Source organism: Cupressus sempervirens, chromosome 1, assembly GCF_028749045.1.
Source record: "Cupressus sempervirens isolate cs-2001-9-10 chromosome 1, ASM2874904v1, whole genome shotgun sequence".
Lineage (NCBI taxonomy): Eukaryota > Viridiplantae > Streptophyta > Pinopsida > Cupressales > Cupressaceae > Cupressus > Cupressus sempervirens.
In genome coordinates, this window is record NC_143118.1 from 621,185,384 (window position 1) to 621,257,472 (window position 72,089).

Genomic DNA, 72,089 nt, shown 5'->3' on the forward strand with positions numbered 1-72,089 from the left:
GATTTTCATCCCATTGATCAAGGCTTTATATTCAACAATATTGTTTGTATAAGGAAAAAGAATCATGTACGACTTGGGTAGAGAATATTTTTGTGAGATGATGAAGAAAAGTCCAGCACTAGATCCTTGTTGTGTAAATGACCCATCAAAGAACATAACCCGTGATTGGTGTATCAGTAGTAGAATAGACTCATCGAGAAATTCAACATTTAGTGTTTGGTGACTTTGCAATGGTGCTTCTACTAGTTGATCAACGATTACTTGTCCTTTGATGGATTTTTGTTCTATGTATTCAATGTTTAATTCACTCAGGATCATAACCCATTTTGCCAACCTTCATGTCAAAGTAGCTTTGTTGAGCAAGTAATTTAATGGATTAATTTTCACAATCAATCTTGCAGTATGAAAGAGCATGTAGTGCCTCAACTTCTGGGAAGCAAAAACAACAACCAAGCAAGCTTTCTCAATGATGTTGTAATTCATCTCATATGAGACCAATGTATGACTAATGTAGTAACTAGCACGTTCTTTATTGTTGTGATCTTCTTAAGCCAGTAAGATACCTAGAGATAAGTCTATTGCAGAGATGTATAGAGTGAGTGGCTTCCATTGGTAGATTAGCTAGATACTACTTAATCTATGTTAAGCTTTGATCGTGATCTGTGTTTCATTTGTATTTCACACCCTTATGCAAAGTTTTTGCGAAGGGTTGTGATTTATCTACTAACTCTGATATGAATCGAAAAATAGACTGAAGTCTTCCTTGTAGCCCTCTCATTTGACTGATATTTTAAGGTGGAGGCATCTTCATTATAGCTTGAATGTTTTCATGATCCACCTCTATGCCTTTTGCAGACACGATGTACCCTAGTAATTTTCCTAATGTTACACCAAAGGCACACTTCTTAGGATTCTGTCTAAGACTAAATTTTCCATGTGATCTAAGATAGGTCCCAAGTCTTGTAGATGAGTTCTTTGCTACATACTCTTGGCTAAAATATCATCAACATAATATTCCATTGTTTTGTGCATCATATCATGATATATTATCATGACTGCACGTTGATATATTGTACCAGTATTCTATAAGCCAAATGATATTATGTTCTAGCAAAAGGTCCCCCATGCACAAGTGAAGGCAGTCTTCTCTTGGTCTTTTGCCACAATTTTGATTTTTTTATATCTAGAGAAATCATCCATTAGTGAGTACATTTCATACCCAGTCATCACGTCCACTATCATATCAATGTTAGGTAGTGGAAAATCATCCTCAGGGCATACTTTGTTGAGATCCTAGAATTCAATACAGGCTCTGATAGATTTGTCATGTTTTGAGACTGGAACTATATTTGATATCCATTTGGTGTAATCAATGGCTAGAATGAAACCAACTTTCAATATTTTTTTTAATTAAGCTTTGACAAGAAGTGCCACATGAAGGTGTATATTTCTGAGTTTTTGTTTAATGGGTTTCACCCCTAGTGTAATGGACAAATGATGCATAATAAGATCAAGATCTAAACCTAGCATATCTAAATATGTCCATGAAAATTTGATCTTCTTTTCTTGAAAGAAAATAGTGAATTCTTCTTTTTCCTCGGCAGATAATGATTGTGCAAGATTTATGATATGCAGTTGTTCTTCAATATCTAGATTTATTAGTTAAGTTGGCTCTATCAACACTGATGATTTCTCTTGAAAGTGACTTTGAAGTGCATCAAATATCCCATCCTTACTTTGAGAGGTTTTCACCTTCATATACGTCCTTTATTTTTACTATTTTCGGCTCTATTACTGCCACAATGTGGTTTTCACCATCAGAGTGCCTATTCTTTTTTATTTTAATTGTATGACCAAGATGTTTGATGTTAGCTTCAGTCATGTTGACACTATGTTCACTAGTGGAAGATATTATTGGTTCAACATCATGTAAAAAGAAGCAAGAGCATAGTCATTCTAAAATGTGGGGCTTCGCTAGATGTAGTGTTTGAGTTCCAGTCTATTAGCTCGGGATAAGTGAGTGAAAGAAAAGTGGCAAGTTGAATTGCATTCACAATATAGTCATCAAATGCATAGACGAGTAAGTCAAGACCTAGAGCAATTTCATCCAAAGGCATGTTCAAATTCCTCTGAGTTCTTACGACATCAATCAAAGACACATCAACATTAGTAGGGTTAGACTCACTAGACCAAACCCTAGACTACTCTCCTACTTTGAGTTGGTTTTCATATGTGTGAACTATGTCGACATCCTTATCAAAAGTTGCATCTGAGAGGGAATCAAATTCATACTCTCTAGAATCAGTACTACATGGAGTCAAATTGAAGTATTCCCCAATAGTCGTGGGTACCCATTCTCTACTTTTCGTATCATCTTGATTTTGATAGATTCTCTCAACAATAAGAGCATGGCTAGACTCACCCTATTCCATTTGAGTCAGGGAAGTATCAATAGTATTCTTAGTATAATTATTATATGTTTTAGTAGTACTGACATGTGGTGCAGAGTCATTAGGCTTTGCAAAGAATGTAGCAAGATCTAGTCGAATAGGATAAGGAAACGTATCCTCATCATTAGAACTTTTTTCTTAATTGCCAGACTCAGTTTGATACTCATGTTCATATGGACTCTTAGATTGTAGTACAAATTTGTTGATTCCTAGATGAAAATGGACTTTCTTAAAGCTTAGGCCTACAGTGTCACAAGGTCGCCTAGATGTTGCTTTGATTGGATCTATCAATTTTTTGTTGTTGCATCCTATAGGACCATTACCTTTATAGCCAAGTTGTTTCATTAGTTTAAGACCTTATTCATATTTTTTAGGAGTTATCTCATGAGATTGGACTATGAGATTAGCTAGGACATCTTCTCTGTGTAGCTAAGCAACAATGGCTTTATTTTCATCTTTGTCTTCTAGAGGTATAGTGGCTTGTACAAAGGTACCACTAAAGATAGTCTTAGGTGATACAACATATGGTACCTTCATTTTAGATGGTCTCCCATAATGGTGAGGAGATTCAGAAAGAGATGTTAGAGACAAGAATAGTTTAATCTAGTATTCTTCGATGCCAGTTTCTTTTAGCTTAATATTCTACATTTCTTTGAGCTTGTTGAAATGATTTTTAATAGACTCTTTATTGGTAGGAATAAAACTAGTAGCATACTTAAGCATGTTACATGTATAGCTAGTATTGGTAGGTATAGTGACCTTTGATCTTTGGAACGAGAACTTCACACATTGATGGTATGTTGAAGGTATTGTTTGCATTTTGTGAATCCAAGTCCTTCCTAACAGTATGTTGTATATTGGAGGAATATTAAGGACCTAACATATGACATCTCATTCTAGAAGTCCTACTTTGATAGGAAGTACAATAAGACCTTTGGATTTTCTTTCTACTTCAGTATATGCTTTGATGGTAATCTTTCTGCAAGGATCAATGGACTCCTCATCACAACCCAATGGTGTAAGCAAACTAGCAGAGAAGATGTTAATACCAGCACAATTATCTATAAGCACATGGCAGACACGTTTATGATGGATCATAACTTTGATATGCAGTGGTTGATTGTGAGGGTGACTCAAAGAATTATCATTCTCTTTATAGAAGGAAAAGTAATGAGGTGAAGTCAGGTGACCTACAATGGATTGAAACCGATCAAGATCAAGATCTTTAGGCACACTCACCTTAATGAGAGCTTTGTCAAGAATCTGCCTATGAGTAGGCGACATTTTAAATAGTTCAAAAATGATTATCTGAGCATTAGTGCGTTATAATTGTTTGAGTATGATATAGTTTGCAACAATAGATAATGTTACAAGTTTTGTATTCTTGTTGGTTTGACCAGTAGTGGACTTGTCTTTATGTTGTTTAGTTTCAGGAGTAGAAGTTGCAAGGCCTTTGAGCACTATCTTAGCACAGAAACATGTGAAAACATTAGCAGAAAATTGTGATTGTTCATGATCAAATTTGAGAAATGTAGCACCTCTTAGAATGAATGGAGTCTGTTGGTTTTGCATTGTTGTTTTTCCCTTTGATTGTGATTATATGACAATATTCAAAGTCTAAAGGTTCAACCATGTTGATTACATTGTCATCATTGGTATATGTGTAGTTGACCTTATTGTTGTTTTTTGTTTTAGAACTTTCTCCCTTTTCATATGAAGGAAATGGTTCCTTAAAAGCTTTATGATCTGAGTCTTTATTATGTCCTCCCACAACTATGTCACCATCATCAATGAGGTATTGGATCTTATGTCTCAGATTAATACAATTGTTGATTTTATGACCTTTATTTTGATGGTATTCATAGTATGGATTTTCATTCCACCATTTAGGTCTTGACTATGGATCATATGGACGAGAATTGTTCATAGGAGTGAGAATTGGATTTTGAAGAAGAGTCTTATAGTCTACTTCAAGAGGTTCACCCAGATGTGTGTATTCGCATTTGGGTCTAGAAGCCCAAGATGTGTTCTTAGAATTGTTTCCAAATGTCCTATTGTCTACAGTAGCCTACTCAGTGGATTTGGGTGCATGCATGTTATACTAGTAAGATTAAAATTTTCCTTAGGAGGTTTAGGGGTGATATTCTCTACCATTCTGTCATGTACTACATCTCAATTTTTGTTAATGTACTTGGATTTGTTTTTGCTAGAGTTGGACCCTTGTTTGGTGTCTTTTTGAAGGGTTAAACCACCTTTCTTAACCATGATTTCCTCTATGCAAATACCATGTGTGATCATGTATTCAAAGGTATGTCAACCTTGAAGTTGTATTTTGTATTTGAAATTAAGTAATAGGTTATCCATGAATATGTCAAGCTTCTCAATTTCAAGTATCTTATCTAAGTACTTGGTGTATAGTTGCCTCCATCTTTGGAGGAATGTTAAGAAAGGTTCTCCAACTCTCTATTTAAGGTTACAAAGATCTCTTATGTTAACCAAATTTTGGATGGTATGCAAGTACTATTGTATGAATTTATTGGCAATCTCATCAAAAGTTTTGATTCCAGTAGGTAATTGTGAGAACCACTCCATAGCTTGATCATCCAGACCATGTGGGAACAAGGACATGAGGTATGTTTGATCATGTATGAACTCTGTAGACAAGGCACCAAACTCCCTCAAGTGATCTTGGGGATCAGACATACCTATGTACTTGTCATATTTAGGTAGCTCAACTCCTCTAGGAAAAGGAGGCATGTGCAAATCCTTGTCAAAAGGAAATGGACAAATAACATCTAGTGTGTATTATTTAGGAGGTTTATCTTTTTCCTTCATCGTTTGTGCCAATTGCTCTTGCATGGCTTGGAGTTGTTTTTGCAATTTAGATGTTTCAAATTCCTTTTATCTAAGGATAATAGTTTCAACATTGTAATCTTGAGGTAGCTTAGCTCCTTCTTGAGCTAATTTGAGGAAATACTTGTCTTTCTCATCATTGAGTCATATTTCCATCATCTTTTGGAAGTTTTTGTCTCTATGACATTTTTTTGTCTTCTGGGGTATTTCTTCAATATCCCCATAGTCATTTGTGTAGGTGTGATGACTCTTAAACTTTTCAGTTTTTTGAAATTCATCTATGTTTTCTCTCATACCATGTTCACCAGTTTCTTGGTCTTGGTTTGTCATCCTATTAGTATGCAAGTTTTAGTTTATCCAAAATGTATACGTCTCTTGTATAGAGGTTCAATGTTTTTGTTTGAAAATGTAGTTGTCTTGTTTGTGCTGTCAAAATTAGGTTCAGGAGATGACATATCAAAGTCTGGATGTTCTTGAAATATTAGATTCCTAACTTCTTGTAATTTTATGGAAAAGCCTCATTTGACATAAGGTGGACCCACAGGGGACGAAGATCGCTATGGTCCTTCCTCGAATGCAATAGGTGAAGGAGATCGTGAGGATCCTCCACTACACCCAAAATGTGTATAAAATTGGGAACGACCTCTACCATGATTCCTACATCTACCTCTACCTCTTATAGGTCGATGGGAATGAAATACATTTCCACTCCTAGTTGCAATAGTCATAGACAATGACATGTGATAAAGTTTAGATAAGGACCACACTTAGAACTTCATCTCGAAGTAGGTAAATGACAATAACCATGATCTATACTAGGGTGCAAGTAGTCAGAGAAGTGGCTAGAACTATTGTAACACAAGGTATGACAACACAATAGAACAAACAAGACAATAGAGTGACAAGACTAGTTCACATGTGGATCACAAGTATTCAACCAAGCAAGTTGTCTAAGTTTCAGATAGAAAAGTGTTTCGGTGTATGTAGATAGAGACTAGATTTGGACAACATTTTGATGAGGAAGTTGAGAATACCTCACTATTTTTGAAATTTTTTGATAGACTCATGCTAATAAATGCCATCTAGGGTGAGTAAATAACACAAATAGTACAAGTAAATGCCTTCTAAGGTGAGAAAATGGACCTGACATACATATTTGATAATTTTTTTAATATAGTTTTTAGGACAAAAGCTAGCGCGAGGATCTAGGTAGACCTATGCAAGGAAGTACAGAGACTGATGCAAGGAAAGGAAACAACAAATCCCAAATTCTTGTCTCGTGCAAAATTTTGCACAAAACCATGAAAGGAAGTGACAAAGTTACCAGTTTAACCAAATGTGGACCAATTTTGACAATGTTCTTGCATAAGATCGCACAAGAAAATAAAGCTTCTAGTGCGAAGAAGTACAGAGATTGACATGAGGAAATGTTGACTGCAAGACCCTACATTCCTCACTCGCATGAAATTTCATAGAAAACTAGGTGAATAAAGGACATACTTCTCAATTTTAACCAATTTTAAAGATATTTTGATCAGTTGTGATAGGTTTTAAGCAAGTTTTAGACAATATTTTTAGTTTTCAAACAAATTTGGATGTTGTTTCAAATTTATAGAATTTTAACTGATTTACAACTATAGCAATTGGTTTTTCAGACTCATTTGTAAAAACTGATAGGGGGCACAAGTAATAGTCATAGACAATCCAACCGAGGACGAAGCAACTCAAAGGGATGGGGGAGCCTTGGCTTTTTTGTTTTGTATAGTTGTTGATTCAAAAAAGACACGCTTTATCCTTATAACTAAAAATGGTAGAGGAAGCAAACCCTTTATCTCACATCTTATGTGCATGCATTCACATCACATAGCTGTGTCACCCCACTAGAGGGTGCATGTGTGTTTGGTGTATTCCAAGGATTCAATAACATATATGTTCAAGGTTACCATTGAGGCATGGGCTAGTTTTATATACCACCTTCCAACATCATACATGCATATGGAGAGGATCTATAGGAGAGATTCTTCCCCCTCTTTGCACAAAGATTATGTCCCCTTCCAGAGGTTAATCGAGCAGCAACTAACTACAATTTTTGAATAGGCTTCCATTCACATCAATCCCTTGTGACCTCACAAGTGAGGTTAAGGCCTCTCAACTACACTGACATCTGAAAGTGCACACACTTAGCTAGCAAGACTGGGAGCGACGTTGCTCAGTGCAATAGACAAAGCCTCCTCATGATATGCGATATCTAGAATCATAAGGAAGAAATTAACAATATGGCTTTGGAGTTTTTAACTCTACAAAGATTCTTTATTGTAGTGGGTTGGAATCAATGATGAAAGGTGTGCTTATTTGGTCATTCTCAGAGGTTGGATCACTCCAGTAGGCCCACTAAAGGTTGACTCAGACTTATTTTGGATTCGAGGGTCCAAGTTTCTAATTTTCCTAAAAGGGAAAAGAGCATAGTCCTCTACCTTTTCACCTCACCCAAACACACAAAATACATTCATTACTGACCTAGCTTATCAAACCCAACTTGTCTATGAGCTTCTAAGTTTCTGATTTTCAGAAAGGGGAAAGAGCATAACCCCTGCACTAAAATATTTGCTTGGGAAAACCACTACCTTCCTTATCTCCAAATGTGGGTACTGTCTTCCAAGGGTGTCTAAGTTTCTGATTTACTCTTGGGCATCACTTCTAAGCAACAAAGAGCACAATCCCCTATTCCTTTGTCTAGAGCCTTAACAAGCTCACAAGGCCTATTTAAACTATGTGGATCAAAAGCATGTAAAAAGACTAAACATTTCAGTGGGTTTTGAATGTCTTCGACAAGCATCCTACAATAAAACCATTAGCAAATTTTGTGTGTTTGTTTCAAGTTGTCTTCGACAATCCTCCTACAAACCACTATTATGTTGTTCCAGAAATCATAAATCATGAAAGAAATACTTTAGAAATAGAGGTTAGAATGGAAACAACAATGACAGAATATGAAATGTAAAATTTAAACACTTTATTGTCAAGTCTTGTGTGAGGCTTTGCATAGAGCCATGCGAGTATATGCTTTGTGTCGTGTAAGAGAATACCCTCTTCATGTGAGCATATGCAATTCTCGTGCAAAAAAGTACATAGTATGGCGTGAGTAATCAAAATTCTTGTGCAAGAAAAGAACTTTCTACATGAGATTTCACTCTATTCTACAGAACATAATGCAAAATGTTAAAAATAAAGATAAATGAAACCAAAAATTTAATTTTTCGGGCTCCACGGTGGGTGCCAAAAATGTGAGTTTTAAATATGGGCCTTCAAATTAACCATACACTTCAACATGATCATTGTTTGTCAAGTACATCTAGGATTGAACATGAGATTATTCATCCTAAATGTTTGCACAGGGTGATCTATTGCCTTCTATCTAGATGAGGTTCTACTATGTGCTCAACATCAAGAGTTTAGTAACTAGACCAACTAGATTGATGGATTTAATCTAGATGAATGCAAGATGAAACTAAGATGCATGCAAATTAATCTAAGAACAAGATAAGCAAATTAATCTAAATGGATGCATTGTGATCTATATGAGAAAGCATATGAAAGCAATGGAGTTTTGAATGCAAAATGCTTGAGTGTTCAATCCAACAATTATTCAATTCTCATCAGTTGCATCCTCTAAAATGAGAGGCCAAGGGTCTCTTTTATAAAATCTCATAACCAATCAACGATCAAGAGCAAACCAAATGAATGGTTCAGATTAGAAGAGAGTTGAGTGCGAATAACAAATTTCCATTATTGATGGAGTTGAATGATATAAATTAGGAGGGAATATTGGAGAAGATATCTAATTTATTCAATTAAATATGACCTCATAATCAAATATTCTAATTAATTAAATAATTAAATTCAACAATTAGGATGAGAGTATTTAATTTAATCAAATATATTTAATTCTATTTTCATGTGTATTAGCTAAAGGGGGTGAAAATCAAAGTGCTAGGACTTGTAATTAAATTAATTTGATTAGAAGATTAATTTAGCCAATTTAAATTGACATTTAGGAATTAAATAAAGTATGTGATTTATACATATTAGGGGTTTTTTTGCATTTGACACTTAAGTCAGGTAAAGACGTTTAGAATCATAAATGCCTAGTACAATAGGACTTAATTGATCAAAGAATTGATGTTGTAAGATTGATGCACCGAAATTGGTTCAAAATGCCAATGTGCCAATTTCTAGGTATTACACTTGGAAATTCCTTAAACCTTCTTGAACCTTGTTTCAAAGTGGTTCTCTCCTTCATGCGCTTAGGATCATAAATCTTTGAATTTATACATAAGGAACGAAATTTCTTGGTGGGTTAACCCTTCAACTTTTTAACTCCTTTGAACCCTGTCGAACCCACTTGAACTAGAAGAAACTTGGTTCAAAGTGGTTTGTAGGGGTTTGTTGTGGTTCACATATGTAAAGTGGTAATCAATAAAGGTATCTAGTACAATATAAATAATATAAAACTAAAAATAAATTGAACATAAAGGAAATGGTAGAAACCACAAGGATGTAAAACAATAAGGGTATCTAAACTAAAAATGAAGGAAAATGAAAAAAATTATACAAAGAACATTATATGAAGTTTGTAAAATTTCAAGCATGTCAATCACTATGAAAGGGTTTAAGGAATGAAATAAATCGTTATAATCCTAAATAGTAATGGTTTACAAAACTAAACATGTAATGAACATAGAGGAAACAATAGAAATGACATTTTGCCAAAACTATCGAGACAATGTGCAAGGGTTTAGCAAAGTAGAAAGACATGAAGATATCCAACAATATGATTTAGAAAATTGGGAACTCTCTAAAATAGTAGGAGTATAGGAATCTAAATTTGAAAAAGCAAATGATAAAACAACATTATGTATAGACTGTATAATTGTAATGATGTGAAACAATATGCAAGGATTTAACCAACAAACTAAATAGTGAAGATGTAAAGTTGGAAGGGTACATAAAATCAAAAGCAAAACTCACAACAACGAATAATGTGATGAACATTTTGTAAAGAGTATAACACTAGGAGGATGTGACGTAGTAATGTTGAAAATAACCATTTTTCTAAAACAATTATGGTGTAGACCATTTTTTGAAATAGCGAGGGAGATAAACATGATTGTATAATAGTAAGGATGTAGAATAGGTGTTTGAGGATACATAACAACAAGGGTCCATAAAAAGAACAAATGCTTAAGTTTGTAAAATGATAGGAAAGAGTTAAAAAAATAAAGTGTCAAACAATATGTATGTTAAGGATGTCAAACAATGGAAGGGTTCACAAATTGAAAAACCAAGAGGGAAAAATAACATGTGTTTACATAACTAACAAGGACACAAACGTTAACAAAATAGAAGAAATAACAATACATTCCAGAGAGCATGATGATAAAAAATAGTACACATTCAAAGAACTAAGAATAATAATTGCTTAATTATTATTTGTGAGAATAATACAATTATGAGGAAATAGTCAAAGCGATTCAAAATATTTTAAATAAACTTTGAATTCTTCCTCCTTTTCAACATGGATGTTATATGTCTTGAATGACTTAAATGAAATGAATGAGATGTTTGTATGTTTAAAGATTGTTGTGTTGGTGTGGCTCTTGTAATGTTTGTACTCTTGTCAATTTGAATATTGAATTTCCAAAGAACTTACATACTTATCCAATTGCTACCTTTACTTCTAATAAGCTATCCACAAAATAACTTATGTATGACCATCATTTTCTATTCAAGGCCAATTAACTCATAAGGAAGGAAACAATATGATAAGTGTGCGAGTTCAATGGAAATTCTAAATTCAAATTGATAAGAGTAGAAACAATACAAAGCCACACTAACACGACAAGCTTAAAAAATTCAAACATCTCATTCATCTCATTTAAGTCATTCAAGATATACAACATCCATCGAAAAGGAGGAAGAATTCAAAGCAGTTCAAGGGACTTAAATATTTCTAATTGCTTTGAGTGTTTCCTTCATAATTGTATAATTCTCAATTTTCATAATTAAGTAAATTATTATTCTTCGATTTTTGAATGTGTACTACTTTTTATCATCGTGCTTTCTGGAATGGATTGTCAATATCTCTTCTATTTTGTTAGCGTTTGTATCCTTTTTAGTTTTATAAACACGTGTTATTTTTCCCTCCTCTTGATTTAACGCTATGATAAATTGTGAGCCTTTCATCGAGGAGGTCTTGGGTTCAAATCTACTCAAGTTTAACACATAATAATAATAATAATAAATTTTAACAATAATAATAAATAATCTAGGCTTCCATCGATTACCTATAATAAAAACTATATTTTTTAATTAGAACTTTTATCTATTTATGTTCAGTTTTATTCTACTTTTCATTCAAGTCAACTATATTAAAAACAAGAGCTCTGTACAACTAGAGTCTCATCTTATGGAAAGGAAAAAGTATAATAAATCAAGTATTTTTTTATATCAAAGTCTATGAATAAAATGTAATTATAAAGTGTCATCTTTTTTTTTTTGGCTAAAAATGTGTATACACAAATTTAAAAGCAATGACAAAAATTAAATATTACATCATTGTGTTAATATTATAAATACAAAACTATTAGAATATTATAATAATAATGTTACTAATAATTAAATAGTCTATTTTCAAATTTTAGTACTCTTTTAAAAACTATAACTTTTGAGAGATGATGAGGAAACTTGTTGATGGTAGGTCCCATCAAGCTGAAGCAAAAAAATCATTTAAAAAAAGAAACTTTAATGAGTAAAGATAAAATAGTGAAACTTGATAGTTATTGCATGACTATTTAATTTTTCTCCCATTTGATTGACGAAATAAATTTAAAGTAAAAGAATTGTAAAATTTCTAAAAAAACAAAAATAAAAATAATTTCAATAAAAACATACCAATAACCAAAGCGTACATCATAAGCTATATTTTTTTGGCATAATTTTTAAAGAAACAAATAATTGAATTTGATGAAGCCAGAATAAATCAAACTAAACATTAATTAGAAGAAGACAAAATCAAATTCTCATCTGCTTCTTGTTGGGGAGAATTTTGTCCACCATTTGGAATGAACTTTGATATATTTAGACAAAATCAGACCTTCTTGTGTAGTGCAGGTATGACAATTGAGATTTTCATATGAAGGAAACCTAACTCATAATAATCAAATTCAAAACAATATAGAGGGAATATTCTTAATGATATTGCTGAAGTATAAATTTTATTCTTATAACTTTTTAATCCAATATAGTAGTTGTAGTTGTGGGGTTAAATTTAATGAAATGACTTAGAGGGAAGAATCCATGCTTGTACATCAACCCCACTAGTTTCAATGCATCTTGATTCACTTGATTTTTGATAGGCAATTTGTACCAATTCAAATGACCAAGGGAAAAAGCCCAGAACAAAAAACAAAAAAATGAGTTAGCGACTTAATTTTTTTTTTAAAGTTAGGTATTGCAAATGAGATCAGGATTCAAAAAAAGGAAGAAGACCTAGTATCTCGAGGAAATAAATTCAAATAAAGAAATGTATTAAATTCCTAAATGTTAAGTTCCTTCATTAGGTTGTAGTTAATAAAACTCTATTAACTCATTTATGATCATAAAATTACAAAACTTTATTAACTCATCTATGAGCATAATTATAAAGCGCATGATTCGTAGCTAAGACATATGAAGAATATAGAGCATCAATATTGATATAAACACACATGAAGAAAATAATGTATACAAGTAGTACAAAATATTAAGAGGTTTTTATAAATGATGTTTAATGGTATTTCAATTCAATATAAAGGAAATTTATTTTTCATAATTTATAAAAATAAAATATTTTAATAGATACATTTCAAGATTATATTATAATTTAAGATACTACATTTTATGGAAAAGCTTCTTGTGTTTGCTCTCTTTGATCCTGCATCTTGTATGATCCGTATCATTTGTATATGATGGTATTAAAGATTTTCTTGATCTCGTGGAATGCGATGATTATAGGGTTTGCTCTAAATGGGAAACTTAAAAATGCCTAATGACTCTTATATCAAATGCATTTGGAAGGAATTGAGAAAGACATATCACATGGAACATCAAATCCTACTGCCAGTTGCAATCACCTCAAAACCATATGAAACTATGATACACATTTGCATAGAAAGGAAGAAATTATACAAGTGCCCTTCTCTTGCCTAATTGAAGCAGAATGGCTTGTTAACCTTATACCAAATTGTAACCATCCTATTTGACCCAAAGAACAACCCCATACATTCAATTTCCTTCTGTTAGAATATCTCAAAAAATAAATTCATTTGACATCAGAAATTCTTAGTATTGTAATTGATCTGTCACCGTGAGGAACATTGTTTCCAAAACTCATATGCTCTAAAATAAATTTAACGGATGCCTAAGGAATGTTGTTCAATATTCAATAAAGGACATAACTATAACATGTTGCATCACATATATCCTTGGTCAAAACATAGAAAAAACTTTGGATGACATCTAGTAAGATTCAACATTATTATTGATGACATATGTAAAATTTAGAAAGTGGACCATCAATGCTAAAGGATAAGGGTTCTCAAGCACTAAAGATCAAGTGAGTTTTGAATGTACTTCTCTACAAGAATTCTTAAGTAGGCACGAGGACTAATGCTAAGCAGATACATGCAAACATCCCCATCACATGGTTCTCTACTGCTAGATTCATCCTTGACTCTATTGATCTGTACGATTTTAAAGTTCATTTTTATTGATTAGATGCCCAAGATTTACAATAATCAAAGCATCAAACAATTATTTTAATTTACATAAAAGACATTAAAATTGAAATCTAAAATTAGTAATGTAGAGTATATCGCAGGAAAACAATTTTGATCCATTGACAAAATATAGGTATACCAAATACTTGCATTACAAAGTAAACTAAGAAGTTTGTTGTTGTAGCTTAGCCAAAACTACTGAGAATTGATAGCTAGCAGATCAGGTAGTTTGATCTTTGCAAAGAAGTGCGTCTATGTCCCCTATTGTTGGTGTTAGTAGGCACTACATGTTTCAAATGCGTATAGAAATGAAAAATACATATTCGTATCAAAATAAAAATAAAAATATTTGCATTCAGATAAAAAAAGATTTTGATTATTTGTATACAACCTTACCTGAAGGTGTGGTTGAAGCCAAATCCATCAATTTGCAACAATTGAAGCTGAAATTATGGATATATTAACCAATTGAGAAGAAAAACAAAAGAAATTAAAAAAATGAGGACTGAGGCAGGGTAAATTCCAAATACTATGAGAACAAGCATGGAAATAAGGCAACTATTAATCTAGTAATAAGAACACTAGCCCTAATGCCAGCTAGTTACTATAAACAAGACTTGATGGAGAGGCAATTGTCATCTATCCTAATAGGGTGTTTGCCACATGGACTTAGCTATGTATTGCCACGATTCTCAAAATTTAAAGGAAATGCCACTCCTTAGAGCCCTTTTTCACATTAATTTTCTGAGCAAGAAAAAGTAAAATACTACTAGGAAAAATGATGGGCACTAATGAAAAAAGAGAAATTAAATTGCAAAAATTCAAATTAATAGGAAATATTCTAGCAACCTTAGGATAAAGGAATTGTTTTGCCAATTTCATGGCATCCAAACTAGCTACTAATACAAATCAGACGATTGAAAACTATAGGCTCGACCTATAAATAGGTGGGACTAATAACTAGTCCTAACTCAAATCTTCCTATTTAATTTCTAATTCTTATAAGCCCTTTTCTATTTATTGGCAAAGATTAACGTGTTTTCATTTGTGCTCATCATTAATTAGTCGATAGGCTTTTTGATTGGACATCTCCTCTAAGCATATATGACATAGAATGGTTACATAAAAAAAATGATTTATCTTCTACAAAGTTTTTTTTTTCTATTAACAAAGTTTAGAAATAGTTACAAGTATAGAGCTGAGACTGAGAATAAACAACCAGATCACACCCCCTGCCTTGGCGAACCAAACCATTATAGGCCCCCTACTATTTGCCAGGTAAGGGTTGGTAAGCGGGCAGGAGGAGATAGATCAAAATCCCTCGATGCCCGAAGGGTTTTGATTGGTTCCACATTCTCCTCTAAGAGTGAGGGATAGAACAAATTACAAAGTTTGGGTGGTTGGGGGGGGGGGTGATAGCAAAAGAACTATAAGTAAAACAGAGTCACATATTTATACATCCATCCTTTTACATATATTGCATAGCAAAAATTTTTATAAATGATAATGCTATCTAATCCTAGCCATCATTGTGGCTACCTTGGTCATACTGAACCATTGAAACCTCATCATAAGTTTGTATCACATCAGCAAGAGCCTCTTCTTCCCCTCCATCCAAAGCATTATCTTTGTTGGACACACTGTTAACCTGGAACTCATTGATCACATTATTTAAATCTTCCATCTTGGTAGGAGCTAAAAAGTTTTGGTACTCAGTAATATAGTTCGTTGCCTACACTTTATCTTTATTAATCACCAAGATGCCTTCTCGCATTAGAACCATGAAATCGCTCCAAGAAATGTGTAATACCAAAGCAACCTGTGACATAATATTAAAATGGGGGAGTTTAAATTTAAACTCAGTAAGTTCCCTTCTCTTAGCCTAAAAGATTTCCTTGTTCCTGTCCTTCCAAAGAGTCCATAAAACCTCAATTGAAAGAGCAAACAAGAAAGTATTAAGTTTACAATCAAATTTTTCCACATATCTTGCAAGAATTTCACTCTAAGAGATATTATCTTCACAATTCCATAGACAGGGGGAACCAAGAAAAATAGCCCACATCTTGCAAACATAAACACGTTAAAAAAATAATGTTCAAAAGACTCAACAACATTACACAAACTGCAAGACACATGGGAGAGACCAATAGAAGAGAGCACATGACCAATAGCCAATTTTTTAAACAATAACAACCACTTAAAGCAAATCTTTTTGGGTTCAGCTTTACCTTTCCAAAAATAATCAAAAAAGAAAGACCAATTAGAAAAGGGATTAATCTACCCCCAGCACTGGGACACCCTAGCAATAAGAGATGAATCATTCTTAATGCAAAGATACAACACTTTAGTAGTGGTATCAGTCAACAAGTTGCCATCAGACCATTTAACCTTATCAAGGAAAGCATTAGAATCAATAATATCACAAGAGCTATTAAAGTTAATAGCTTTCTTAATCAAAGTGTAGGTCTTCTTCTAAGAATCAGGAATGTTATATTTTCCTTTTACCTCATCCCATTCCCCTAATTGCTCACCCACCAAGATATCTTGAATAAAGGAGATCCCCTTTGAATTCCAAGCCTTAGTAGAACAACTCCAAGTAAGGGCCAAAGGTTTATTATTATACGAAAGCCCCCACCAAATAGATCTATCTTTAACAAGAAGATAAGGAGGTCTTCCTCCTGCTTCTCTTAATAAACTGCCTCACTTGAATCCATGCCTTCCAAAAAGTTTGAAAATCTTTGTCCCAAATAATCTCATCTTAAACTCACCAAAAACAATGTCAATCACTGGAGTATCCTTCCATTGTTTACCTTTCCTAATAATAGATTTCATAAGGTTATTTCTAATGAGAATTTTCCATGCCTCATTACCCCATAAAGCTTTTAGAACCCATTTAGATGCAAGAGCCATTCCTTGTACTTTAAGATCCTTCAAACCCAATCCTCCTTGCCTTTTGACCTAACAACACCATTCCCATTTAACACAGTGCCTTTTCTTGTTCCCTTTCCCATCTGACAAAAGAAAGTCATGAAGAATTTTTTCTATCATATTCACATGGGAGTTAAGAAATAGCCAAGCCAAGGCATAATAAATATGATGAGATGAAAGATTTTTTTGAACTACTTGAAATCTTCCAGCAATAGATAAGGAGTGAGTCTGTCATTTTCAGTGTTTCTTATTGATTTTCCCATACACCTAGTCCCACATATTGTTGAGGTTGGGTTCTACTAAGAAGGGGATACCCAAATATCTGACAATCTGATTAGGGCCAGACAATTGCCAATCCTTACTAATCAACCAATCTAGTGGATCAATAGACCATCCCAACACATTAGACTCGGAAGGGGAATTTTTGGACCCCGAAGCTTTGCAAAAAAAAAAAATCCTCTTAAAGGCATTATCAAAGTTCTCCTTTGAAAGGCTTAAGAATAGGGATGTATCATTAGCAAATTGAGCATTTGTCAACTCCTCATTATCAGGCAAAGAGATACCTTTTAAAGGAGGTCCCAATTCCTCTACCCTTAATATATAAAACAGAGCATCCACAACAATGACAAACAACAAGGGGGCAATCGAGCAGCCTTGCCTTATAGACCTTTGCAGCATAATAGGTTCTGACAAGATACCATTCACATCAATGACAATACTGGCATCCTTGAATAAAACATTTATCCATTTACAATATATCTCCAGGAACCCAAATGCTTTGAGCATACTGATGACAAATCCCCATTCTATCCTATCATAGGCTTTCTCGAAGTCTAACAAAATCATGGCTACCTCCTGACCATCTACTTTAGCCAATTCATAGCCTCCCAACTGTAGAAGTTGATAAAAGCCAACTTTACAGCACGCCAAGGTCACCTGCATGTAAATAACTTGTCGAAGGGAAACCAAAGAAGGAAAAGGTGGAGCTTGGAAAAACACTAAACAAACTTGAGAGAAAATATATTGCAAACAAAGAAAAATGTATTTACAATAAGTTGAGAAATTACAATGAGAGAGCTCGAATATAAAGGCCTCATGGAAGCTTGTAGAACAAGTTGAAAAGTGCGAGAAGATAAGGTTGACAACTAAGCATATGTCCACAAAAGGTGGGATATCCTTGAACAAGGTGAGAGGATACGTATGGCTTAGATAGGAACAAACTCCTGTGTTGTCAACAACTCATCAACTACAACTAATAAATAAGTGCATTAACCTAAGTAAACTTGAGTAAAAGAATAAATAATTAATAAATAATCAATAAATAATTATTTACTCTAACACCCCCCCTTAAGTGCAACTTAGGGGAATGCCTTAAGCTCACAAACTAAGATGAAATGTAGAATGGGTCCCGACAACTAGGCCATGTTAGGTATCCATGAACAATGCAAAGAAATGCAACCTCTGAAAACGGGGAAAGAGAGAAAACCACGTGCAAAAAACCCTCCCCCAAAAAGAGGTAAGAAAACCTAGTGAAGGACTGAAGAAGCCTCCAATTAGTGCAATGTCCTAGAAAATAGGAACAAAAAGTGATCACAAAGAGCATCACTAAAGCATGAAGAAGCCACAAATTCTGTCATCAGAGAGAAACTGCTGATCTAAAGAACCTCGATGGAAGAAGAAGGCATGAACTAAGTGTGTCTATATGGTAGATGATCTATCTCACCGAAATGCATAAGTAGCCAGCCACTGCAATCGCCTAGTTTATAGGATCAACCACTGAATACATAGCTCACACTATCAAACCATTGAACCAAGGAAGCATTAGAACAATAGAATAACCCCCCCTTAATGCAGATGGGATGAGATGATAGGCAACTAAAAAGGTGGGCCAAAATCCTCTATAGAAAAAACCACGAACAACGAGAGAGTTGAAGAGGTGCAAATACCTATAAAGGCACGGTCACACCGATGCTGCATGGGGGAAAAAAAGGAAGAGGGCACAAAAATGACAAATAACTATCCCCCAATGGTGCTTTATAAAATAGTGCAAGTACAATTATCTCAAAACAACGTTCATGAACCCGAAATGCAAGAGTGGCACTTTATCTTAGTGCGTTTACATAAATATGCTTACAAGTGATAGCTACAATGATCAAAAAGGGAAAAAAGCCTGATACAAAGATAGTACAACCCAAAACAAAGGATCTCATGCCATGAAAAATGATCCTTGGACCTGGAACACCCAAGATATCCACCATAGAGAAAAAATGCCAAAAACATGATAGAACAAGAATGGGGTAGAATCTCAAGGAAATGACAACATTTCTGAAAAGATGATAAAACCAACTTTCCAAAAATATAACGTTTTAAAAAATCGGAGATGGGATGCAAAAGATATGCTTGCTGGAGTGAAAAACAAAAATTTGGACTTTGACTACAAAAATGAGCCACAAAACTAGACCAAAACTAGAAAATACCTACACCAATGTCTCCGTCTTGGAACCATCTTTCTGATGCTTCTTTTGGATCGAAAAAATACCTCCGTATGCTCAAGATATGGCCAAAAAACTATGAGTAGGTCAAAAAGAGACCTAGAGTGCTGGCAGGAAGGTGTTGATGATGCAATGTTGACATCATGCTGATGTCAACAAATGACTAGCTTAAAAATTGATAACTTTTGGGTTGTCGCAGCAAAAAAGAGGGGCCACGTGGCTGTGTTGATGTGTCCAACTGACGTGGCAGATGCCAACATGGTAGCTAGAGATTGGACCATGTGAGCTGAAAAAATCCATGCGGGTGCTATGTTGTTAGGTGTTGTAGAAGTGGAGAAAATGGGTGGTAGAGCTATAGAGGTGGTCGGAACAGGGGGCATCGCCAGGCCGTGGTGGACAGTGGGAGGCCCGTCGACGATGACCGCTCACGAGTTGTGTGCTAGCAAGGCCGGTGGCCACTAGGCTACGTGCTAGCGGTGCACCCAAAATATATGTATTTTTTATTTTTTTGAAATCGCGTGTCCATACAGTCCGTACGACAACCTGCAACAAACAAAATTTGCCTCCCAGAGCTCCTATCACTAAAATTAGAAAACTTTATATGAATTTTGACTATAATGGGCCTTCTGAACTCAATGGTAGTGTTTGTTTAGGCCCAAAGTGCTCCGAAAAAATGCTCTTCCCCTGGATTGAAGAAAAAATCACAAACAAACTAGGGTTTGTGTCTCCAAATTACTACTTCAAAAAACCTTCAACCAAGAAGCATTAGGGAGGCTTTGATACCATGTAGAAGTTGATGAAAGAGAACTTCACAACGTGCCAAGATCACCTACATGCAAATAACCTATTGAAGGGAAACCAAAGAAGGAAGAGGTGGAGCTTGGAAAAACACTAAATGGACTTGAGAGAGAAAATATTGCAAACAAAGAAATATGTATTTACAATAAGTTAAGAAATTACAATGAGAGAGCTTGAATATAAAGGCCTCATGGAAGCTTGTAGAACAAGCTAGAAAGTGCTAGAAGCTAAGGTTGACAACTAAGCATATATCCACAAAAGGTGGGATATCCTCGAACAAGGTGAGAGGATAAGTATGACTTAGATAGGAACAAACTCTAATAAATAAATGCATTAACCTAAGTAAACTTAAGTAAAAGAATAAATAATTAATAAATAATTATTTATTCTAACACCAACCAGTGATCAGATTCTCCAAAATGTACCTCCCTTGAATAAAACCTGTTTGAGTCTGAGAGATAAACTTATTCAACAAAGAAGCAATTCTCCTCGCAAGAACTTTAGCAAGGATTTTATAGGACAAATTTAACAATGTGATTGGCCTCCAATTCTTGACTAGAGACTTATCCCCTACTTTAGGCAGAAGCTTAACAACTCCTCAGTTGATAGACTCCCCTAACAAACCTTTCTTGAAGGCTTCTTCATATACTTCCAAAAGTTCAGTACAAATCCAACTTTTATTTTTCTTGTAGAATTCGGCTGGAAAACCATCCAAACCAGGAGATTTCCCATTAGGAAAGGCATCAATAGCAGCTTTGATTTCCCCAATAGAGATGTCTTTGCTATGATTATTTTCTCCAAATCAGAAATTTTGCGAGGGATAACCTTAAAACAATCCTCTATCACTACTTGACTATCTGGTGTCATTTATGAAGAAAATATATTACTATAAAAACTATAGAAAGCTTCTTGAATGTCCTCTAAATCCCTTGAAATCCTATCCTCTAACTGAATTTCACTAATCAATTCTCTTTTGTGCTTGGCCTTAATAATATTAAAGAAATACCCAAAACCTTTATCCCCTTCATTAATCCAATTCATCTTTGCTCTAATTCTCAGCCCTTGAATCTTATATCTCTGGCTACTACTCAATTGATGTTTAATATTGATCAGTTGAAATTCCAATTCCTCATTAGTCCCTTTGTTTTGCAATTCTTTCTCCACCTAGTTCAATTTACTTTGCTAATAGGATTCCTCTTTATTCCTATCCATGGCTAGCTTTTTACCAATGACTTGAAGAAGATTTTTCTAGGTATCAACCTTCAGGTTCCAAAGCTCTATTGGATCTAGCAAAGGATTGCCAATTCTAATAATCTCAGTTACCATTACAATGGCATCAACATTATCAGGATCATCAAGGAGTGCAAATTTAAGCTTGAAAGATTTATATTTCCTCTTTAAGGCTTGAGTATTACCATTACTCTCTATCCTACAACAAGTATGGATAGGTGAATGATCAGAAAGAGAGGCTAGGACAACTTGAACCGGGGCATGACTATCTTCCTGAATGAAAGAAACTACAGAGACATCTCCATAAACCCTATCCAACCTACAATACACTCTTTGCTTGCCCCTCTGGTTATTGCACCAAGTGTACCAAATGTCATGAAACTTACTATGTATATGTTCCATAGGGTCCAAAAGATTAAACTTCCTTTTGAATTTATACCAAAAATACATCTCATTGCCTTTCCAAGAATGAGCCAAACCTCCTTATTAATTCACTTTGTGCTCCACCATATTAAAACTCCCAACAACCACCCGCGAGATTTTTGGCAAATGCACACAACACCATTCCCATAATTCTGCTCCTTCTCTATAATTATTCGAGGCATACACATTACATATTCCAAAAGTCTTCTCCCCTTGCTTGACTATTACCCAAATTACCCTCTGACATGGTGAACACCCATGACTTTCAATAAGGCTTTCCCATTTGGGGTGAATAAGAATCGTAACACCTCCTTTCCCTCTCTCATGGTTTGAGTGAAAACCTATAGACTTGTCCCAAAGGAACTTCAAAATGGAATAGGCTTGAAAACCAACCACCTTGATTTCTTGCAAACAAATAAAATCCTTGAACTTCAAGTTATTACACCATCTTCTAACAAGGTATTTTCTATTAGGCATCTCTAACCCGCAAACATTCCAACTATGGACATGCAACATCATCATAATTTAGGAGGAGTTTTAGTGCTCTTGCACAACTTATTAAAACAATCTGGAAGATTCTTCCTCCCTCTATCCCCAATGGGACCAGAGCTTCTTTTTTTAGTTTTCCTCTTCTTCCTAACAACTTCTGTGAATTGACCCTCCAGATTAGAAGCTTCAATAGCTAAAGGTCCAGGTGAGGAGGAAGGAGCCAAAGGCAGAGCAAGCATCTCCTTATTTTCTTGTTGAAGTTTGACTGCTCTTTCTTTAATAGTCATGAGAGCTAACTACTAAGCATTCAAAACTAGCAGGACACTACTATCATTCTGGGGAGCTCCCGGGTGAACTCTTAGCAGGTGGGAAGCTATGGGCAAAGGAATAACATCCGAGATACCAACCCTGGCTAGAACCACTTCAAATTCCTCTTCAAAGAGAGGGTTCGATAATGAAATCAAACTGTTACTCATTGGAATATCAATAGAATTAGAGGCATGTGGCTGGAGACTAGAATTAGAATCTAATTCTATAGAATTATTAACACCTACATTCTTGGCCTGGTTAACAGTATCCACATCATTATTAGGTACTTCACTAGCCTTAGTCTTACTAGAGACTAGGTTACCATTATGCTCATTATTATTAACCACATTAAATTTTTCCTTATGAATATGTTGCAGAGCCAGACAATCCTTTTTAGTATGCCCATTATGTCTACAATGAAAGCAAGCATTTAAGTTCCCTAATAGGGTAATATCCCAACAAAACCTTTCTCCATCAAAATCTAGAGAAATATTATCGGGGAATTCAACTTCAGGGGCCAGGGCCAAAAGAACCCTGGCATTAAGGTGCGGCAAGGTAACCCTAGATTGCTCAACCTGTAAAACAGAACCTAACAACTTAAGAATCTGCATAATGAAAGGCCAAAATTCCACCACAAGGTTCTTAATTTCCACCCAATTCAGTGGAGATCGAGCCACAAATTTTTCAAAATTGTCCTTTGGGGACCATGGGTAAACCCTGAAGATTGACCTTCCAACATTCCAAAACCACTTCTCCAAAACCCTATCTTGCATATTATGATTTTGCAAAAAGATAACAATCCTTTCTATATCATTCTATAGTACATAATATAAATGCCAAGCTTTTTACCCCAAATTGAAGTAAGCCATTCATCAAAAAATTTCCTAATAGGCATAGCTTCCTTATCCAAGCAAACAAAGAAAATAGCAATTAAGCCTAGACCGCTCATTCTTAATGGCAAACACCATGTCCTCATGGGGAGAAAGCAAAAGAATCTTAGGGCTGAGAGAAGGAGACTTGCCACTTTCTCCTCCACCTCCACCAACGTCGGCAATGCCTCCACCAGAGTGTCCACTTCCATTGGCTACGGACCGTCCTCCTTCCCCTCCTCATTGTTCTAACTCCACTGCCTTCCTGTGAAAAACTCCATTAAACTCAGTGGCTACAGAAAAAGGTGGAGAACTATCTGCCACCACTTGTTTATACGACAATTTTCCTTTTGGTTTGCCCACCTTACCATCCTTAGGATTATTAATAGCATTCTCTACTATATTATAAGTAATGTCATCTTGCAAAATAATTCCTTTCCCCTCACCATGATTTGGCTCTCCCATGGCACAAGCGAACTAGGCCGGGGGCAGATTACACAAGATACACACTAGGGTTTGAACTTATGAAAACAAAAGACCATAAAAATGAAGGACAAAACCACACACAGAAAATGAGGAGACCAACTAAGTAGTATGAATGACACAAGGCACATAGCATGACACACACATTTCAATCAAAACAAAAACCAAGGTTGACATCATCGACGATCATGGGGAAAAGTTCCTTTTATAAAGTTTTTGAAAAAATTAAAAATTAAAACAATAATAAAATTTTAGGTCTAAAGAAGTGTGTATTCATAACTTTTTCTTTGGCTAAATTATTAATTTAGAAATAAGCATAAAATATCTTACAAATAAATGAAATCTCATCCTTCAATTTTTTCAATCTAATATATGAAATTTATGCATATTGTACTATATACTAACTAGTACACCTTCTTGCTGCAAGTACTAATTATTAATTTATTTTGGACTATTCAAACTTTCCTCGATAACCTTGTTCTCTTACCAATAAGAAATATTTCCCTTAAATAAGAACTCAATGAGTATAACTATTCTAGGTCCTCTCCCCTCATAAGCTCTTTCTCTTACAAATAGGAAATATTTTCCATATCAAGTCAAATTATAATTTTTAAAGTTAAATTCGTTAACCATGATGCATTAACAAATTGGATCCTATCTAAGACTCTTTCCCATATTTGTCTTGGATTATTGCATGGTTTCTGAACTCAGTCCTTGGGGATTGACTTCCATGATAAACTCATCTGGGAGACTTGTACAGTGAAAATGATTCAAGGAAGTTCAAAATATCCATTTCTACTCCAAAATAGATGTAGGACAATAAAACTAGAGTCTCTTTGGTTTGTTGGTCATGTCGGTAGTCCTTTATGACTGTGAGGTGTGGGGGTGGGAGCAACATGTCAAAACATGGGTGGAGACAAATAAAGATAATTTAAGAACAATTAATCACTAGCAATCTCAAAGTGAAAACTTTTATTTTGTATGAAATTCTTTTGTCGAAGGTTGGGGCTTTTATGTTATAGGCTTTATTGATCATTCAATTTCTTAGTTACTTAAAGAAGATTGAAAACTTGTAGGACCATCGTTGGTCGAAATTTATGAAAGAAGAGGCTCTTAACTGTAGGAAGAAAACTTGGATGAAGCAAAACATTAAATGGATGGATAAATAGAACATCAAGTCACAAGAATACCCTAACACACATGTGGGCATAAAAAAGTTTGCAAGAGAAAAGTTTTGAAGTGCCATGTGGAAAAATAACACTGGTAGAAAAGATGCTTGTTAATATTAAGGAATTCAACCCAATTGTGGAACATGGTGAGAAAATATATCTTGGGGTTGCTATGAACGGTAAGGCAAGATTGTTAGATGCACAATTGAGGACACAATCTCCACCACAGATGCGAGACATGTAGATGGAAGAAGTCCAAAGAGGCTTGGGAGGAGAAAACTTGCATGTTTTGTAGGGTAGGAGCAATTGAAACATAATGACATTTTATCTCAGACTACACAACATACAACAACATCCGAATGTACTATGATGTTATCTTGAAGGGAGACAACATGCATAGTTAATTCAAAGGTAACAAGATCAAGCAAACTATTGGATTTTTTGGGTTAAGATACATATTAGAAAATTAGAAATAGAAATGAATACAAAAATTGCTTCCGTGCTTCACTCCCTTAAACTAATTTGGTCTCATAGACATCATTAAAATCATTCATTTCATTTCATAAACCAAAATACCTATAATTTGGGATTATAACACCAACTTTTAGAAAACCTAGTATTTGATGAACAAAACACGGTGCTTCGATTGAAACCCTAACCTAATTCATGATGCCCTAGCCCTAATGGTTGCAGACTGTCCTTATATGAAGTATCCGTTGAAGGCAGCGGAAAGGAAAGGAAGATGACATTCACCAACCTGGTTCTTCAAAAACTATTGGCGACAAACGCACATCTGGGCCGTCGCATAGCATCCCGTCATTCGGAAGTGTATGTCTATGGCTTCCGCAACGAAGTCGCCATTCTCGACTCAGACAAAACCCTTGTCTGCCTGCGTAATGCGCTTCATTTTCTGGGATCCCTCTTTCGCCAAAATGGCCGCGTGTTAATCGTCAACTCAAATTCACTATTCGATGAGATTACGGAACACACTGCCGCGAAACTCGGCAAAAACTGTCTGAACGACGCGCAATTGATGAATTTACTGTCCTCTTCGACGAAAAGAAGGATTCGCTTGTCGAGTACGAGGAAAGCAGGCGGTAGATCCATCATAGGAGGGGTGCCCGCGTTGAGGCCGGATTGCGTGGTGGCGATGAATGCAGAGAGGGAATCATCTGCTATTATTGAAGCTGCGAGGAACAAGATACCCGTGGTGTCTCTAGTCGAGTCTGATATATCCTTGGGATTGTATAAAAGAGTTACATATCCCGTTCCTGCCAACGATTCTGTACAGTTCGTCTACTTGTTTTGCAATTTGATCGCCAAAACATGGTATGAACTCTCTTTTCTTTTCTTGTTTTGGAGTCAAGTTGGAAAACATTTTTTTGCCACCTTTTCCGGATCTACTTTCTAGGTATATGTGGCATCATCTATTACCGTGAATGGGAGGAGTAATTTGAACCCAACATTTTCTGTTTCGTATATCCATAAAAAATAACCTCTTTTCTTCAGAATCTATTTTTGAATATAGTTGATACTTACCTTATTTCCTTATTTATTGTATTTTTTATTTCACTCCACACCTGGTTCTCGATTGCCCACCATGTTGGCTCGATGTCGTAATTTTTTCATACATCTGAGTTAAATCTGGGTCGTCTTGGATACATTCTGATACTTCTATTACTCGGACTTGTTCCATTTTAAATCCATTTCATCATCACCATTTGTTCTAGTGGCTTGCCTAAATATCCGTAATTCAGAACTAACTGTAACCCTTGTTTTCTGACTTTGTTAGAGTAAAACACAGCCTGAATTACATGTTCAATAGAATGCTGTTATGTCCATATCTTGTGAAGTACAGGTTACCAAAACCTATTAATCTCTGTTTTCTATTGAATTAAACGGTCATATGAAAAACGGTAGGCTACTGTAACATTACATACGTTTCTGAGGTTTAATATATCAGTGTAGGCAATCCTTTAAAATTTATAGGGTTCTCTGATCAAATAAATAGCGTTCTTTGAAATTATTCAGAGAGCTAATAAATTTAATGTTAAGTAATAGGTTATATATACAAAATGTTGTTTGTTTGCTTTTCTTGAAAGAATTTATGTAACCCCAAAGTGCACATTCTTTCTCATTAAAATGCATGTGGCCATTAGCCTTTTATTGCAGGCCGTATTTTATTTGCCTCTCTCGGTTTTCATTATTTATTTGATTGATGTCTGTTTAACTAATGAAATTTATATAGGGTGAACATGCCGATTGTTTCCTTTTTCTAGCAGTCAGCCCTCATCTGGCTTTTTTTTTTAGGTTAAAAAATTTGATTGTGTAAATTGTTGTCCACTGATAATCTTCAAGCTGTATTAGATTCCATAATTCCAGGTTGTGTCCATTGAATGTAATGTGTATCTTCCTTGTACGATGCATGCTAGCGCATTCTAGATATGTGCTATTATGCAATTTTGTATTTTGCCTGTTAATGCTTGTTTCTATGCCTCTGCATTTTGTTATGCCTTTGCATTTTGTTAATAATTTGATAATTGTAACTTTCAACATGTGCTCAAGTGATGCTATTTAAATTACCTCATTATTTTTCTAAAATGTGTTTAGTACCTGCTTGAATTGCTGGAAATTTTTGTACTCTTAATCTGTAGTTCAATTTGTGTGTAGTAGGTCAATTTCTGTATAATAAGGTGTATGAACTATGAAGTTCCACAACTCAAGATGCCTAATTCAATCGGTGAATGTAACCTATAATTATTTGACATTCATCTTATGTTAGAGTATAATCTCACTGGGGTCTATTTGCATAAAGTGGATGCTAAGGCAAATGGATTATGATGAATTAAGTTCTTTATCCAACACTTGGACTGACTTTTATATGATGGATCAAAGAAACTCTATATCTGAATCCTCAGATATGCCATTAAATTTGGGGTCAATACATGACGAATCAACACTACTTTTCAACCCTATCAGTACAATTTATTCATCTATATTAGTAGGATTGGTGTTAGTTTATGATTTGCTATTGTCAATGACAGATATGCCTGTTAGACTGAAAGTACACTGTTGTATATATACGCCTTATTATGTATATACTATCATTAGGGCATGTAGGTAGTGATGTTTGATATTTTTTACTCAATTCTGGGGCGAAGTTGTGGGTGATGGATTTAGATTCTGCCTGATCTATGTGTCTGCAAATGGTAGAATGGTATTTTAGTTGGTTCATTGACAGAGGAGACAAAACATTATCTTAGGGTACTTCCTTACATAGCTCCAAAGTCATGGATGTGAGATTCTTGAATCTGATGATGAATGTTATTTTTCTAAGTTGAGTCGTACCTTTTTCGGTTATTATCTAATTTTGTGTCTGAATTCAGCTTTCACACTTCCTAGTTATTAGGATGTATAAGTTATGTATGGTTCATCAAATGAGGAATTGTAACATTATCTTAGGACACCTTCTTACACAGCCTCAAAGCTGTGGATGAGAGATACTTGAATCTGATGATGAATGTTTGTTTTCTGATGAATATTCTTTGAATGTTTGTTTTCTGATGAATATTTCTTTCAAAGTTTCAAGAGAAGTTATAACTCTATGTTGGAATGTACAGATATGCAAGTATTTGTAGGGTGTGCTTATATTTCATTCATCAGATGATGAAACAAAACAAAATATTATCTTAGGACACCTTCTTACACAGCCTCAAAGCTGTGGATGAGAGATACTTGAATCTGATGATGAATGATTGTTTTCTGATGAATGTTTCTTTCAAAGTTTCAAGACAAGTTATAACTTTATGTTGGAATGTACAAATATGCAAGTATTTGTAGTGTGTGCTTATGTTTCATTCATGAGATGAGGAAAGAAAATATTATCTTAGGACACCTTCTTACATAGCCTCAAAACTGTGAATGAGAGATACTTGAATCTCATGATGAATGTTTGTTTTCTGATGAATATATCTATCAAAGTTTCAAGACAAGTTATAACTTTATGTTGGAATGTACAGATATGCAAGTATTTGTAGGGTGTGCTTATGTTTCATTCATCAGATGAGGAAACAAAATATTATCTTAGGACACCTTCTTACACAGCCTCAAAGCTGTGGATGAGAGATACTTGAATCTGATGATGAATGTTTGTTTTCTGATGAATATGTCTTTCAAAGTTATAATTATGCTGGAATATACAGATATGCTAGTGTTTCTAGAGTATGCTTATGTTTCATTCATCAGATGAGGAATAAAAACCTTATGTTTCATTTGTCAGTTGAGGAAAAAAAAAAACATTATCTTAGGACACCTTCTTACACAGCCTCAAAGCTGTGGATGAGAGATACTTGACTCTGATGATGAATGTTTTCCTATGATGAATTTCTTTTAAGGTCAGAATCTTGACATTCATATAGGATTTCACAATGGTTCTTGTATGACGCTTACAGATGGTTCATCAAATGAGGAAATCAACACTATCTTAGGACACCTTCTTACACAGCCCTTGAGCTGTGGATGAGAGATATTTAAATCTGATGATGAACAATCTATGCTTTATGTAAATTTTTTCTTTTTAGATAGTTATTAACAATAGCACCAAGATTGCACATTTCATTTATTTATTCTTCAAGTTCCTGTCTCTTTGTTTGAACCATAGTTGGCATATTTTAGTAGTTAGAATCATAGATGGACTATTGGCAGAGTACTCTCCGAGTTGCAAAAACTGACATAGTTAATCTGGCTTGGCAAGTTTTTATGACTTTTTACTGTTGCCAAAAACTTGCAGAAATTTTGGCAAGAACTTGTTTCTTACTTGCTGAGTTTTTGTTAAAAATTTGGTCATAGTTTTATAACAACTTTTTAAGGCAAAAAGTGACCCAAATCTGTTTCATTTCTCATTTCTCCACTTGTATTTTGCCGAGAGGAGACAAGTCTTCCAAACACTTGCAAACTGATTTCAATCAATTAGAGGTGGACTTGAGGTGGGTTTGAGGCACATTTGCAGTGGGTTTGGAGCAGAGTTTTTGAAGAGGATGACATCAATGATTTGAAGGTGCAGGCTATGGAGGAGGGCATGGATTTGGTTTCACGTTGGATGAGATTCAGTTGAATGAGTAGTCACTGCTAATGCTAGGAGAAGCTAGAGGGAGAGCTATATCTAGGATTGAAGACAAGCCACAAACTGAGTTAGATAAACCAAGCAAGAAGGCAATCATGGCTAGTGCTTCTAAGATTAGTCCTTCTAGTTCTACCTCTCCCTTAGTTTGTATTAGAACTGAGAAGAGGAAGATGTAATTGCAACAATGTAGTTACTTTTAGTTTTACATAAATTATTTACTATTTTGCTTCCAGACATGAGTCTTCCTCGGGAGAATGCAATTCTGTACCTACTTTGTGTTTAAATATATCTAGACCAAGCTTGTTTGTTTTGTGTTCTCATTTATTGGCTCTTTGGATGTATCTTCTCATTTTGTAAAAAAAATGCATTTCTAATTAAATTTAAGCAATTTTTTTAAGTTGCCGAGTTTTTGCTGAAAACTGGCCTGAGTTTTCCCTGAATTCATTTTTCAGACCTTGGTGAGTTTTTGGCTTTGACAAGTTTTTCAACCACGGCTAGAATGTTTCGAAAGTGACTTTTCTTTGAAGCGGAAGTCTGATTATTGGAGCCTCAAATGATCTTGTGTAGAGGTGCTCTAGATATAACTTAAAATGTGTGTATTGGTGTTGCTATTTGTTTTATTTTATGTGATAAATTTAATTCCATTAGGGTATTCATTTTAACAATTTTAATTGTGTTTGGTCATTGACTTATTTGTCTTTGTGGTAGTATTATCCATGGTAATTTGGTATTTGCAAAGTGTTTTATCAGAGGATAAATGATGTTATTTGAAAAAACTTAGTGTAGGCTAATGCAAGCTGCAAATGAGTTCAGTAATCACTGCTTCTGATATATGCTCGTGTGTCTATGATTTCAATCTTTTAGTTTGTAAATTTGCTGTCAAGTTGAGGATTCTGCTGCTGTATATGCTTTCAGTTAGTGTAATCAAGTTTTTATTGGCCATTGGTCTTCCAGGTAGTACAAGAAAGGCATTCAGTCATGGTAGTTTATTGGGGTGGAATAACTAATTTTGGATCATTTTCCAATCAAATTAGCCCAGTCAACTATGGTTAGAGTGTTTCAAATTTGACTTTTCATTGAAGCGGAAGTCTGATTATTGGAGCCTCAAATGATCTTGTGCAGAGGTGCTCTAGATATAACATAAAATGTGTGTGTATTAGTGTTCCTAATTGTTTTATTTTATGCAATAAATCTATTTCCATTAGGGTCTTCATTTTAACAATTTTAATTGTGTTCAGTCATTGACTCATTTGTCTTCGTTGTAGTATTATCCATGGTAATTTGGTATTTGCAGTATTATCCATGGTAATTTGGTATTTGCAAAGTGTTTTATTAGAGGATAAATGATGCTATTTGAAAAAACTTAGTGTAGGCTAATGCAAGCTGCAAATGAATTCAGTAATCACTGCTTCTGATATATGCTCGTGTGTCTATGAAGTCTTAAGTATTTGAATCTTTTGGTTCTGTAAATTTGCTGTCAAGTTGAGGATTCTGTTGCTGTATATGCATTCAGTTAGTGTAATCAAGTTTTTATTGGCCATTGGTCTTCCAGTTAGGGTATTCATTTTATGCGATAAATCTAATTCCATTAGGGTATTCATTTTAACAATTTTAATTGTGTTTGGTCATTGACTCATTTGTCTTCGTGGTAGTATTATCCATGATAAGTTGGTATTTGCAAAGTGTTTATATCAGAGGATAAATGATGCTATTTGAGAAAACTTAGTGTAGGCTAATGCAAGCTGCAAATGAATTCAGTAATCACTGCTTCTGACATATGCTTGTGTGTCTATGAAGTCCTAAGTATTTGAATCTTTTGGTTTGTAAATTTGCTGTCAAGTTGAGGATTCTGCTGCTGTATATGCTTTCAGTTAGTGTAATCAAGCTTTTATTGGCCATTGGTCCTCTAGTCAGTACAAGAATGGCATTCAGTCATGGTAGTTATTGGGGCAGAATAACTAATTTTGGGTCATTTTCCAATCAAATTAGCCCAGTCAGTCCAAGCTGTAATTAATATTTTGCATTACCATTGTCCACAAACACTGTCTGATGATATGCTCAAATTTGCACTGTAAAGAGTTAGTCAATACAATTAGAATTATGTGGCAAATCTACTTATAAAATGAATTGGCAAAATCTGGAAATGGGTAAGTTGAACCTATTTGGTATTTGTTGCCATAACACTATCATAGGACACCTTACACAGCCCTAAAGCTGTGGATAAGAGGGAAAGATTTTTAAATCTGATGATGAACAATCTATTCTTTATCTTAATTTTTCTGTTTCAGATACAGGATGTAAGCAATGTTTAGTTTTTGTGAAAGAGAATAGCAATGGCACAAATATCAGATATTTATGAACTCAAATTTGATACGATTAATTGCCCTTGGAAAACCCTCCTACTCAACCTAGTCACACTTGAATATGATCCTTTATTGAGTTCTTAAAAACAATTAACAACAGTTGCTTATGATTGAAAACAGAAAAGCATCAATCAATAAGCTTTTATTCTCTTGATCTCAGATTCATCAAAACAAAAATATATGTGACACGCGCGCGCGCGCACACGCACACACATACCAGGATCACATACACAGTAATAAGTTCACTGCCTATGCAATTAAAAAACATTAAACAAATACTGGGGACTCTTCAGTCATAATCTCTACAGCACTCATCAAATATACTGATTGGCTTTTTGCTAGAGCAACCTAACCCCACGAATATTAGTCTCAACGGACTTTATAATTCCTGTGGATTTGAAAACAAAGAGATGAAGGTGCTACACAGGCGGCTCCTGTGTAATGACAAGAAATGACTGTTGTAAATCCTTATGTCACTTGAAAGTGGAGACTCTTCAATGATATTTTATAATTGACCTTTCTTAAACTGTTGGCAAGCCAAAACAATGCCAAGTTATTTGGTCTTAAGCAATAACAAAGGTATTCAATAAAAAAATTAGAATAAGAACTGATGCCAGCGGTAGAGATTCCAACAGCTGTAACTCCAAGACACCTCATGATGCAAAGCAGTGAACACAGTTCATGCATGATGCAAAATGGTGAACAGAAGAAAAGATCTATTGCAGCTACTAAAACTTCAACAAACAATATCATCAAGATTGCATGCCTCATTTTCTCGTGTGACTTGCTTTATTTGGACCAAAAGTAGCATGTTTTGGCAGCTAGAATCTTTCAGAGTTTACTTCTCTTTGAAGTGATAGTCTTTTTATCTGAGCCTCAAATGATTTTGTGTAGACTATATTCCAGATGTAGTGTAGAATGTGTATATTGGTTGCTATAGTGTTGGCTAATGCAAACTGCTAAGGAATGTAGTATTCACTACTTCTGATATATGCTGTTGTGGTCATGTGGTCCTTAGTGTTGTTATATTTTGGTTTTTACTGCCGATATGCTTTCACATAGTATCATCAAGTTTTTAGTAGCCATTTGGCCTTCCAATTAGTGCAAGAAACACGTTTGGTCGTGGGTATTCTTGGGCTGCAATAAATAATTTTGGCTACCATTTTCCAATCAAATTATCCTATTCAGTCCAAAATTTAATTGATATTTTGTATTACCACTGTCCACAAATGCTATCTATGATGCTCAACAGTGTCCTGTAAATAATTAGGTAATACAATGTGAAACATGTGGGCAAATGTTACGTCCAAAATGGATTGGTAAATCTACAAATGAGTAAATTGAACTTATTTAGTATTTATTGCTGTTCATCAAATGAGGAAATGTAACACAATTTTAGGTCACCTTCGTACACAGCTCAATAGCTGTGGACGAGAGAGATTTAAATCTGGTGATGAACAATCTTTTATTTACGTCATGCCAAAAATACAAGGGGAAAAACACATGGATTCTTTTTTTCTAAAATTAAATAAAACTACTGTGTTGATAAAAGGGTTGACCACAACTTACAGGACACAGGTTTGATAAAAGTTAAATTTTGTTTCACAAGTTAAACTACGGTAGGTTGAAAAGCAGACATAGACCTTAAGACTACCTATTGGTTTATAACCATCGTGTAGGAATTAACTCAAGTATAGATTAAGTTGAAACGTAATGGTTTTAGGTTCCTAGTGTTGAAACACTGGCTTTGATACTAATGTTACTTCCAAAATGGATTGGTAAATCTGCAAATGAGTAAATTGAACTTATTTAGTATGTATTGCTGTTCATCAAATGAGAAAATTTAACACAATTTTAGGTCACCTTCTTACACAGCTCAATAGCTATGGACTAGAGAGATTTAAATTTGGTGATGAACAATCTTTTATTTATGTCATGCCCAAAATACAAGGGGAAAAACACACGGAATTTTTTTTTTTAAAAATTAAATAGAACTACTGTGTTGATAAAAGGGTTGACCACAACTTACATGACACATAGGTTTGATAAAAGTTAAATTTTGTTTCACAAGTAAACTACAGTAGGTTGAAAAGCAGACATAGGTTCTTCTAACAAAACCTTAAGAGTACCTTTCAGTTTATAACCATTGTGTAGGAATTAACTCAAGTATAGATTAAGTTGAAATGTAATGGTTTTAGGTTCCTAGTGTTGAATCATTGGCTCTGATACCAAAATGTCATGCCCAAAATATAAGGGGAAAAACACATGATTTTTTTTTTTTGTTATCAATATACGTAGACCAACCACTTCTCATTTATTTTATTGAACCACTTGATTCAAAGGCTCCATCGGGAAAGAACTAGGAAGAAAACTCGACATCGTGGTTATTTCGACAATAAGTTTAATAAAAATATTTTTACACAGGATTACTATCTCGAAGAGAAATCTCCCAACATATTTGAATTTAAATAACAACTCTAAATTTCCTCCTTGGCTCCACAACAAGGTAGCCATTACGAAGTCTGCAACACATTCAGGTAATCATGGAGAGGACGAAACTGACTGAGAGACAAACAATTTTAACATGACATTCAAACATTTACTCCCATACAGGTTTGCATCATAGGTTTGTTATTGAACTAGACTAGGGAGAAGGTGGATTTTTCCAACAGGAGATAGCAGTCACAACACCATAACAGGTGCCCTTTCAGGGCTATAAACACAAGAACTTCGGTTCTTCGATTTCTTAAATTCCAAAACTCGAAACATAGTTTGTGTTGACGAGTAGGGGTCCATAACACCCTACTCTTTCCCTCTCCTTGTCTTGAGGAGAGAGACTGCACTGTCATAGTCAACTAAAGACCTCCCGTACATGACCACTTCTGCCCTATCAAAGGGTGAGTAATGCCAATATAACTCATACAATCCCTTAAAAAGTTAAAAGTGAAAAAATCAAAGGAAACATTTAAGAAAAACCCATTTCAATTCCTTCCAAACATGCATATGCAAGAAAACTACTTAAGCATGAAACACAACATGAACAAAATGGGCTTGAATGATTCCTACCTTCACAATAAAGTTATGGCAACTGAAAGTTGAGATGAGCTTTCCTTCCTTCTCCTCCTTAAATTTTGAATTGCTCTCTAAAACTAGAGGTTGGGTGAACACTCTTCCTCTCTCAAATCTGCCTCTAAATAGGATCCCAACTTAACCACTTATAAAATGCCATAACTCCCTCAGTTGCCTAAAGGCTTCTAGAGTCTTCTAACTCAATCTTGTCATAAGGCTAACCTCAAGGTGGAGTTTAATTTATCCAACTCATGGTGAAACATTCAATTTTCGCAATAAAGCAAAAAAGGGATATTTGGGTGACCACAAAAGTCAACAAAAGGGGGTTAGAGGGGTGGAAAATGCTCCTAACCCATACTCATACTCCTTAGGTACTTAATTTTCATGATTTTTGGCCTCCAGGACTATTTAGGGACCTATCAAAATGCTTGAAAAATTTGGACTTTCTAACAACCCTAAAAAATGCAAATTAATCACTAATTCTGACTAGGATAATTAATCTCAATTACTAATTGATTAGTAAAAAGGTCACCAACCTAGTGCAACTTAGATCTTCAGGTTACTTGGTTACTCTTTATTATGCTGAAATGCATATACGAATCACGAGTGTCAAGCGACATTATAAAATCACTGTTACATAACATTAACACTTAATGATTACAGAATGATACACATTCAATTTATGATACAAAAAAATACGAAACAACGGGGTCTACATCTTTTATTAGATTCAACCCTAGTTTTCACAAACTGTACACTCATTTATCTTTGGTTTTTTTGGCTAAAATATCTTGCACACTTATTGCACACATCAATAGTTCGAGAAAGTCACATGCATATATATATATATATACATCTCATCAGGATAATCACATAACTCAAAACATAAATCTTTCAATTAATTAACTATTTATCTCATTTTTGCTTATATATTTAACCACTAAAATTGCATAATCAAAGTGTTAATTTTGCATTCACTTTCTACACTACATCATTAGTATACATGTTCATGAAACATTAAATAACATAATTAAACATCTCAAAGTAAAACATCGTACGACATAAAATAACATAATAATGTCCAGTGTATCTAACAATGTCTCAACATATCGAGTCATGAGTATCAAAATAATAATGTATCAACTACGTTATGATGGGTTGGGGTGAGGCCTCACATCCTCCCCCTTAGGCATGAACTTCCTCTTGAAGTTCATAAAAAAGATATGGGTATTGTCCCATGAAGCCGTGACCTCATTATAACAATCCCAGTGGACTCTAACTTAGTCCAGCTCTCAGCCTTGAAGAACTGTGGCCTGATGCTCAGCCTAGTGGTTGTCAACCACTGCAAAAACTCTATGGGATCTGCCTATATCACCAACTGTTGGCTCTAAAATAATTCCTCTTTGACCACTAGATGATTGTCCCTGCAGATACTCTAGCTATATGACCCATGCCACTACAAGTGTAGCACGGTCCTCGAGTATAAGACTATACACCCTATGATTTGGACTTTTGTGAGCCCCTTGACTTGCTAGATCCACTGTATCCACCCTTGGAAGACTACTGAGTCTTCATTGACTGTGACTATGGGGATTGTACCTTCTGATCCTGTTTGGGACCTTGTGATTGCTATTGCTCGGGCTTGGAGCCTTGATAACCTTGTCAGGGTTTCTACTGCTGTTGCTGCTGTTGTGGTTTCTGTTAATGAGAGTGTTGGCCTTTAGAGGACTCTGCTGTATAGTTCTGATTCCCTTTCCAAGGGGGTTTCTGCTGGGTAGAGTTTTGGTTTTGAGATTGATCTCGTGACTCCTATCTACCCCAAGCATCCTCAGCAACTAATGCTATCTCAACTACCTGTCTGAAGGTGGCAGGGAAGGCCAAATAGACTGCACTCTAGAGTGAGAAATTTAGGCCCATGATGAAGCGATGTACTCGTAGTTTCTCGTCCTTCATGTATTCAACATATTGAAGGAGCTCGAGAAACCTGCTCTCATACTGAGCTACTGCAAGGCCCCTCTGATGTAGAGAATGCAATTCTTCCATCTGCTTTTGTCTGGAGTGCTCGAACAGGTGCCTCTCTTGGAATCTAACCAAGAATGACTCCCATGTGAGGGTATCCATCCTCATTCCTCTTATAGTTTTCTCCTGATGCCACCAATTGGAGGCATCTCCCCTTAGCTGATGGACTGCTAGACTTGCTTTCAGATTACTCCCATAAGGATGTAATCCAAAGCATTGCTGCAGACTCTGTAACTAGGCCTCTGCTACTGCAAGGTCCCTTTGATGTAGAGAATGAAATTCCTCTATCTGCTTCTGTCTGAAGTGCTCGGACAGGTACCTCTCTTGGAATCTAACCAAGAATGACTCCCATGTGAGGGTATCCATCCTCATTCCTCCTATAGTTTCCTCTTGATGCCACCAATTGGAGGCATCTCCCCTCAGCTGATGGATTGCTAGACTTGCTTTCAGATTACTCTCATAAGGATGTAATCCAAAGCATTGCTGCAAGCTTTGTAACTAGGCCTCTGCTACTGTTCCATCAGTGGAACCGGTAAAGAACGGTGGTTGGAGTCGAATCAACTCCCTGGTCTCATCTCCTACATGTCTAGGAGGTCTATCGAGTGGTGGTCCTCTCTGATGTATCGACTCACTCTCATGCTCGCCTTGCCCCTCAACTTGCCTCGTGGGGGACTCCTACTCCTCTCTCTGCCACTAGGCCTGCCTCCTCCAGGTCCTTGTGCTTCTTCTTCAAGAATTTGCTGCCCTGGTTGTATTACAGGTGGTAGTCTCTGTTGGACTACTCCAATCAGTGTTTGGAGGGCATCCAAAATGTCTTGATTCGAGTTTGGTGGTGGTGGTGGTGGAGGTTGTGGTCCATCCTCCTGTTCCGCTCTAACACCTCTCGCCCTACGACCTCAGCCTCGTCGGTTGCTTTGAGTAATGGGAGGCATCCTACAAAATTTAAAGTTTAGATTAAGTTGAAGCGTAATGGTTTTAGGTTTCTAGTGTCGAAACACAGGCTCTAATACCAGAATGTCATGCCCAAAATACAACGCAAAAAAAAAACAAGTAATTTTTTTTTTTTTAGTGTTTTTGAAATTTAATAATTTTTTTTTTTACATGTGTTTGTTTTTTGCCTTGTATTTTGGGCATGACACTTTCCATTGTGACTTTTTCTGTTCAGGTGGTCTAGATGTAAACAATAGCATCAAGATTACATATTTCATTTTCTTATTCCTAAAGCTTCTTGTAACCACCGCCTCTTTACTTGAACCAAAATCAGCATGCATGCTTCAGTAGCTAGTGTTTCAAAATTGACTTTTCTTTGAAGTGGAAGTTTATTTGTTTGACCCCCAAACTATCTTATGCAGAGGTATTCTAGATATAGTTCAAAGTGTGTATATATTGGTGATGCTATATGTTTTATTTATGGTATAATTCTAAATCCATTGGGGTAATTGATTTTAACAATTTTCAATGGGGTGATGTTATATTTGGTCTTCAGGGGTAATGTTATCTATAGGGCAATTCAGTATCTTTCTTTTTTTGGAGAGGGTACATGATGACATTTGAAAGAGTAGTGTTGGCTATAATATAAATTGCGAATGAATGTCAGAGCTTCTGACACATTCTCTTGGTCTATAAAGTCCTTAGTATTCGAAATTTGGTTTGTTGTTACATTTAAAGTTTTGCTGCTAATATGCTTTTCAGAGTGATAAGTTTTTTTGTGACATTTGGCATTTTTCATTCCAATTCTTGGCCACCATAATTCATCAAATTAGTCCACTCAGTACAAAATGTAAATGATAATTTGCACTATCATCATCCACAAAATACTGTCTGAAGATGTTATGAAGTGTCCCACAGAGAATTAGTTCACACAATGTGAAACATGTGGGCAATTGATGCTTGCAAAATGGATTTGGTAAAATCTGGAAATGAGTAAATTAAACTTATTTTGGTATTTCATTACATTCTTCCGTGATTTGGAACTCTCTGGGGAAGCTTCATTAGACACATGTAATATAAGATAGAGATATTGTGTAGTATAATCTGGGCCCTGTTTCATAGCCGGGTAAGAATGTTCTGATTGGGGAGATTACTATTTTTCTTTTCAATTCTTGTGATTTGGATGGGACTGCTTTGTAATGGTGTATTATTGGATTAAGCTTTGGATAATCTATTTTCAATTATAGATGATTATGCATCACACAGTTGCAATCGTGCGCTTTTTTTTGTGGTATGCTTGATGCTTTGTGCCATTGTAACTGCTTCAAGTAAAGCTTTTTCATTTGTAATCATGCTTGTGTTTCTGATAATATTTTATTTAGGTAGGCAGTTTGGCTGAAGTGTATTTCCTCATTTTAGGAGCCTATTTGTAATTTGCTATCTTAATTCGAGTTATGTTCACCTACATTGACCATGTGAACTGGTGACCTTTATGACTGGATACGTTTTTCATTGCCGACAATTAAATTTTTTGTGGAATTGGCTCATCTTCTATCATGGCATGCATTTAGCTATATTCTGTTATACATATTCCAGTTATAATTGTATACATTGACTAAAGCCTTTTGCCCTTTTGGGATTGGTTGGCAATTTTGTTGCAGATGTTTTCTTCTTAGTGATTAGTAGTTTATGCACATTAATATTTTGTATGGTATTATGGATACTTGTAACTTGCCATATGTGTTCCTTTTATGCTTCACCACCTATGACTTTATCTTTGGAAGTGTAATCATAACAGTTAACACTAGTCAGTTTCTGTGAACATAGCATCTAGGAAAATTGTGCAATTAATTCATTGTCATTCTAGGAAATGTTCTGACATGATGTTTCCTGGCTATTCTGGAAATCCATGAACACCCAAAAAAGTTGTTTTTCCTGATTTTGAAGTCTAGGATGGAGGATGGATGATTCACATTTTTCACTGAGATGTCCTGGCTGGGATCTAGTTGAGAACTTTGGGGATGCATCTGGGTGGATTTGTTGTATTTTGTTGAGTAAATGTGATTGCTAGGATATGGAAACATGTTTTGTGTATTTTGGACATACAAATATATTCAATTTAATTTTGACTGAAATGTGCTGTTGATGGTTGCATAGGTATTGCTCTTCACAACATTTGGAGCCCATGATTGAAATTTGAAAATTGGTGTTTATATTATATATGTGGGACTGCAGTCTCAAATATGATCAGTTCAGCTCCAGTTAGGTCTCCAGCTCCAGTTGGGTATATGGAATGCAGTAAAAAATGCTCTATGCAATTATGCTGGATATGTGGGTCTCATCAATTGTTTTAAATCATGTTGTTTCTCACTAATTGTTTTAAATCATGTGATTTCTCACTAATTGTTTTAAATCATGTGATTCCTCACTAATTGTTTTAAATCATGTGTGATGGATTAATGCTGATATTCGGAGTTAAACATATCTCCGAGATCTATTTTTAATAGCACATAATTTGTAGTTAATGCAGACTACTTTTGTAATTGTTGAACTTGTGTGCATAATAAATATTTGCAGAGCGTTACAAATGCATGATGGTGAGTAGAGATGCATGCACATTGCAAAATAAGAATTAACACATGGAAGCTGAATATTAATGTTTCATTGGAATACGAATCCCTAGTCTGTGTGAAATACAAAGAGTTTTGGGACAGGGTATGGATATGCATACACGCACAATGGTAGGCACGTCCCACCTTTCTTTATGAGATGTTTGCAACTACTGAAATAGTTCATGGCTTTGGTTGGGTAATGTAGCTTTACGCCTGTCAGTTGCATTTACTTTGAATACCATAGGCACCAAAATGGCAATCTTCTATAGAGTGCCTTGTCCATCTCTAATGATAAATAGGATACTGGTCTCTGTGCAAGTTCTGGTATGCTGAAAACTTGGAGGTTTGTTACACTTGGAATGGTAAGATGCCATAGTACATACACTTCTTTGCCTTATTTTATATGATATAAAAAAAATAAATACAAAAACTCAAATCAAAATGAAAAAATATCTGGGCAATAGCAAAAGCCAATCATGTTGTTGCCCCTCTTGACACCACTGAAAGAGATTTATCAGCACAGGAAAAAACAAATCCAATTGCTTGTATAGGCCCCCCAGTTTTTCAAAGATTTGGCCATCGCTATGTATCTTCATTTTTATGCCGAAGGCATTTCCTGTGTGAATGTGGGCAGCAAAAACTTGAATCTACTGGTGAGAAATTGTGCAGACAAAATGATTACCATTGAGGCAATTTGCATCGCCAAAGCAAAGTACTGTATTGTATTGTACAGCCCAAATTCCATTGGTGTGCATAATCTTTCTCACTTTGTTGGACACCAACTTGTCATATGACCTTGTCAATGTTAACGACAACATGGTTAATACAGCTGTTGCTTGGAGTCTTTTGGCAGATCTGCTCATTGCTTCGATCTGCTCATTGCTTCTTCCATTAGGAATATATACTCCCAAAACTATTTCAGCTTTTCGGGGACATTGACTAATTGCTGCTAATGTTATTGATTGTGGAGTGGCTGATGAGTTCCAAGCGGGTTGTCAGAGCTGATTGGCATGTGAATTAAGCTGCTGCAATATCAGCTGGACACTCATCATTATTTAAGATTTAACTTGCTGGAAGAATCTGAAGCTCAGTCTAGTGTGAATATGCATACGATAGATGCTGGTCAGACTTCACCACTGAACCAATATGGTGGAGTCAGCGACGTTCCCAGTTAAATTGTATGTTCTGTCATTATTGAGATTACTAAATCTACTGCAAAGAAGGTTGGGAACCTCTTTGTAGTTTACATCAGGTTTATGCTTGAGTATATCTCAGTTCTAAAAGTAGATTTCTATTTAATGTGAGGTTTCAGTTGTATTTAATGTTGTAGTTTGTCTTCATATGAGAAAACTGTGTGCTGTAAATGTGAACTTTATCATTGCATACTCAGAACAAAAGGTCTACAAATAGACTCCGCACTTTCAGAAACTTGCAACTTTTTGACACAATACCTGAAAAGGAAAAGTGAGAAAAGTAATAAAAAATTGGTGTGGGACTTCACAAATGTACCATATATATAAAGTCATTAGGGACATTTTCCGTTACAATTAAAAGTTGGCCGATTCAATAGTGATCCGAGCCTAAGATTCTAGGATTTATATAACATGTTTCTTCGAACCACTTCATGGGTTTAACCATAGATATAACCACTTGAAGTTTTTGATTGGGGGTGGCAAAACTTTGGGAGGACAAAGCCACTAGCATTTTCTGTCAACACACTTATTGATGGAAAAATAGTCAGAATTTTCCAATTAATGGAAAATAGTCAGAATGGAAAAAAGTTACTACGATTAAAACAATGAATTGAGGCTATTTTCCATTGGTAAAGCCATAAGTTATTTCTGCTTATTCCAATCAGCTAAAACATGATGATCCTTTGTCAAAATTGAAGTGAGGAAGTTTTACAATAACGTGGCAGGACTCTCATTGTCCATCAGCCTCAAGCAAAAATCTGGTTTTAAACATCTTAATGCAGCTGTATATGGGAACTGGCATTGAAATAGTAGTGGTGAGGGATGATAGATGCAGTTTTCAGAACGTTTGTCAAGAACAGATTGCAGCATTCTTTCCAAATTCTGCCTCCTTTATTACTCTTTTCCTGCTGTGACAATCTTGGACTAAATTGACTCTCTCTTGACTGGCTGATTTTCACTTTCTGGCAGGGTGATTGATAAAATTCTACATCCTAAAACCCCGGGACAATTAGAGTCGCCACAGAAAATCAATTCGAAGTGTTTCAAGTTTCATCTTACATTTCCAATGAAAAAAACTTCAACTTACAAAGGTTCAGGGTTGTTTCATTTCTCATTGCAAAGTTATGCATCTAATGACATTGTGTAAGTCTCATTCGAAGGAGTAGCCCTGGAGATCATTTATCCTATCTGATTTGCTTAGGCTAAAGTTGGCAGTAAAGGAAAACTTTAAATTAATTACTTTATATAATTTGACAAAGTACAATCTCACGGTAATTTTATTTAAGTAACTTAATAGTGTGTTACAAAGTGACTTAAGTGAAATATTAAACAAGGGAATTATAAAGACACTAACTTTGAAACTTAAATGATTTATAGGAAACCAAAAAAGGTTTACTATAATGTTCTCCGGGTCTATTAAAATAACATTTTGGAGCTCATTTTCACTATGCTTGAACTATTGCTCATTTTTCGAGTTTGTGAAAAGCTTCTTGTGGAGTAGACACCATAGGCTGGTAGCCTTATAGGAATCAGTTCCAGCGGTGGAATTATCTACACTAGCTGATGTTGGTGGAACCGTTTAGATTTCACAATGGATTTGACCCATTTAACTTATGGAATCTATGAGATCTTGAGTCAAGTTAGATTTTAGGGTTTTCACATATTGTGTGTATTGCTTGCTTGTTGGCAGCTTTCATGTTTATCTAAGACACATATTTAATATTTTTTCTATTTGAGATTAATGGTTTATGAGGTGTGAGTTGTGCTGCATTATTTGATCAAGACGTAGAGATTAAAGACACCATTATTAGATGTTGTTGGGCAAAGCAAATGCTAAGGGCATTGGGCATTAATGGTGGTTAAGTATAGGGCATGATGCCTTCGATAAAATTGACTGATTATACAACATAAGCATGAGGTCTTCTATAGGTAAAGGACATCATTAACATCACTTGTTGGCATAGAAAAGCATCTAAAGCTAGACATTTGAATCCAAGGTTGGGTGTGAGCTTGAACTAGATTATATAGGAAAATTGTGCCTACTTGAAGGGCTGAGGTTTTGCTTGGAATGTGATGTCTTCGTCTTTTTAACATCTCAGTGGAGTTCTTAGCCTTTACATTTTCCAAAGGCTAAGTGGAGAAATAAGGAGAAATTAATTAAATTAATTTTTTATAAAGTCATTAAATAAATTAAAACTAAAAGGTGACTTTATATTTAATTAATTTAATTAAAAGTGAAATAAATAAATAAATTAAGAGAATCTTCCAGGAGGAGGAATTTAATATTATTTTATTTCTTCTAGAAAGAGGTCCATCTATTGTAAGAAAAGAATAAATAGGGAGGGCAGCTTCATTGTTGGATGTAGAATGTGTTGTCATCTACTCTTCTGGATAGCTTGTGGAGCCAAGGGTTTTTGTAGTTTTTACATTGATCATTGGGAATGAAAACTTCCATTGATTTGCATAATTGATGTGGTGAAATATCTTTCGAAGGGTTGCAACTGTTGGAGAAGACAAATTAGTTGTTTCATTGTGCTGAATTTGTGGCTTAGGGTTAGATTTGTGGAGTAAGTTGGATATCGCTATAGTATCGCTGCTATAGTGCTATTGCTACAATGATTTGCTACAGTAAATTGCTATAGTGATTTGCTACGGGAAAATTCATATTTTGGGCAATTTCAATTTTTTATCTACTACATTTCGCATTGTTTGAGAGTAGATATTTAGGGCATTTGTAGGGTTTGAAACATCTGTTGTAATTTGATTCATGTTACAATTTTATCAAAATTTGTTGCCCTAATGTCTTATTGATGTAGATGCATATTTTCCTATTTGTAATCAGTACTATACAAAAATAATTGCATCTTCATTGTAAGATGTTTGTTGTGTTCTTTGCATGCATATTTATTAAAGTTTGACATTTAGAAAGCAATCAAAATTTAGATATGCAATATATCTCTTGCTTGCAAAGTGTTTGATGAAATGTCAAACAAGTGAATTAGAGAAGGCTTTGTGTTTGATGAAGTTACAACTTGTTGGGGTGATTACATTGGTATCAAAGCTAAATCCTACCATTTTGAAGGTTTAGCAATCACATGCAGCCACCTGGGGTTGGATTTCACAGATTTTACACACGCAGGCGAGCTTGGTTTGACAAGGAACAAGATTTTGATAGGTAGTCAGACACCATGGGTGACAGGCAAGAGTGTAGGCCACCAAGAGACAATAAGAATGAGGATTAGGAAACAAGGGAATTTTTGAAGCAATGGTTACAAGACAAGAGCAGATGACTCAGGCTTTGCAAGCATTCACCACCATGGTTGAACACATGAACCCACAGGACAAATGAAATCAGGAACAAGGGGATAACAAGAGTCCAGTGAGATCACCTAGAGCTCATAGAAATCTTTCCAAAACAACAGATAGGCCCACACGTTTTATCATTGTTAGAGAGGAACCAGTACAAGAGCCAGCAAAAGATGCTGAGGATGGGACATTTGTAGATATCCTTATGGCTGCTAATGATGAATATGAATTATTGACACCGTAGGTACAAGAGAGAATGACTTTTGAGAGGTTTGTGAACCAAATAAGAGAACACTACTGTGCAGTCAGACAGAATAGGAGACTTCGTGGCAAGGATAATAAATTAAAGCGGGCTACAAGGAAGCTTTCTTTGATTACATTTGATGCAAGTAGCATAATGACAACGCAAGCTTGGATTCACAAGCTTGATACCTTCTTAGCACTGAGACCTATGACAAAAGTGGAGGCAATAAAATATGCCACACTACATTTAGAGGGGGCTGCACATAATTGGTGGTACTATGGGATGGTTATCCTTCAACATAACCAAGCGACTTTATATTAGGACTTCGTGGATAGGTTGATAGAGAGGTTTGATAAGAAGGAACCAAAAGTCTACTTCAAGGAGTTGGCCTAGTTGAAACAAACAGGCAGATTAGAGTATTTCATTAGTTACTTTCAGAGGCTATTTGTTATTGTGCCAAATATATCAGATAGGAGATTGATTGTTTTGTTCACCGAGGGATTATCGAACCATTAAAGGGTTGGGTAAAAGCCTTTGATCCATTCAATATGCAAGAAGCGATTAAGAAGGCTAGAAGCATGAAACAAGCAGCCCCAGTAAATTAATTTTAGACAAAGGGTGCATTATCTAGTAAAGATAAACCATTCTTCAAGAAACCTAACAAGAATGAAATAAAGGCTAAAAATAAAGATAAATCATTTGCTTCTTTGGATAGAGAGACATTGAATAATTTAAGGAAGAAAATACTTTGTTTTTATTGCAAAGGACCCTGTGACATGAACCATGACCGTCCCTTGAGGCCAAAGGAGAAATTAAACAGGGTTATGTGGGCATATTATGAGGATTATGATTTTGAAAATTCAGACCAGCAATCTAAAAATGAGAAATCAATTGAAGAAAAGGAAGACACAGATGATATAGGTGATGAGAAGACGGAGGGTAGACTTAAGGAGGCTCATCTCACTAGTGTACAACAAGAGGGATCATTCAAGATGAGAGGGGGATTGGCTAGTCAACAAGTTATTACTTTGTTTGATACAGGTGCTACTCACAATTTTATTGATTCAAGATTGATCGAGAGGTGTTGGATTCAGAAAGAGAAATTTGAGGGTCTGAGGCTGAGGGTAGCTGATGGCTACATTCTCAAATGTGAAAGCAAGATTATAGGTCTGCTCTTAAAGATCAACAACTTTGATTTCCAAGCAAATTTTTATGTTTTGATTAAGTAAAAATAGGTTTTGAAAGGACTCGAAACCTTTTAACAAAGAGCATGAAAGATATAACAATGAGGATCAAAATACAATTGTGGAAAACCATCTGGCAAAATAGAGGGACACACCGAAGTTCCCAACAAGAGAAGAAGTTATAGACCATCAAGATTTACATTTTGGTCCAGTCATTTGAGAACGTAAAGACATATCAAATGAAGGAACGAAAGATTTGCCTTTTTTTTTCCTTTGACTATTGTCCATCCATCCTCAACCTTCCCAGCAGCCTCTACCAGTCCCAACTGACCCCCCAAAACCCCTCATCGATAGAGTTAGCAATAGAAAAAGGGACAACAACAACATTATGATCCAAAGCCATCAAAAGGACAACAGTCGAATCAACAAAGACAACAACAAGTGACGAGTCAGAAACAACTTTCTGATTCAAAACCATCGTAGAGACAACAGCAGGCGCTGAGTCAGCAACAACATTTTGGTTCAAAACCGTCGTAGAGAGAACCTTAGAATCACTAGAAACAACAATAGAATCCTCGGCCAAAGAGAGATCAATATGCAAAGAGCTATCCAAACCATCCACCTCTGTAGAAACCTTATGAACCATCTAGTGATCGTTTGAAATACCCGACCACCAAGAAGGTGATTTCTTTGATCTAGCCTTGTTAGAGGAGCAACTTGCAACAAGATGGCCGGCCTTATGACATTTCCTGCATCTGAAAGGAATATCCTCATAATCAAGCAGCTGAATCCAATAACCAGTTGGAGAAGCCAACTTCAACATTTTTGGAAGCCACTTGGAGGTATCCATCTCCACCAAGATGCGAGCATATGTTGTCCTAAAGACATTGGAAGAAACTGAATCAACCAATATGAAATCCCCAAGAGCATCCCCAATAGCCTCCAGGATTTAATCTTGCCAGAAATGAAGGGGAAGGTTTGGTAACCTCACCCAAAGCGGAATCTTATTAAGAGTTTTAGTGGATGGATTAAATGTCGGAAACCAAGGTTTGGCCATCAGGGGAAACCTTTCCTCCCAAGAGAAACCATGACCAAGGATGGTATTTCTGTCATCAACATTAGTAAATTTCACAATAAAAAAACCCCTTGCCACAGGGTAAATCTGCATTTCATCCGAAATGATTGGTTCCCAAAATTTGGAAATCCAAGCATTAAAATTTGAAAGAGAGGGCCAAAAACTCCCAAAACAAAAAATAGCAGTCGTATTAGAGTAATCCACCACATATGAGTTGATCTCTTCAACAACATCTTGTTCAAAATGAAGCATAAGGGGATTACTAATCAGGACAGGCACAACCGAATGACCAATAGGAGCAAACGAACGGAGCGCCTTCCTCAGAGGATCAAAAATAGCTGCCTCATATGCGGCCACATCTGCATAAGAGAGAGCAAAACAAACAAGAGAACCCTTCACAGCAGAAGTAACATGAACATCGAGACCAAGACCACCCCTAGCTGTAGTAGTCACCACAAGAGGAAGCCTAGCCGTAGCAGTAGGCAAAGCTGATGTAGAAACAAGAGTCGAGGGAGGAACCCTAGCCGCAATAGTAGGCATAGCCGTCACAAAAACATGGGTCTTAGAAGCTCCATGGGCAGACAGGGCCGTCGTAGAAGCCAACATAAAAGCCCCTGTAACTAGTGTGGGAGAAGTCACTGGATGAGCGGGATAAATCGCAGGAGCGGGAGTGGGAGTTTTCTTCATCGAGCGAGAGAAATCCTAGTTAGGTAAGTAGATTTTTATGTTGTTAACATGGTTGATATAGATTTAGTTCTTGGCATGACTTGGCTACATGATATAGGGGAGTTCAATCTCAATTTGAGAGATATGGAGATGAGGTTTTGGTCAGAAGGGAAGACCCATAAACTTAAAGGCCATTTGTGACAGTGGGTTTAAGATGATGTCTTGTAGACGCATGGAGAGCTTGTTGAGACATGACCAAGTTGAGTGGGCAGCCCGTTGCATTTTAATGCCATTACAAGGGCAACAAAAATCAAAATATCACCTGGACATACAAGAATTAAGAATCAAGCATTACAAGGTTCTTAGTGAAATACCACCAGGTGGACCTCCAGATAGAGGTATTGAGCATATTATATAGATAGAGGAGGGTGCTAAACCCATCATGATCACACCCTAGAGGCATCCAAAGAGATTGAAGGATGAGATCAAGAAAACCATCAAGGAACTACTTGCTATGGGGCACATTAGACCAAGTAAGTCACCTTTCTCTTCTTCTGTGGTTTTGGTGAAGAAGGATGGAACTCTTAGGATGTGCATAGATTACAGGGTCTTGAATAAGAAGACTATCAAAAATAGATATCCCATCCCACGGATTGATGAGTTATTAGATGAGCTACCTGGAGCATGTTTCTTCTCCAAATTTCATTTGAGATCAGGCTATCATTAGATCCGAGTTAGAGAGCATGATATAGAGAAGACAACATTTAGATGTAATTGTGGCCATTTTGAGTTTGTAGTTATGCCATTTGGGCTAACTAATGCTCCAACTACTTTTCAGTCCACAATGAACAAGGTTTTTCAACATCAGTTGAGGAAATTTCTGTTAGTATTCTTTGATGACATCCTAGTGTATAGTAGGACATGGGATGAGCATGTGCGACACTTAAACACCATGTTGAGCATTCTAAGTAGGGAGTCTTTGAATGCAAAGGAGTCCAAATGTGATTTGGGATTATTAGAGTTATTATATCTAGGTCACATTATAAGTGTTCAGGGAGGACGCATGGATTCTGAAAAGATTCGTGCTATTATTGAGTGGCCTACTCCAATGAACCTGACATAGTTGAGAGGATTTTTGGGGTTGTGTGGGTTCTATAGGAGGTTTGTTAGTGGATTTTCCAGGTATGCAGCACCCTTGACAGACTCGATGAGAAAGGGGGCTTTCTTATGGACTCTTGAGACACATGAGTGTTTTGATAATTCAAGGAGTTGATGACTTCTTGTCCATTGGTAGCATTACCAGATTTTAGCAAACCTTTTGAGTTGCATTGTGATGCATCTGTCGAAGGTGTTGGAGCGGTGCTTATGTAGGACAAGCACCTGATTGCTTATGAGAGTAGGAAGCTTAGGGGGCCTGAGAGGAGCTTCAACATTTATGATATGGAAATGTTGGTCATAATGCATGCTTTGGCTAAATTCAAGTAGTATTTAGTGGGTAGCAAATTCAGCATAAAAATTGACCACAATAGCCTGAAACATTTCCTAGGGCAGCAAGATCTTAATGACAAGCAACAAAAATGGGTAAGTAAATTATAGGCATATGATTTTGATATTACCTATTTCAAGGGGACACAAAATGTAGTAGCAGATGCCTTCTCACAAAGACCCCACTTGAGCTTGATGACCTATATATCAGAGGATTGGAACATTTGATCCTTGCAGAGTATGCAAAGGATACATGGGCATTAGGATTCATAGATGGATCGATCCAAAATAGTGATTTCACCCTTGTGAATGAGATCATCATCTACAAAGGGCGCATTTTTTTGGTGCTAGAATTAGAGGTGAAGAGGATGGTAGGACATCCAGGTTTGTACAAAACCTACCGGTAGATTCGTGAGTGTTTTTTGTCGAAAGGGCTCAAAGATGAGGTGTTGCAATATGTTAGAGTGTCCTACTTGCTAGCAGAATAAATAGGAGCACTTTCACCCAACTGGCTTAATTAAGCCACTTCCAATTCCTGACAGGAAGTGGGAGTGTTTATCCATGAACTTCATCATAGGACTGTTGAGAGCGCAGGTTAGAGACTGTATATGTGTTGTTGTTGATTGGCTTACAAAGTTTGCCCACTTTTTCCTAATCAACACTACATGCAATACTACAAAGGTGGTAGATTTATTCTTCAGAGAGGTATTTAGGTTTCATGGTTTACCTCAGAGCATTGTCAGTGAGTCACTTCTGGTAGGAGTTATTCAGATTGTGCAGGACAGAGCTCACTCTGAGTACTACCTATCACCCCCAGACAAATGGTCAGACAAAGATAGTGTACAAATGGGTGGAGAGATACCTTAGGAATTACATAACAGGGCAATATAAGGCTTGGGTTAAGTGGATATATCTATGTGAATATTGTTTTAATTCCCCTTATCACATGTCTATCCAGATATCACCGTTCATGGCATATGGATATAAGGCACCCAGTTTCATGGATTTGTTGCTATCAGATAGTAGAGTGCCCAGTGTTCGAGACTTCTTATAGGAGAGCTAGGACATTGTGAAAGCTCTTAAGGATAATATCACCAAGCAGAATCAACAGAAGCAGTATGCTGATCAGAAGAGGACTGGGTAGACTTTTGAGGTAGATGATATGGTATGTTTGATGCTGCAACCTTATTGCCAGTCCACTCTCAAGGAGAGTGATGCCGAAAAACATAAACCATGTTATTATGGGCCTTTTAGGGTGATCAAGAGAGTTAGAGAGGTGGCTTACAAGTTGGATTTGCCGACAGAGAGCAGAGTCTATAATATTTTTCATGTGTCACGTCTCAAAAAGGTGTTAGGACACCAGATTTTTCCTTATATAGTGCTTCCACTCTTGGACGATGAGGGGAAATTGGTTTTAGTACCAGAGGCTATCATTGAGTTCAGGGAGAGGAATTTGAGGAGACATAATATCATGGAGTACTTGGTGAAGTGGAAGGACTTGCTAGTAGAGGATGCCACTTGGGAGAGTGAAGAAATTTTAGAGCATCCAGAGTTGAGATTGCTTGGAGACGAGAAATTTCAAGAGGCGCTGATTATAATGTCCCCATCTTTTTAGCATCTCAGTGGATTTCTTAACCTTTACATTCTTCAAAGGCTAAGTGGAGAAATAAGGAGAAATTGATTAAATTAATTTCTTATAGATAGATAAGATAAGATAAATTTATTAATGTCCAACAAAAGACCACAGTGCCGTGGGTCTATGGGACTAGAAGCTTACAACAAGGAAAAAGCAGACAAATGGAGCACCAAACGGTGTCCAAAAAAGAACAAGCACAACAAAAGAAGAAGAAAGCAAGAAACATCATGGAAAAGATTAGGTATCCGTCTTCACAGGGAAAAAGTCCAACAATGACTGATCTGTGCAGCTACTAGAAGCCTTGTGATGAAGTTGAGTGCTGTGAGAGGAGTGTTGCTGGCAAAAAGGTCCCCTGCGGGGTCTCACTGATTTGGAGCAGCCCGTGTTAGGGAAACTGTACGGTCGCTTCACACCCCGAGCTGGAGTTAAGGGCGAGAAGAAGGTCGTAATAAGCTGTGCCTGGGTCTGACTCCTAGGTATAAGTCATTAAATAAATTAAAAGTAAAAGGTGACTTTATATTTAATTAATTTCATTAAAAGTGACTAAAGTTAAATATATAAATTAAGATAATCTTTTAGAAGGAGGAATTTAATATTATTTTATTTCTTCTAGAAGGAGGTCCATCTATTGGAGGAAAAGAATAAATAGGGAGGGCAGTTTCATTGTTGGGCATCGAATGTGTTGTCATCTACTCTTCCAGATAGCTTATGGAGCCAAGGGTTTCTGTAGTTGTTACATTGATCATTGGGAACGAACACTCCCATTGATTTGCATAACTGGGGTGGTGAAATATATTTCGAAAGGCTGCGACTGTTGGAGAAGACAAGTCAGTCTTTTCATTGTGTCGAATTTGTGTCCCAGGGCCAGATTTGTGGAGAAGGAATAAGTTGGATATTGCTATAGTACCGCTGCTATAGTACTGTCGCTATAGTGATTTGTTATAGGAAAATTCATATTTTGGGAGCAATTCCAGGTTTTTATCTACTACATTTTGCATTGTTTGAGAATAGATATTTAGGGCATTCGTAAGGTTTGTAAAATTTGTTGTAATTTGATTTATATCAGAGTTTTATCAGAATTTGTTGCCCTAATGTCTTATTGATGTAGATACATATTTTCCTATTTGTAATCAGTATTATACAAAAACAATTGCATCTTCATTGTTAGATGTTTGGTATGTTCTTTGCAAGCATATTTATTAAAGCAATAAAAATTTAGATATGCAATATATCTCTTGCTTGCAAAGTGTTTGACGAAATTTCAAACAAGTGAATTAGAGAAGACTTTGTGTTTGACGAAGTTATAACCTATTGGGGTTATTACATGTATGGATGTGAGAAAATTGGGCATACATAGTTATCAGCTTTTATGAAGGTCTTTCGAGATTTCTTTGTTAGGCGACCAAGACTTAGTATTTGGGTAGCTATTTTGTTCAAAGATTAGGCGATGTGAGTTTTGATATTGATGTTGTTGAGGGATCTAAGACTTGTGCATGTGACTTTTTATTGCCTCCTTGAAGTGTTGAGGTTTTGGCTAAAAGGTATGGATGTCATCAACTTGGGCATGCACAATTATCAGCTTTTATGATGATCTTTTGAGGTTTCTTCATTTGGCAACCAAGACTTAGTAGTTGGGCAATTGTTTTCTTCAAAGATTAGGAGATGTGGGTTTTGATATGAATGTTGTTGGGGGACGTCAAACTTGTGCATATGACTTTTTATTGCTAAGCTAGACTCTTTCTTTCAATTATGCAAAATATGTGCATGTAATATTGTATTTATCCAACTTATTGTTAAAAAGGTCAGGGTGAAACACTTATGCTATTGTATTTTCTGCTACTAGAATTGGGTTCATGTACAAGGATTTTGTAAGCATTAAAATTTAATCACTAAATACTATACTCAGAGATTTCACATTGTGGTATATATTGAATTTATAAATTTTGCAATTATAAATGAGGCATAATTGCTTGACAAACTTCAACATGCTAGCAACTACTTCCTCAAGACAATCATTTAACTGGTGTCCCTTATTTCTGCAAGCCTATAAGGATCAAACCTAGATACTTGGCAATTTGCCTAATGTAATGTCCCCAATATTATTGAATGGTTCAATTTAAGAGTAAATTGTATATGGTCCCAAAATTTAAAATTATTATGGGCCCTTTTTAATTTATCAGTTGGTAATGTTTTGGTCATGTCGGTGTAGTAATCCTTCAGAATGTTTCTTGGAGCCATATCTAAGGTTGAGTTAGTTATCATTCTAGGGATGGGAATTTGGTATTTTCTTTGTATGTGCGAATTCCCGTCAGAGTTCAATTTGTCTACCATTTTAGAGGTGAAAGATCCTCTCTACTTGGCATTTGTAGTTTTGGAGGGAGTAAGTCCTCACCCTATTCTACTTTTCTCTTAGTCCAATGTTATTGTAATATGAAGTTTTATCATTATTGAATACAACTTCCTCTTGCTTGTGTGAGTCTTCATCTTTGTGTAATATTTCATATTCCAAATAGTTTTGTGTTGATCTTCTTACTTTCTAGCCTTAGTATTATTGGTGGTATAGACTCCTACCATAATTATACATTGGCGCACAACACCATCGTCTATGCATGCTTAGAGGAGTTTGGCTACAATACGAGTGACTCAGACCCTATAACATTTAGCCATCATACGTGTGACACATAGTTAACGTACAACATCCACAATACCGGTGACTAATAGTCACCATGTGCAACAAGCAACCATATGGTGTTAGGACCAACAACACTGTCCAAGTTAAAAGGTGGGCCCACTTGTAGCACGAACAAGTTGTTCATAAGGACAAGGAGGGAAGAGGCCATTGTTCATGTTGATGCAATTAAATATTCACTAATTACACTTAAGTTTACTCTAGATAACACATTTACAAATTATTTGTCATGAAAACACATAGGAGTTTGAATTTCATTTTAGCACATGATGTAGGAGAAATCCACTTGAGGTGGAGTTAATTGTCATCTCATGCCTCTTAGTGTGTGAGATCCATCATTAATGCTCTTAACACATTATCATCCTTTCATTGTTGCACATGTTGGACATAACTTTTTATACAATGTAGAATGATCCACTACTGGTAGACATGTGATTATACCTTGTCTAGTTGATAGGATATCTCTTGCATCATTTAGAGTTATTGTGCATTCCCCTCTATATTCAAGCATATCTACATTGTGAATTTGAATGGAGATTTTTTTATTCATGTATTCTTGATAGTTATTGAATCAATCAGTTAGTCATATCATTTTGCGTATGTCTCTTGTGCTATCTGTTAGGTGGATATTTTGCAAATGACAATTCATATAAATTTCATTGCGAAATAGGAGTACCAGCAATAGTGTGTGAGACAGAGTCTCTATCATGCCCGAAATTCAAGGCAAAAACACACCAATTTTTTTTAAAGTTAATTAATCTACCATAACATATTAATACTTGATCTAGATTTTATCATAACTCACTTAGAACTAATTAAAATATTAAGGCATTTATCATTAAGCTATATTTACAATGCCTAACTCATCATCTGTCATAACCCGACTCATCACAATACATTACACCAATTCTATAATCCTCGTAAAAAGATTTATATCCCAACAAAAGACTAATAGCATAAGATTTCTAACTGAATCATTTCCAATCCTACCCTTCACTTAATTATTAAGAGAACGTTTATTTATGAACATTTAATATTAGCCCTTGACATGAGAGCTTTTAACCCTTTTGCAAATTTGATATCCTAACTATAGTTAAATTAAAACCACTTTCCATTAAAATATATGACTCAAAGAATTCTAATACACAACGTAAATCTTCATACCAAATATTAAGCATTAATAAAACAACCTAACAAAATCATCAATTCACTAATCATTAAACTTGATCTACATATCTTCTAAATTAGTCATTCCTTAAGCAAGGAAAATACACACTATTTAAATACTATTAATGTTTTTGAAATTTAATAAAACCATCATTTACTAACATGTAATATTATTTGATTAATTAAATAACAACTAATGCTATCAATGAAAATAACAACTAACTTCAATCTCCACTACCAATCTTACCTTAACATTTAACAAGTAATTAAAACTAAATAACATCTAACACTAATATTCTAACACAAACTCTTAACTAATTTTAACTTAATAACTGAACTAATCAAAATTTAACACTAAAACCTTCTAACTAAAATATACTAACATATAAAATAACAACGTTGACCACAACTTTTAATACTAATAAATCCTAAAATCTATGAAATTCTAACACAATTTAATTCCTAACTAACATTACTAACCAACACTTTAAATACATTTTAACATTTAAAACATATACATTAAATTATATAAACATAAATTTTAAAACTTACTTTAAAATACCAACCAAAAATTTAAACAATAATAACAAGAGACGCAATGCGTTGTAGTTCTGCCTAATGCATAATGGTTGTAGAGGTGTAGGTGAGTGAGAATAAGGTTAAATAGTTCTAAATTGGCATTGTCAATGCATTAATTTTAACCTAGAAATGAACTTGTGATCTGATAGGATGGCTCATAGTTTTTCATAAAATAAAGTAATTTTTAATTATGAAATAATAACTATATAATTTAATATGTACATTTGTAAGTAATAAATAGATGTAATACATATAAATTTGATGTTAATGAATAAATATAATGTAATAAATAAGAAATAGAATTACAAACACTATTATAAAATATAATTAAAAAATGATATTGTTTGATTTATTTTTATAAATGTAAAATAATAGTAATAATTTAAGTAATTTTATTAAAAAATCAAAGATTTTAAAAAATTAGAAATTGAAATACAAAGATATAACATTTAACTCTATATTTGATTAAAATATCTATATTTGAACTTGGTAAGAAAAATATATAGTGATAATTAATATTGATTAGAAATTCATTTGTGAGGTTGAAGATAAAAATATTTATTTTTTAAAAAGTTAATCCACTTGTCACAAATGTGGAAAAGATAAAATTGTAATTAATGCATTGATAGAGTTCTTATAAATGAATGTATTTGTGATATGAATATCAGGATTTAACTGTGTGATTTTGAGTCAAACTCAATGACCCATGTTTCATGAGTAGTGATTCAACATGAATCCATCTCTCATGAGAATAAATGGAACACTTAGCACTCATTGGATCTAGGTGATGCTCACAGGGGTGAAGCACCGGGACTTCCCGGGAGGTCACCCATCCCAGTACTACTCCAGCCTGAGCGCGCTTAACTACAGAGTTTCCTCCATAGTTAAACCCAAAGCTTGCAACCCCATTTGCAAAACCTTCACCAAGTGTTGTGCCTTATGAACCATTCATTAGAAAGCCCCTTAAGCTCATCAATTGATAAGTAGGAGATAATTTCCATAGCTTGTCAAATTGTGATATGAATATCAGGATTTAACTGTATGATTTTGAGTCAAACTCGATGACCCATGTTTCATGAGTAGTGATTCAACATGAATCCATCTCTCATGAGAATAAATGGAACACTTAGCACTCATTGGATCTAGGTGATGCTCACAGGGGTGAAGCACCGGGACTTCCCGGGAGGTCACCCATCCCAGTACTACTCCAGCCTAAGCGCGCTTAACTACAAAGTTTCCTCCATAGTTAAACCCAAAGCTTGCAACCCCATTTGCAAAACCTTCACCAAGTGTTGTGCCTTATGAACCATTCATTAGAAAGCCCCTTAAGCTCATCAATTGATAAGTAGGAGATAATTTCCCCAGCTAGTCAAATTGTGATATGAATATCAAGATTTAACTGTGTGATTTTGAGTCAAACTCGATGACCCATGTTTCATGAGTAGTGATTCAACATGAATCCATCTCTCATGAGAATAAATGGAACACTTAGCACTCATTGGATCTAGGTGATGCTCACAGGGGTGAAGCACCGGGACTTCCCGGGAGGTCACCCCTCCCAGTACTACTCCAGCCTGAGCGCGCTTAACTACAGAGTTTCCTCCATAGTTAAACCCAAAGCTTGCAACCCCATTTGCAAAACCTTCACCAAGTGTTGTGCCTTATGAACCATTCATTAGAAAGCCCCTTAAGCTCATCAATTGATAAGTAGGAGATAATTTCCACAGCTAGTCAAATTGTGATATGAATATCAGGATTTAACTGTGTGATTTTGAGTCAAACTCGATGACCCATGTTTCATGAGTAGTGATTCAACATGAATCCATCTCTCATGAGAATAAATGGAATACTTAGCACTCATTGGATCTAGGTGATGCTCACAGGGGTGAAGCACCGGGACTTCCCGGGAGGTCACCCATCCCAGTACTACTCCAGCCTGAGCGCGCTTAACTACAGAGTTTCCTCCATAGTTAAACCCAAAGCTTGCAACCCCATTTGCAAAACCTTCACCAAGTGTTGTGCCTTATGAACCATTCATTAGAAAGCCACTTAAGCTCATCAATTGATAATTAGGAGATAATTTCCACAGCTAGTCAAATTGTGATATGAATATCAGGATTTAACTGTGTGATTTTGAGTCAAACTCGATGACCCATGTTTCATGAGTAGTGATTCAACATGAATCCATCTCTCATGAGAATAAATGGAACACTTAGCACTCATTGGATCTAGGTGATGCTCACAGGTGTTGAATCACTACTCATGAAACATGGGTCATCGAGTTTGACTCAAAATCACACAGTTAAATCCTGATATTCATATCACAATTTGACTAGCTGTGGAAATTATCTCCTACTTATCAATTGATGAGCTTAAGGGGCTTTCTAATGAATGGTTCATAAGGCACAACACTTGGTGAAGGTTTTGCAAATGGGGTTGCAAGCTTTGGGTTTAACTATGGAGGAAACTCTGTAGTTAAGCGCGCTCAGGCTGGAGTAGTACTGGGATGGGTGACCTCCCAGGAAGTCCCGGTGCTTCACCCCTGTGAGCATCACCTAGATCCAATGAGTGCTAAGTGTTCCATTTATTCTCATGAGAGATGGATTCATGTTGAATCACTACTCATGAAACATGGGTCATCGAGTTTGACTCAAAATCACACAGTTAAATCCTGATATTCATATCACAATTTGACTAGTTGTGGAAATTATCTCCTACTTATCAATTGATGAGCTTAAGGGGCTTTCTAATGAATGGTTCATAAGGCACAACACTTGGTGAAGGTTTTGCAAATGGGGTTGCAAGCTTTGGGTTTAACTATGGAGGAAACTCTGTAGTTAAGCGCGCTCAGGCTGGAGTAGTACTGGGATGGGTGACCTCCCGGGAAGTCCCGGTGCTTCACCCCTGTGAGCATCACCTAGATCCAATGAGTGCTAAGTGTTCCATTTATTCTCATGAGAGATGGATTCATGTTGAATCACTACTCATGAAACATGGGTCATCGAGTTTGACTCAAAATCACACAGTTAAATCCTGATATTCATATCACAATTTGACTAGCTGTGGAAATTATCTCCTACTTATCAATTGATGAGCTTAAGGGGCTTTCTAATGAATGGTTCATAAGGCACAACACTCGGTGAAGGTTTTGCAAATGGGGTTGCAAGCTTTGGGTTTAACTATGGAGGAAACTCTGTAGTTTAGCGCGCTCAGGCTGGAGTAGTACTGGGATGGGTGACCTTCCGGGAAGTCCCGGTGCTTCACCCCTGTGAGCATCACCTAGATCCAATGAGTGCTAAGTGTTCCATTTATTCTCATGAGAGATGGATTCATGTTGAATCACTACTCATGAAACATGGGTCATCGAGTTTGACTCAAAATCACACAGTTAAATCCTGATATTCATATCACAATTTGACTAGCTGTGGAAATTATCTCCTACTTATCAATGAATGTATTTGCAAAGTGTTTGAAAATTCCATATTTATATGTAATGAAAATTATTGTACTCCTTACTATTTTTACTCCTAACTAATCGTGATAAAGATAATTAGCTTTTTTCATATTTTAAAATCATAGATAAATGTGTGAACATTACAAATTTGTATATAAGCAAAAAAATATTTACATACTATTGGTTGGATGAAAAGGTTATTTGCATCTAATCGATGCGTTAGTATCCTGCCGTCAGCAAGAACTAACAATTACTTTAACACTCCACTAACATTCTAAAACTACAAAACTTTATTTCTAAATATACTAACTATACTTAATTTAAAACTAAATTCCAAATTAACCATTACTAACTACATTTAATTTAAAACTAAATTCTAAATTAATAAAACTAGCTAAAAAAAAAAAATACTAAACTACATTATGAAAATAAAACTTAAAAAAACTAACAAAAATCTAAAACTTATTTTAAAAAACTTACCATCCTAACCCACCCCCACTAACTTAATCAAACTAAACACTTACTTAACCCCCCTTCCCTCATGTTGATCAATGCTGAAAAAAAAAACAGCTCAAAAATAATATCTCCCAAGAATGGAAAAGGCAAGAAGAATTAAGGAAATGGTGAGTGCAAGTTTTTTTTTTGGTTTTAAATTTCATTATAAGTTTAGCCAACTTTAATTCATTCCGAAAGGACAAGTCAACCTCACATATGGGCAAGTGAGGCATCATAACCAAGACCTTGTCACCTCCCAACAAGGAAAAAGGAGGATATAATTTAATTTTAAAAGTTTTCTTGGTAAGATAAGATAGAGGTAACGAGTTATGTTAAAAAGATAAGTAGATAGGATATTTATGTTTATATTTTTATTTATTTATTTAATATCTTTCTCTCTTTCATTTGAAAATATTTAATATGTTTAAAAGAATATTTGGAGAATCTTAAGATTCTCTGTTCAAAAGGATATTTAATTTCTCTTCCCATACTAAATCACTTTTTTCTTAAGGCCATTTTTTTTCTAAGTGTCGAATTTTAAGAAAAGGAAGAGTATATATATATATAATATTTTTCTTCTAAGTATTAAATTTGAAAACAAAATATATTATCATGGCAAGGGGACTATATATATATATATATATATATATATATATATATATATATATATATATATATATATATATATATATATATATATATATATATATATATATATATATATATATATATATATAGTCTTTTATTTTTTTCAAACTATTGAATTATCTAATGTACTTAATTAGCCAAAGGGGATATATTAATTTTCTTTCTAACGTTGGTTATAATCATTGAGTTTAATATTTTGTTTAAACAAAGTCACAAGATTACTTTGCTTTCTAAAAATTACGAAAATACAATAAAGTCCAAATCAATCATCGAATTTCCAATCATAACATAAATTTTTCCTTAACACATTTGAACTTGAAATTTGCATAATTGAACATCACCATTTTATCTACTTTTCAATACACATGTGCATATAACTGAAATTACGAAAATCTCATAAGCAAGGATATTACTCAATCTTTTTTTTTAATTGACCACTTGATTCAAAGGCTTCGTCGGGAAAGAACCAGTAAGAAAACCCGACATCGTTGCCACTTCAACAATAAGTTTAAAATACATTTTACACAGAATTTCAATCCCGAGGAGAAATCTCCCAACATGACTAAAACCCATTAACCATTTTGAATTTCCTTGTTGGCCCTTAACAAGGGATCCATTATGAATTTGACAATACATCACGATGATCATGGAGAGAACGAAAACTGACTGGGAGACAACCAATCATAACATGAAGTCAGAATCAGACATTCACTCCCATCCCGGGTTTACACAACAGGTTTAACATTGAACCAAACTAGGGAGAAGGTGAATTTTTTCAACAGGAGACGTTAGACACAACACCAAAATAGGTGCCCTTTCGGGGCTATAAACTTAAGAATTTCCATTCTTCATTCTTACATTCCAAAACTCATACGTGGTTTGTGCTGACAAATAGGGGCCCATAATAGCCTACCCTCTCTCCCTCTTCTCATCCTGAGAAGAGACTCTACACTGTTCGAGTCCAACAAAAGACCTTCCCTCGTACATGGCCACTTCTGCCCTATTCGAGGGTGAGTAATGCCAATACACTCATAAAATCCCTTCAAAGTTCAAAGCAAAACACAAAGGAAAGACAATTAAGAAAATTTGTTTCAATCCCTCCCAACATACTCAACACACACATAAACATACATAAGCAATAAAATTAAAACATGAAGCACAACATGAACAAAATGAGGTGAAATATTCCTACCTTCAAAATCGGGTTATGACAATTGAACAAGTTTGAGATGAGCATTCCCTTCCTTCTCCTTCTCCTTTAATCCTAATTTTCCACTCTAAAACTAGAGGTTGGGTGAACACTCAAAACCCTCTAAAAAATGTCTCTAAATAAGATCCTAAACTCAACCACTCCAAAAAGCAATAACTTCCCCACTTGCCCAGAGTTCTAGAGGCTTCTAACACAACTAGACCTAAGGCTAACCTCAAAGTGGAGTTAAAAGTTATCCAACTCATGATGAAAACAATCAATTTTCATACTAGAATAAAAATTGAGTTTTTAGGTGACCATAAAAGTCAACAAAAGGGGCTAGGGGGGTAGAAAATGTCCCCAACCCATACCCATACCCATACCCCTTGGGTACTTAGATTTCATGATTTTAGGCTTTTAGGATTAATTAAGGACTTATCAAAAGCTAATTTTTTTTAGGACTTTTTAACAACTTTCAAAATGCAGATTACACACTAATCCTGATTAGGATAATTAATCTGGATTACTAACTAATTAGCAAAAAGGTCACTAACCTAGTCTGACTTAGACCTTTAGGTTACTTGGTCAACCCTAACTATCATGCTAGAATGCATATACAATTCATGAGTGTCAGGCGACATTATAAAAATACTATTGCAAAACATTAACATTTAAAGATTACAAAAGGATACATTCATCCAATCCACGATACAAATAAAATACGAACAACGGGGTTTGTGCCTTTTGTTAGACTCAACCCTGGTTTCCACAATTGATACATAGGGTTCAATTTCATTTCTCCATTAGATTTTTCGGCTAAAATATCCTGCACACTCATTGCATACATCAGTAGCTCAAGAAAATCACATGCATATATTCAAAACTTATCTAGATCAAAACATGAATCTTTCATATAATTAATTGTTTAATTTATTTCTATTCACATTTAATCATCATCAAACACATAATTAATATAACATAACTTATTCATTAATTCAGATTAAAATACTAGAATAATCATTGTTAGGCATGCATATATCTAACATCACCAATTAAGGAATACTGAACTATCTGAAAGCATAAAACCTAATCATCGAGGTACCAAAATCAACACCCTTATCTTTAGGTGAAAATGCCTCATATCATTGTTAGTGAAATTTTAATGTTTAACAGTCGAGATAATGTAGTAGTTCTCGAATCACTGAGTATTAAAACATGGATGTATCAACTACTCTCAAATTCATTAGTACGTTCACAACATAAAACATTACTTCATATCCATACTAATCTCATATAATAGATTTAACAGAGAAAAAATCATATTTAATAAGTACATGCGATGAGGGACCTTACAGTCTCTCCTACCTTAAAGAGAAGGTTCCCCCTTCTCACTGGTCCTTGGATCAACTCAAAGTAAGCAAGAAGTTTAGAGATACTTTTAAAGGAGTGTTACCGTTATTATTTCCTCTTGTTTTAGGAAAGAATCCACTAACTCAAGGAGTAGGTAATGGGCAAGATGGATCTCTTAACTACACTTCTAACTTAAAATTGGAAACAATGATACCAATAAACTCACACCAACTCACAGGTTGATTGAAAGTGTACCGACTTAGATCTATATCTATTTCTTCTATTCTATAAAAATAAATCTCTACTATTGGGGCTCATAGATTTCCAAAAGTAGATAATTTCTAAATTCTAAGCCTATGAATTATTTCAGTTTAAAGAGATGAAAACAACATAATTCTAATAGCATGCATGAACATGAGACAACAATACAAACTACAGTGATAGCTTATAATTTTTATCACAACAATTGCTTCCAGTCACAACTTCAAAACAAATTACTTGTCATAGTCACTTGCTCTAAATATGCAAAATTGCAATCACAACTTCCAATTTGAGCTACCACAATTGTTTCCAAACACAACTTTGAAGCAAACTGTTGTTTATATGCACTTTTCTTTCAAACTTGTACAACAAATCACAGTTACGTTTGCACAAAAATGACATAGCTTTCTTGCATATAAAAAAGATTACTATTTACAATGAAGATCACTTCTTTATATAGGTAAAGGGGTGAGAGCAAAGAGGAGAAAAAGGCAAGAGAGTCCAAACCACCTTGACTAAGTCAAACTAGAAAGAAGACTTATTCAATTACATTGTTGAAGACATGTGTAATTTGATTACATGCAATTCAATTACACGCAACATATCTTCTAAGAAAAATGATGAAAAAGTTGAAGTCATTGGGAGTTCCTGTAATCTGAGTCATTGCATCCTTAGATAACCGTGGTGTTGCATCTTTTGATAGCCTCCTGATTTTCATGTAGATCAACCAATTGTCATTTTAAAACTTGATGTGGTCAAGCTTAATCTCATTCCACAACTGTTGTGAATTCTCTTATATCAGATCTACACATTCTGGATTTACTGTCACTTTAAAAACCTTCTCAATGATGTCTTGATGTAAACTCGGAACACCTTTCCCATCAATATCTTTAATTGATTTTGTTTTATTTATTTTAACTTTTTCAACAAATTGCTTGCTGCATTCCACACAAACTCAAGGTCTCGGGCAGCCACTGGGAAAGTGCAGACCAAATGAATTATTGTTTCTTTTGATTCAAAGCATCTTCTTGACAAGATGTCTCTATTCTTTGAAGAGATTCTGTCATATCTTGACTTGAAGAGTTCACTGCAACACGAAAATTTCAATCGGATTGAATCCATAAGGGTTTCAAGGTTTGCACAATGATAGTATATCCATAAAGGATGAGTGTTGTGTATGGTTTAGATACTTTTTGAACACTTAGGTAGGCTGGATATGGTACAAACAACTTCTATTTTGGGCAAAATAACCAAAATTGAATTTTTCGATGTGGATTGCATATGGGAAAAATGTGGCTCTTTGGCTAAGAATGAAAGTAGATGTAGTTTGAAAGCATGTGGATCAGAAAAAACATGTTTAAAAATGAGAGTTTTCCCCGAAATTGGGATTTAGAAATGCATTTACATATGATGAAAACTCACTATTTTTAACTTTATGTAAATGTGTAATCGGGTTTTAAAAGTTTGATTACATATTGGAAAAAATGGAGTTGCACAATTTTGGTTGGGAATATGGAAAGGTACTTGCATTCTTTTGGGGAAAACCTCAACTTTTTCTTCACAAATTTGCTCTCTAGAAGCAACAAAAAATGCAAAAACAAACAAACCAACATATTTACAAAACAAGGAAAAGAAAAGAAAAACATCTCTTGTATTGACACAAAGCGAAAACTTTCAAACACCTCAATCTTGCAAGCAAATCCATTTTTGGAAGAACCATTTTGCATTACAAGGAATGAGAGTTTGAATTTATTTGTGAACTTACAACAAAAATCTAGGGTTGCATATGATCAAATGGAAAATGAAGAGCAAAAGAATGCAACAAACAAGCAATACAAACAAGAAATGCAAACAAAACCCAAATCTTACACTTACTTGGAGAACAAAGAGTAAATCTTGGATCAAGAAGAAGTTGGAATGAAAATCTCTTTCCCAAAATTGGGTTTTCCAAATGCATTTACACATAGCATTCAAAAGATTTCAAAAATCTTCCATTTAGCCCTAAAATCAAACTTTTCCAACTCTTACACACATTTAAATAATCTGAAAATGAGCCCCTCAAGTACAAATCACACTTTTCATTTCCTATTACACATTGCATTTTGTATTTCACATGCTAATTGAACTTTTCTAGATCATTTGCATAGTTAAAAATATGCAAGTAGCAAGCTTCTAGTGCAGATCACACTTTTCCAAATGACTTGCATATTAAAAAATGTTGAGTAAATGGCAATAGAAAGACAAATCAGGCTTTTCTAGCCTCTTAGCATATAATATTTTCCCTTCAAACACCCAAAATTAGGTTTTAAATGAGCATTTACATGTGTTGAATGTAATAACAAGAGCATGAAGTTGAAACACATAAGCAAATTGGGGTCTGCAAGCCACAATGCATATTTAAAATATGGTGTATATATAATGAGCAAGGACATACATCCAAACTTGACATACTACAAGCTCAACATCACCTTAAGCATGCAAATTCTTCATTCCTTTATATTAAGTTGGATCAATGCGCAAAATCAAAGCTTCATATTTTGTTGTATTGTTAGTGTTGTCAAATTCAACTTGAAAGATAATGAGAATATTTCTCCTTATGTAGAAATCAACAAAATGTCGACACCAAAATTAGTAGATGCACTTCCATCAAATTCTGAAGTCCAAAATTCATAGAACTTGTGGAGCTTACAATGTTCATTGTTTGGGAAGAACTTACAACATCTTCATCCATAGCGGTGATTAGTATAACTTCTTCAACCATGGTGGAGGATGATGTAGAAGTAACTGAAAGCTCTATATTGCCATCTACAAACCTATCTTCATTTGAGACACATGAACGTGATGGTCAATCTTCATCCATTTCTAATATTTCATCAAAATGGAGATAATAGTTTCCCATGTCTGCTGATTCAAAAAGAACTTGTGCATGAGGATCATCAAACATAACCACAATGTACTTAGTCTCCCTTCTTTGAAACAACTTCTGCATATTTCCCTTCACATGCGTACCTCTAACATATCCATATTGAGTTCACGTCCAACATCCTTACATAAATCATAACCACGTAACATTCAATAGGAAGCAGGAACATCAACTATCAAGACAGTCATCTTGATATTGATCATACTGGTACTTCATTTTCTACCTTTCTTTACCTTTACCTAAAGTGATATCCTTTGTCATAACAAGTGTGTATGCGCAAGCAATGATGACATGGAAATTCCAAAACGTCAGTAGATATTCAAGAGGACGATCCATAGTGAAATTTTGAGCACTCAAGTGTGGAATATGGGACTTCTACATGAAAGGTATGGCTTGAAGTTATTGGTACAACGAATGTACACAATAGTTTTAGCTCAAAAACATGCATTTATATGTTAAAATACCCAAAATGGGTTTTTCAAACATAAAAGCATGTGCATATAGCAAGGGCATTCTATGGAAAGAACATGAAAAATGAATGGAAGGATGTTTGTTAATGATGAGAATTTGTATTCTCATCATAAATAAACGTGTATGTGCATGCAAGAAACCACCATTATGGGTTTTGATATCATGTGGTAGTGCTATGCAAGATGTGGAAGGAGCATATGCAAACATGGAGATGGGGCTTTTTGCAACCAAAAGCATGTGATAAATGAGCTTACTTCATGAGAGTTGTTTTTGAGAATGAGCTTTTTAATCCCAATTGCACATACAAGCAAGATGAAATGTTTGCACATACAACTAGAAGAATGTAGATGGAAAATAGGAGCACATCATATATACATGTAAATCTAAAAATTGAAATGAAAAGACTTGCATAAACAAGACAACAAATATATACAGCAAAAAACCCTTTGAAAAATGACAACGAATCGTACATTTTTCCTCAAGGAATCTTTTAAACACTTGTAAAAAATGTTAAATGCAATCCAAGAGATTTATTGGATTTAGAATGATTGCAAGATGGAGTGTCAAATAGACTTTGAATCTTGACTCAATGTTAGAATTAGAAATCTTTCCTTGGAGGTATTCATTTATTTATTTGGGATAAACCAAGGTATCCCTTATGTAATTTTTGTCCTCTGGTCCAAGTGTGAGGACAAGTTGCTTCTTTGCCCTCTTATCCATGCGTGAGGACATGTCAATTTTGTAATTTTTTTACTAAGGGAAACCATTTCTTCCCCTTAACAGGATTATAACACTTGGTACACACACTTATGAATGCGGCATTCATTCACTTGAGAGTTACTAACTCCCTCCTTTTCTCATCTCTATATAAGAGACGCTCCTCTCTCATTCTCAACACACTACAAACATTATTTAGTTCTTGTAATGAGCTTATGGCTCCATCTCTCTTTCTCTCTCTTTCATTCTTTAGGCATTTGCCTCATTCATATAATCCACATGGGGTTTTTCCTTGTTTTTTCCCTTTCAAAAATCTCATCTCCTTGTGTTGATCTTTGCAATCATTTTTAAACCTATAGATTTATAGTAACAATATCTTTACAAAACTCTCTTGGATTCTTTCTTTTATGTCTTTTCATTTCAATATTTCTTACATGGTATTAGAGCTTCTTAATCCTCATCTGAGTTTGTGTATAAAAGTTACCTCTTTTTGGAAAAATTGTTCTTGAGAGGAGAAGAGAAGCTTGAGCTTCATTTCTAATCTTTATGTTGCAGGTTTTTTATTTAAAACTATAAGCTTTTTTAATCATCTAGCCCATTTTATTTCTCTTGTTTTGGAAGGCTTGCCGCCAAAACTAAGAGAAACATTGTTCTAACATTTTTTTCCTAACAAATCTTATCTGCAGGGATTCTCCTTCATTTTCTTTTCGTTTTAAATCTAATCTATTTTGTTTCAGGTTACTCATTCTATCTTCTTGTAGGTTGTTCAACTTATTTTATTTGCAATTTCAAAAATCGTTTGTCAAAAAAAGCTTTGTGTATACAAATTTATTTTTCTAAGTTTTATGCGAGCAACAATATTATTGCTATATTTCACTCCTCATGTAACAGCTATGATTTTCAGAATTTCTATGCTTTGTTTCAATCCTTGAATAAATTATGTGATGTTTAACACTTCTTGTGTTTTGAGGAGCATATGTGTGTACATTCTTATCATATTTCACACCAAAAATTTGCACTTGATTCACCATTGTTGTACTGTAATTTATCGACCGTATGTTTTAGACAAAGAAAAGTTTATACAACTTGCATTTGGCTCCCCTTGCGTAACTAGTCCAAATTTTCTAGCATTTTGCCTTCTTTGCCTATTTATTGTTAGGAAATTGTGTCTTTATTATAATTTTTTATTCTGTGGTATGAATTTTAACATAATCTTGCACATGTTAGTGTGAATACATAGAAATTATTCAACATTTTGACTTTACTTTGCAGTTCTATTGCGACAAAATCTTGAATTTTTTGTTGCACTTGTGAGTACTCTTTGTTTGCTACGATCCTTCAAAATTTCTCTCTCAAACCACAGAAACAAGCACAAGATTCATTATATTCTTATGTCACAGTAAGGTTCAAAGGCATGCATCTTACTGGTCTAAAAACAAAAAAGGCCAAATGTTTCTATGGCAATTTCTCTCATTTTTTGCAAAAATCAATATCTCATTCCCTAACTAGATTTATTGGGGGAGTTGCAAGTATGACTAGAATCTGTTGCCCAACAATAAGCCATTGTCTTCCCACAGATGAAATGCAACTCTCAAGCTACCATTGGTCATACGCATTTTACTATCAATTGGCGCTAGAGTTATTATTCCTCATTCTCATTATTCAATTAATCATTCTTTTTCCTAATTTAAAAAAAAACATATCTCACATAATATTTGTCATCCAACATAATTCATTTTTTAATCTATTATTATTTTTCTCTGTTGTCACATGCATAAAGTGTGTAATTTATTCCAATATCTTCTGTATTTGGTCTTTCTCTTAGGTTTCAACGCTAGTAGTATTATGCAAATGATTATTTAAGCTATTAGTTGATAGTTTTCATTTTCAGTTCCGTATTTTGAAAAAATTGAGAATTTTCAAGTAAATTTTTGTGATATATGGAATTTTAAAGTTTCTATCTATTATATTCACCGTTTTAATGTATAGATTGTAAATTTGAACCGTATGACTTGTAATGGTCTTAGTTTCTTGTAACATTGCACTGAAATAATGCATTTCTAATGTCTTGAGGTTTTGAATGTGAATTCAGTGTGTGTTGCTGTGGTCTCGCTGGGATGATTTTGCCTTGTTTAGAAATAAATTTTTTTAATCTTCTATATTAGAATATGATAGTTGGCTGTGTTGCTTTTTGGTAGGTTATGTATTGGTAGTTGATATTTTCTATACTTAGATAGGAAATCTTTCAAAATGTATAGTAAAAGGGAAGCAAAATCTGAAAGAATTCTCTAAATAGGGTAGGTATAGAATAAACAAAACAAACATCAATTCTTATATTTATATGGGAACTAAACCCAACATAGATTAGAATGACCATCCTCTACCTTCAAGTTTGCTGAGAAATTTGTTCATAAATACTTCATTCTCAAGGAGAGGGAAGCTTTTTAGCCAATCAATGTACCCAATGTATTTGTTCCTGGCTCCAGCTCATTAAATTTATGTAGTAATCTTTTAGTGAGTTTAAGTGGGTACAATCTTTTTATTTGATTTTTTTCCCCAAAAAGATGAGTTGGATAAAAAATAAACTACTATTGTTTTCCTTATTAAAGAAACAAGATTATGCGAGCCGCTAGGGTTTATTGTAATGTTCTAATTCTACCCTGGGACAAAAGTGCATGCCTAAATGTGTCATACGGTGGAGTCAACAAGTGTGACCATACATTGACTTGGTGGGGGTGTGTCAAGTTCATATGCTGGAGGGGGAAATTAATCTGTATGGCTTGACTATGAGGAGTATGGAGAGGAAAAGAGACAACCATATAGATTGTGAGTGCATGTACGATGACAGAAGATAAGATTGGTGTATGGGAAAAGGAGGGTCCTACGTCCTTTGCAAGGTTGATGTATGATGATGGGGCCCGTATGCTGTAACTAGGCCTATGAAAGATGGCTAAGGGAAGAATGAGTGTACAAGATGCAAACCATGGTGGATGAGAGTGGGTTGCCATAGAGTGAAGAAGAGTGTCTATGGCGTACAAAAGATGTTAAAGGAGCTACAACTGGTATTCTCGTATAGTGGTTTGGAAGTAGTAATGGTTGATAATGATGAGGTGTTGAGTATTGAAACTTAATGACTCAGTTGTGCACAATCCATACCTTTGAATGAAAGTAATATTATAACATATATTTACCAAAAGATGATAGTAGATCCACACACAATTAACTCCAGTGATTGTTGCCAAGTTCTACAATGCAAATACATTAATTTCTGAATGATAGTTCTTGATTACATATGTACATCAAACAATATCTAAGCAGATACAAAGATGATCACCAAATGACAACAACTAAAAAATCTTGCACACAAGTGAAATATTAGAATGATATCTCCAACGATAGAATAAGATGACATTGGACCACAGAAACTGTAAAAGACAGAATAGGGAGGATCTTCCACCTCTAAAACCATGCACAGATTGTCTTTGACCTTTAGCCTCTAGAAATACAAAGAGAAATCAAATATAATCCATGATGAATTGCAATGCCCACCCATCGCCTTATAAAGGCCTCTAAGAAGGATCTAGATAATTACAAGTACAAGCCGACAATATTATTTAATTTAAGTCTCATATTAATTAATAAATTAAAGGTCCTTTATTATTAAATGTAATTCCAAGAACCAATTAATTAATTAATTATTACAATAAAATTGGGGACATCACAAATGCTCATTGCCCAAAGATTGTTTGCCCTCAAGGAATCTGTAATTGAATGAAATGTCATTAGCTCTAGGATCCCAAACCAACTGCGTAGGTGTACTGAGTGAATTGTCGACAAAATTCTACTGGACCGCTTTGATATAAACACTATTGTGTTCATAGTCTTCAGTATCCCAAATATGCTAGACTTGAAATTCACCAATGTAATCCTTCA

The 72,089-nt window shown here is 35.0% G+C and overlaps 1 protein-coding gene, 2 non-coding genes and 4 pseudogenes across 4 annotated transcripts; all 7 read left to right on the forward strand.

Annotated features, from left to right (window-relative positions):
• The first annotated feature begins 26,005 nt into the window (after window positions 1-26,005).
• LOC149579448 (small ribosomal subunit protein uS2m-like) lies at window positions 26,006-41,404 on the forward strand. Of its 2 annotated transcripts, none has more exons than XM_089832847.1 (2): window positions 26,006-26,638; window positions 40,970-41,404. In XM_089832847.1, the coding sequence occupies exons 1-2, from the start codon at window positions 26,052-26,054 to the stop codon at window positions 41,010-41,012; spliced, it is 630 nt and encodes a 209-aa protein (XP_089688973.1). In that variant the 5' UTR covers window positions 26,006-26,051; the 3' UTR covers window positions 41,013-41,404. The 2 variants fall into 2 exon arrangements, with proteins under 2 accessions (XP_089688973.1, XP_089688979.1); XM_089832853.1 differs by lacking the exon at window positions 40,970-41,404 and adding an exon at window positions 31,386-31,668.
• On the forward strand, window positions 28,739-28,830 carry LOC149579449 (small nucleolar RNA snoR31/Z110/Z27; annotated as a pseudogene).
• LOC149579450 (small nucleolar RNA snoR31/Z110/Z27) lies at window positions 28,965-29,061 on the forward strand. The gene has a single exon (XR_016358065.1). It is a non-coding gene; the product is annotated as a small nucleolar RNA snoR31/Z110/Z27 (small nucleolar RNA).
• On the forward strand, window positions 29,167-29,258 carry LOC149579451 (small nucleolar RNA snoR31/Z110/Z27; annotated as a pseudogene).
• Window positions 29,364-29,455, forward strand: LOC149579452 (small nucleolar RNA snoR31/Z110/Z27; annotated as a pseudogene).
• Window positions 29,581-29,675, forward strand: LOC149579453 (small nucleolar RNA snoR31/Z110/Z27). The gene has a single exon (XR_016358072.1). It is a non-coding gene; the product is annotated as a small nucleolar RNA snoR31/Z110/Z27 (small nucleolar RNA).
• LOC149579454 (small nucleolar RNA snoR31/Z110/Z27) lies at window positions 29,765-29,855 on the forward strand (annotated as a pseudogene).
• Window positions 41,405-72,089: the final 30,685 nt, after the last annotated feature.

Coding starts and splice junctions, on each gene's coding strand:
- LOC149579448 (XM_089832847.1), top strand. CDS start 26,052: ATGACATTCACCAACCTGGTTCTTCAAAAACTATTGGCGACAAACGCA. Junction 26,639..40,969: donor AATTTGATCGCCAAAACATG/GTATGAACTCTC, acceptor ATGGTTGCATAG/GTATTGCTCTTCACAACATT.